The sequence below is a fragment of the Nymphalis io genome, chromosome 25, assembly GCF_905147045.1.
Source record: "Nymphalis io chromosome 25, ilAglIoxx1.1, whole genome shotgun sequence".
Classification (NCBI taxonomy): domain Eukaryota; kingdom Metazoa; phylum Arthropoda; class Insecta; order Lepidoptera; family Nymphalidae; genus Nymphalis; species Nymphalis io.
The window spans coordinates 2870414-2938078 of record NC_065912.1 but is presented as its reverse complement, the minus strand read 5'-3'; the positions used below and the strand labels follow the sequence as shown (position 1 = coordinate 2938078).

At 33.1% G+C, this 67665-nt stretch overlaps 1 protein-coding gene across 1 annotated transcript; it reads left to right on the top strand.

Moving 5' to 3' along the window:
* The first annotated feature begins 33819 nt into the window (after nucleotides 1-33819).
* LOC126778184 (probable G-protein coupled receptor No18) lies at nucleotides 33820-46952 on the top strand. Its single transcript, XM_050501638.1, has 4 exons — nucleotides 33820-34273; nucleotides 44836-45064; nucleotides 45415-45598; nucleotides 46324-46952. Exons 1-4 carry the CDS (start codon nucleotides 33820-33822, stop codon nucleotides 46897-46899), a joined length of 1443 nt encoding a protein of 480 aa, XP_050357595.1. The 3' UTR covers nucleotides 46900-46952.
* Nucleotides 46953-67665: the final 20713 nt, after the last annotated feature.

Here is a 67665-nt window from a genome sequence, read left to right as displayed (position 1 = left end):
TATCTGGATCGAACTTGCGACATCAATACGCGGTACATACATATATCATTGACCAATGGAGTCTTAAAATATACCTCTAATAGGACGTAGTTTTTTTTTCTACAATTACTAGATGTAAATGGACTAAGATAAAATCCGTATATGTCCACTACGTAGCTACAGCTTAATACAGCTTTTCTCAATATTTCTAATATTAAGGATCGCCTGGCACAACTTTTATAAATACTTAAAAGAAGGTCCCAATAACAAAAGTCTTATTTTTAATTAATTTAATTTAATTATTTTTATTAATAACTCACTGGTAAAATATTGAAGTACAATTTTATATCTAATAATACGATGTATATTCAATATACGATGTATAAAAATATGAAAGATTTTTCTAGAAATTTCAATGTACTTAGTATAATTAGTATAATTATAGTTATATACTTAGTAATTTTTTTTTGTTGGACAATTTATACAGTTTTACAAGAGGATTACAATCAAAAACATCCAATTGTATAATTAAAAAAAAATGTTCGTGGGTTAAAAGATATCATAAAACTAATGACCTCTTTCTTAGCTTTTAGAATGAAACGATCGCCTCCAGGCAGTTTTTAATACATAAATTATTGCTTTGGAAATAACAATGCTTGAAATATATATATATCTCGCAGAGTTTCTCACGCCAGTTCTCACGTATGAGGTTTTTATTTGAGAACCGAATAAAGATTCTGAATTACAAAAAAATAAAGAAGTGAGTTCTCAAGAAAGCAATGTCTTCAAAACAAAAAAAGTAAAATCAAATGCAAATTTGCGAAACTGTGTCAGCGTTTAAATATAGAATACAAAATATTGTATTCAAAAATCTAATACACCGTTTTATATGTAAGCGAAAATTGAGACAATGATCTCATTTCTCATCCTGTATTCTAGAAGGTTTCTGTTCTGTAACGTGCAAGCTACGTTTAATGGTGGTAGGGCTTTGTGCAAGCTCGTCTGGGTAGGTACCATCCATTCATCAAATATTCTAAAACAGCAGTACTTGGTATTGTTGTGTTCCGGTTTGAAGGGTGAGTCAGAGTAATTACAGGCATAACATCTTAGTTCCCAAGGTTGGTGGCGCATTGGTGATGTAAGTGATGGTTGACATTTTTTACAATGCCAATGTCTATAGGCGTTGGTGATCACTCATCATCAGGTGGCCCATATATTCGTCCGCCTTCCTATTCTATAAAAAAAAAGAGCTTTGTTCTGTTATGTAATAAAATTTGTGTACAGTGCGAAAGTGAATTTGCTTGTTACGATTTTACGTCTTAAATACTCATCATGAAATTTCGCATACAAGTTATCAGGAGTAAAGCAAAAGGCATAGGGTTACCTGCTCCCCTCTTCTCACTTGCGATTAAAATCGCGAAAGGAAACTCGTTTATCATACTATGAATTTATGTTTGAGTTCTCCATATTTTTTATACATTTATACGCGGTTCCTATATTTTATGAATTGTATTGGGCATTTGTCAGTTGTTACAAGTAAGTTACAGTCTTATTAGTAAGTTTGTGAATTACTCCTCGGAGAAAAATTTGTCATCTGCTACAATTTATCTATTATATATATCGTTACAATTTTTAAAAAATAGAACGCATTCGATGACTGTTTGAATTCAATGAAAGTCAATTCAAGAAATTTATCTTCTATTTTAATAAATATTGAAGGATAAACTTGGTATAAAAAAAACTAACTACTTTAAATAGTAGTAAATTTTTATCCTGAAATATATATACTACAATTTTATTACGATTCACAAAAATAAGATCTTAAAATAACTGGTATAGACCTTACATTTATATGATGATTACATTATAGAATATCAAATAAAAAGACCCCAAAGAAATATACATCGCTTTCTAAGACACAAGACGAAAAATTTCGAGTTGAAGTTAAGAATAATATATAACTAATCGCTTTTTTTTGGATAAGTCACTTTTTTATCTGTATTTATGTATCCATTTTTGTTTTAACAACCTCTTTATTTTCTTGTTTTTAGCATGTTTTGACGAGCCGGTTGGCGTGGTTGGTGGACACTTGCCTTTCACGCCGAAGGTTGTGGGTTCGATTCCCACCCAGGACAGATATTTGTGTGCATGAACATCTGTTTGTCCTGAGTCTGGGTGTAATAATATCTATATAAGTATGTATTTACAAAAAGAAAAATAGTATATGTAGTATATCAGTTGTCTAGTTTCCATAGCAATTGATTCTCTGCTTAATGTGGGATCAGATGGCCGTGTGTGAATAATATCCCAGGATATTATTTATTTATTTATTTACTCATGTTATTTTTCTATCCGTTGCGCACGAGATGTATAAAAAAATATTAAGCATATGAAATTGAAAGGTAATTTGTAGCCCAAATATTAAGTTAGAATTGACACGTTCTAGCCACTACGCCATCTCTGTATACTTATAATGTATATGTATAATTATATTAATGTATACTTAAACTTTGAAAAAAATCTACAGCTTTTAAGAATTACTTCTTAGACTTACTCAAAATGAATGAAAGCTAACGTTTTTAATTTATCTTCTTTTAAATTATAAGAAGCTGTTTCTAAACGGAAATGTAGGTTATCGAGAAATGTCATCGAAATGCCCTCTCGAAGATGGATAATTGAAGACAGAAATATTGTTCTTCAATTTATTATTTTCTTACAAAACAAGTTACTTGCGGATTTTATTTAAAATATGAGTATTTTTTTAGTATATTTTAAATTATCCGAAAGTATATTTATTATTTTAATAAGTTTAAGAATAGATTTTTGAGTCGAAATGGCTCAATGGTTAGAATTAGTGAATCTTAGCATAGAAGATGCGGGTTCATATTCGGGCAAGCATCGCTGACTTAAATTCACATTTTACTCACTTGCAAACCAAGAAAAAAAGTCTGTATTCATTAAATATTAAAACGTATAGAAAAGCAAAATTAATATAATGCTAACTGGAATAAAAATTTCACTGAAATAAATTATATTAATAATACATTAAAAATTTTTTTTTTTTAATTTAAGTAAAATACATGTTTTGATTAGAAATTCAAGGTTCTGTATCGAACAAGAAATAAATGTTTACATTACTAAAAATTTCTTTGTGATTATTATGTGTTGTTATGAGGCAGTCAAGAGGAGGTCGAGGAGTCTATAGCCAGTAGGGAGTGAATTCTATGGATGATGACGATGATACTCCTAAGTTCTTCTCTGGACTCGATCCAATTTAAAGGTCCAATTTCAAAGTTTGATTTATTTCTATAAATATAGTTAATCGATTAATGTTTTGTATTCTTATTTTTAATTACAGGCACAAGGGACATAACATCTTAGTTCCCAAGGTTGGTGGCGCATTGGTAGCGATGGTTAACATTTCTTACAATGCCAATGTCTATGGGCGTTGGTGACCACTTGACATCAGGTAGCGCATTTACCCGTCCGCCTAAAATAAAAAAAGAACTAATGTCGTATCAAAAACTTTACGAATTTATACTACGTGTTTGCACTTCGATAATATTGAATTATTATAATTGACATTTCACGATAGCTTTCTGCAGTGCTACTCACTTCATTATTCACAAGTGAAATGTTGACCGACTTATGGTGATATACTATTTTGATGTTATAAGATTATATAAATGTTATAAGAATAATGGTCAATGTCGCATGACATTTTCTGACATTTCATGACCGATGTCTGCGTTGAGGCTCGAGTTTGTTCTTATAGAATAGCCCAATGTAATATCTCTACTATAATCGTTCTTAGATTATTTTTAAAATATAAAAATTTTCATTGTATATCAATGTCAATTTAATGTAACTGTCACTTGGGAGCTCGAATTGATTCAATTAGTATTATTGCATTAATCTCTGAAATACAAATAAGTTATTATCGGTATCTTTTGAATAATTAACTTTACACTCCAACAATTGTCACTAAGCAATCAATCAATTCGTGACTAGTCGGAAAACGAAGCGTTTCGAAAGCAATTTCAATACAAATTAATGTACCGAACAGTTAACTTCACCGGAAATAGTTGCCTCCGCAATAAATAGTCATCAATAGACGGCTTTAATTACATGACGTTAATGAACTTATGAGTTGAACACTTTCAGTTACTTGTTTTATTTGCACTTAGTCTAATAGTATAATATAATTCCTTAGTAACACTAAATTCCTTTTTAGCAGTCAATTTTATAGCTTAGAACCGGAGATTTAGAGCTTAATTGAAGACCATGAGACCAAATCCAAGCAACACTGAATTGTTAATCTATAATTAGATAAAAGTCGCCCGCCGCGTCTATCTATCTGTTTGTACGCGATAAACTCAAAACTACCGAAAGGATTTTCATTTCGGCTTTCAACAGTTAACGGGTTTATGAGAAAGAATTAGTTGCATTTATTAAGGTTTTGAGTAAATTGGTTGAAATATGGTAATATAAGATTGTTGAAGGTATTGGAATAATCATGTCGACTGCGAGCTTTACTGGCGTGCGCCAACCAGCATTTTACTATATTGAAGAAAGTAGGGTATAAATCCGGACAATCAGTACAGAATTCTTAGTGTGCTTAATTCAAGCTCGTCTGGGTAGGTACTACCCACTCATCAGATATTCTACCGCAAAACAACAGTAAATGGTATTGTTGTGTTCCGGTTTGATGGGTGAGTGAGTCAGTGTAATTATAGGCACAAGGGACATAACATCTTAGTTCCCAAGGTTGGTGGCGTATTGGCGATGTAAGCGATGGTTAACATTTCTTACAATGCCATTCTCTATGGGCGTTGGTGACCACTTACCATTAGGTGGCCCATATGCTCGTCTGGCTACCGATACTACAAAAAAAAATCATCTCGTGCAAAGGTCAGAGGAAAACATTGTTAAGAAATTATTATGTAGAATTAAATTCTGACATATGTGTTTCGACCAACCGCATTAAAGTGGTAGAAGTTCTAAATCTTACTTTTAAAAGTAAGCTTTTATACACTACACATTTACGGTTCGTTACTTTCTGTGAAATTTTCTAACGTAAAGTTTCACTTTAGTCACGTGTACTGCAAGTAAAACACGTGTATTTTTCTGATTTAATGTATGCTTTTATGTTAAGTATGTGTACTGGCTCTTATAACGTCGCCACACGTGGAGGCCAGTATAAGACTGCATCTTGAATTTTGAGCCTTCTCGGGCTCTGAGTGACGTCTGGTGGGTCCGAGGGTATCTTCTATGAGATCGCATACTAGCTCAGTATGTAATCGGTAGGTCGGGTAGCGCTTCTGCTCGTAGAACATTGAGTTAATATAACGATCACGTGACATCACTAGTCGGGATATAACACGTGTAGTGTAGTTGCACGTGCTATTTCCTCAACTATCTATATTAATAGACGAAGACAAAAACAGTTCAATACTTTATCTTACTCTTTTTGTCAATATGCTATTACCGAGCTTTTTAATTAAATGGAAATAAGGGTAGATAAAAAAAACCGCTCGAAAAATGCAATGTATTTTGCAAATTTTCCAAAAGAATTATGGTTGAACTTTGACCACTGTGCGAACACTATGTATAAAATACGGTATGTAAAAAAATATGGCTATGGAAATTAAAAACGAGTAAATTGTTTTTCATGGAGTTAAGTAACAGTGAACGCTCCCACTGTTGAGCAAAGGTCATCTAGGAAAATGACACACAGACACACACGTGCAGAATTTATCCGACACATGCAGGTTTTTTAGGATATTTTTATACACCAGCCAGCACGAATTGTTTTATAAAAAAAAATTGAAACTCACTATCTTCATTTTCGATATACATTGGCTAACCACTTTATCACGATTACTGTTCAATTTTTAATTTATAATTATTTTAATTAAACGATTAACGCAATCGAGTTTTAGAATATTGTAACCAAATAGCTTCGTTTCCCGGAAACACCAACTGGCACGAGCCTTCAGCCATAAATACATTGTTAGTCAGTTTAAATGGCTCGAGTGCTAGACTTAATACAGTAGGTAGAGTTACTGAGAAATATGTAACGTGGAATTATTTATTATAATTCTCCTTTCATTGTTGTCGAAATGACTTGCTTAGTTGGCTTCTAATAGTGGGGATAACGCATTTCGTCACCATGGTGGTAATTTCATAGCATTTGTTATTGATTTTTTATATTATCCAAAAGTAAAAATTAGGTAACGTGAGCCGTTAATTATTTTTTCCATAATTATTTACTAATATTCCTATTTTCCTACAATAGCCGAAAGGGATCTTACCTGCGTTTTCTTACACCCCTCGACCCCCATGTAACCCCCGTCGCCCGTAAACCATCGCTCTAAAATCTCTTGAGAAGGGTTGCTTATTCCACATATGCAGGATACCTTATATAAATTTCCTTCACTGTCAAGTACTAGATGAATTATAAAGACTAATTAAGCGCATTTCAGTGGTGTTTCGGGATTTCAACCGTTCTATGTGTCTGAGTGACTGAATAAGCTCCAAACCTTCTCCTCAAAAGAGAGAGGAGGCCTTAGCCCAGCAGGGACATTAACAGGCTGTTACTGTTATGTATCTGACATAATATTTAGCGAATAATTTTAGTCATTGTTTACATATAATATAAATATTTCATTTATATGTTCATATATTATGCTTACTTTTCAGATTTATAACATATATACTAATCCCTTGGATACTATATGTATGTGTTAGTTTTATTCATAATTCTTTCAAATCAATGTTGTTGAGAAAGACGCAGTGCCTACGGCATGTTTCAAAGGCGGTGGGCGGCGCATTTCAAAGGGTTAGTAAGAAAATCGCGAAGCCCGCTTAGTACATACGCTAGTTTGTGATAAAAAACCATAAGTAATAAATCTTGTATTTCTTTATTTTTGTTATTGTGTTGATATAACAGGTCCAAAATAATTTAAGATTCAAATAAATACAATAATATTGTTAAATACTAAAACTGTATTACTATTAATATAAAAAATAATTATTTAATTTCTACTATTCTCTTTTCTAAGCTAATTGTTATCCGCTAATATGATCCTTATTTAAATATATTTCAACAAACCACAAAACTCTGTTCATCTCCTCTTCTCACCTAAATCCACTCCATCCCGCTTTCACTATTATTAATGTTCATCTTTATAATGTTATATTTATTTGGTAAGGTCTTATGCAAGTATCTCGGGGTAAGTAAATTCAGACGGACGACACTTATTATTAATATTGTTTTTCCGTTTTGTTCTATTCCCAAACGACAATAAATAGTTTCGTTATGTTCCGGTTGGTGACGTATTGACGATGTCTGAGATAGTATTTCTTAGGGCCAATGTCATTTCATGTTCATTTTTTAGCCTGCCCATCTATTTTCAACAAAAAAAGGTCAATACATATTTAAAATAAAACAAAACTTATCTGCAAAACTGCGTAGGTATACAATTTCGAATATTTTCATAAAATACATTCTTTATTTTTTTATTAAAAAATAAAAAAACAAGCACGTTCAACATGACAATGTTATTATAAACGGGACATCTCATAATCCGATTCGGGACGTGTTCACATACCCTTGAAAATCGGTACGTCCCGCGCAATTCGGGACGCTTGACAACACTAATCGTAATCCATATTGGCAGATCTCAAAATATTAAACATTAATCAAATTCACAAGAGAATGATGTTTTTATCAAACCTTGTTACCATTGAACGAAAGACGTGTAGGCGTGTTTACGTGGGTACCACTCGTATATGATACTAAATTTAACAACAATGAGCCAGTGTAATTAAAGAGACATGGAATATTGTTATATCCATATACATATATAATTTATTTTAAACTAATAATCGCCTACGGCTTTACCCGCATCTTAAGGTGAGAAAGGCGGGTACTAAGAAAAAAACTTAGCCTATGTCCGTAATTGGGGTTCAAGCTTTCTTCATACCAAATTTTATCAAAATCGGTTCATTTGTTCAGCATTACAGCGTAACAGACATATTGATAATATTAATATAGATTTCATGGCTTACAGTGAATTGACGGCAACTACTAAATTAGTAGGTATACAAGATTGTAGTATAGTAGTAGCATAGTATAAGTACTATACTACATTTTTGAGTCGACATGATTCAATGGTTAGAACATGAGAATTTTAACCGAAGATAGCGGGTTTAAGCTCGGGCAAGCACAATTGAGTTTTCATGTGCTTATTTTGTGTTCATAATATATAATATAGTTTGGTAGTTACAACTACCATATATATACATATTTTTTATAAAAACCGATGAAAAAGTGTGTGTATCTGTGTATCTATTTGTGGCATCGTAGCTCCCAAACGAATGGACCGATTTTGTTTTCTTATGTCATATCATGTTAACGACCTTTTTATTATATCATAATAAAAATAAATAAAAAAAATTGATACTTTTATATGTATTATTGATATAAAATATTAATTCTACATAGCTTTTACTCACATAAGCCACTTCAAGTTGTCAATATTATGTCACAATTAAGCTACGGAGTTATATACAAATTCCAATAATTCGTACCGCGTCTCAATATCAGAAACTTAATTAGAATAGCCGTTTTAATAAAAGGGTTAATCCTGTAATTACTTCTCTAATTAAAATCTTTTATAATTACGAAAACAAAATATCAAACTGAAAATAGCCTAATTAGAAAATTGATTAATATTGTTTTTCCTTTTTTGTTATTAAGTAGTATCATTATTAAATAAAATAAATATAAGATATATTATTTAAATATATACTAGGTCATATTTACTTGTTAATTTGAATATAAGTAGAAATATAAAACTCAACCTATATTCTTTTAAAGAACTCTTAACAGAACGCTGTAATTTTTAAAATTAGAATATTAATAATAATGGTATCCAAAAAAGAGAATCAAAAAAAAATATATTTGGCTAAAATCAAATTTCTAAAAGGAGACCAAGGAAATTATTTAAATTTCGAACATCGCGGGCCATTGAAGATAGCCATGGACGAATGTAATATCAAGATAATTAAATATGCTTATTCTTGCAATACATATTAAAAAAACCTGTCTGTCTGCCTGAATGCGATAAATTCAGAAACTACATAATGGATTCTCATATGGTTTTCACCAATGCCGAAGCCGAAAGACGAGATGGCCCTGTGGTAAAAACGCGTGAATCTTAACCGATGATCAAACCCAGCCAAGCACCACTGAATTCACATGTGCTTTACCTGTAGTTATAATTCATCTCGTGCTTGACGGTGACGGGAAAACATCGTGAGGAAACCTGCATGTGTCTAATTTCCCTGAAATTCTGCCACATGTGTATTCCACAAACCCGCATTGGAGCAGCGTGGTGGAATAAGCTTTAAACCTTATCCTCAAAAAGGGAGATGAGGACTTAGCCCACCAGTGGGATATTCACAGGCTGTTACTGTTTCACCAATGAACGAAGTGATTTATGACGAAGATTTAGGTATAATTCATTAAAAATATATATTATTTGGCTGAAATATGACGATGATTGTTGAAGGTGTCGGAAAAGACCATACCGACTGGGAGATATACGTTCGCCACGTAAACCGAAATATATATTACTATAGAAGTTATATGTAATACGATATAAAAGCTTTTTTGTAGCCCTTTATTCTACCCGTGCGAAGCTGGGGCGGGTAACAAATTTATATTTAAGTTCGACATCTATGAGCTAATAAAAATATTCAACTGGAAATGAGCAAACAGTATCGTTATGTGCTCTAATTTGATTTGAAATTCCATTAAAATCTGGACTCAGCTATTTGATTAAAGTTCAGCATTTCCTGCTTCGTCTAATAAAATAGTGCGAACGATGACGCGAAGGTCTACGTCCTCTAGATCAACACCCCCAGAATTGATGGGTTAATAACACTTAGTTTTTGTGACTCTCTCATTCGTAATCTTTTACACACACATTATGAGAAAAATGTGTTGATCTGAAACGGATAAAGAAGTTTTTTTTTATTATGGAAAGTGACAAGACGTTATTGTTTTATAGTTACTATTATATACTATTTTATACATTATTAATCTAAAGACAATTTCAATGTAAATCCTCTTTATATACTTTGACATTTTATTATTTGACATAACATACATTGTTATTAATTAAACAGTTTTGTTTATTGTTTTATTTTTCTTTTTTACTTTTTAATTCAATAATCAATGAAAATGTTGTCGTCGTAGATATCAATATTTTTTTTGTTATATAAATACTGTTTCCCGTCCGCAGTTTCGCGTGATTAGATGGGTCAGATATCAGGTGTACTAACGGTGTGTCTTTGCACCCCTAACAACGTATGCAAATATTTATAATGATCGTTTGAGTAAAGACGTAATAGTGTAATAAACGTATGCAATTTCCCATTTATAATATAAGATTACTATAGATGCTGATACTTCGAACTTTAGTAAGTTAACAAAACATGACAACCGACAACGCTAAGACCAAACCAAAAGGGTTGAGGCGTTCCCAGTGCGGTAATTCGTTTTACATTATTTTCTTGGTGACATTTCATACTGATTTGTGTTTATTATATAATACTATTATAATTTATTTATTGAAATATGTGTATTTTATATTTATATCGACATTTATTTATTAGTTGGTTTTTGTTATAGATTAATGTTTTGTTATTTATTATTATTATAGCACCACTTCACATCCTTACACCGTTTGTTGCCTGGCTCTACCAGGTCAGTATCGATGTAGCGGTAAGGTCGCCAAAGTTGTATGCTACTCATATTTATGTCGTATCCATATTTTGTATTTTTTTTTAATCTTTGCGGTGTACAATAAAGTATAAAGTAAGCAAAGTACTAATTTAAGTACCACCCGCGGCTTTGTCGAGGGGAGGTATCTCATTATTATAGAATTGCCACATATACCCGTCTGACATTTTACGATAGTTTTCAGTGGTGTATCAAGTTGGTTCTTACATAATAGCCTTATATGAATTTTTTTAATCTCCTATCCATATTAACACAGCTATATTATATGCATACAATTTCCCATAGTATATATATGGCCATTTTTTGACTTAATCTTTAATATCTCTTTCAGCGTGTTTTATCGATAATTTGGGGAAAAGATGAAATTCAATCAAATATCATTACTTGCAAAAATATTTTAATGCTATGCTACTAACCTACGGTTATACTAGTGTAAAAATGTGGTAACAGTAGCTAGAACGCGGTTTCCCTAATTACTAAAATGAATTCGTTAAAGCTAAATTAAATCAACCTTATTTCGATAGATTTAAAAACGAATATCGCATGACTTCAAATCGTAGGTAGCCATTTATGTTTTAATCTAAATAGAACATTCTAAGCTGTTACTTATTATAATATATTTAAGAGCTATAATGGCTTGAGGTTTTGTTATAAACAGTCGTTGTACTAAGCATCAAGTCGTAGTTGGTACTTAACTTAGCGTCGGTTGAGTTACAGTTTGTATGTTATTATATATGAATAATTCTATCTGGATATATGTATTTAACTGTAGAACTCAGATAGAGCAATAAATACAATAATATTGTATGATAAGTTTACAGTACAGTAACAGCCTGTGAATGTCCCACTGCTGGGCTAAGGCTTCCTCTCCCTTTTTGAGGAGATGGTTTAGAGCTTATTCCACCACGCTGCTCCATTGCGGATTGGTGAAATACACATGTGGCAGAATTTCAGTGAAATTCGACACATGTAGGTTTCCTCACGATGTTTTCTTTCACTGTAAAGATCACATGAAAATTCAGTGGTGCTTGCCCGGGTTTGAACCCACGATCATCGGTTAAGATTCACGTGTTCTTACCCCTGGGTCATCTCGGCTTTTTTTTTGGATAAGTTTGTTTTAATTAAAATATTTCAAATCTGTCCGGCTTAATAAAATATTATTGCTCAAGGTCGTTGGAGCATTGGCGATGTAATGTTTAATATTTCTTACGATTCTACTTGACTGTCCGCCTGACTGACAATGCGGTAGAAGGTTGATTTTATACCAACTTGAATTGATATATATATTATGTTATTTATTTTCTATAGTTTTCAGTTCAATTAGATAGGATGAACCCACCATCTTTGTACAAGCCTAAATGGTCTGATAAACATTATTGGAGCGTGTAGCAATTGATATAACCGCAATAAATAAATGTATATAACTATCCGTGCCGATCTTCAGCCATTCATATATGTAGTGTAACATGTTAGCTTCAATATATAAAGTAATACATTCAGATGATTAATACTTAATCACGATTCAATCGATTGGTTTGAATGTGTTAATCGATTACGTCACGGTTTGTTTTCATGATACAGTAACAGCCTGTTAATGTCCCACTGCTGGGCTAAGGCCTCCTCTCCCTTTTGAGGAGAAGGTTTGGAGCTTATTCCACCACACTGCTCCAATGCGGGTTGGTAGAATACACATGTGGCAGAATTTCAATGAAATTAGACACATGCAGGTTTCCTCACGATGTTTTCCTTCACCGTTAAGCACGAGACGAATTATAAACACAAATTAAGCACATGAAAATTCAGTGGTGCTTGCCCAGGTTTGAACCCACGATCATCGGTTAAGATTCACGCGTTCTTACCACTAGGCCATCTCGATAATTTAATTTAAAAGATTGTGTTTTTTTTATTTATGACCAGTGATGTGTTAAACTAATATTTGACTAAATAATTTAGTATAAGTATAGTAGAATAAAATATATATATGAACATTTGAGTATGCAAGAGTGCAAGCCAGACTAAGTAGGTCATCCACTTATCAGAGATTCTACCGCTATACAGCATGTCTGTCTTACAGCGCCAAAGACTGTGGGCGGTTGTGAAGACTTACTATCAGGTGGACCATTTGCCATTACCTACTTCTTTTATAACAAATAAAAAAAGATTGCGGGTTCGAATCTCGGCAGTTACTATTAAATTTTCCCATGCATAATTTGATTTTACAATTTATTTCGCGCTCGGTGGGGAAGTAAGTACTTGAATGTATCGGATGCAAAACCTTTAGAGCTATTCTGTGAGTACAAACTCGAAACGCACCGCAGAAAAAGGTCGTGAAATTTCAGAACGTGATATGCGATATTGACCATTATAATTATAACATTTCAAGAATAGACGCATCAAAATACTATCACCATAAGTCGGTTGTTAACATTTCATGGGTGAGTAATTAAGTTAGTTCTTACTTATCACTACCTCTATTACTGTATCTAATTAACTGCATTAGAAAAACGTGGTAGAATAATTTCTAAATTTTCGCCTCAAAAGAAGAAAAAGGCTAAGTTTAATTGTCGGACAAAAGACTTGTTACATTATTTTTCTTTTTCGTTTACAAAAATATGCAAATATTACTTTTTACGTTGGGACAAAAAGAAAATTTTTGCTTTGTCATCTATTAAAATCGCATCTTTTTCACAAGCTTCTATTTAAGTACACTTGTGGTATATTTTCACTTGAATATTTTTCAAAATGTTCACTTGAATATTAAGCCAGTTCCGTCTGACATGTTGCGCTCAAATTTAACATTTTTGCTGATGATGATGAAATATTAACTAGTACTCAAAATAATTATATTAGAGTACCGAGGCTACTTAATTATATAAACATTTTATAAGTATATAATTGTTTTTTTTTTATTGTTCTTTGTTGGCGTACTCAGAACAGCTCACCAAATTTTCATACCGATCAGATAAATAATTTAGGAATATATATAAGGCAAACATACAACACCGTATATTGTAGGCAATATAATAAATTAGACCACTTCATTAATGGATCGTTATTTTACCCGTGCGAAGTGGGGACGGGTAGATAATCTTATATATAAAAATAAATGTTGGCATGTCTGGTTGAGATAAATAAATAATATCCTGGGACATTATTCACACTCCGCCATCTAATCCCAAACTAAGCAGATTTTACTATGGAAACCAGACAACTGATATACTAATTTTCTTTTGTAAATACATACTTATATAAATATAATTACACCCAGACTCAGGACAAACATACATGTTCATGCTCACAAATGTCTGTCCTGGGTGGGAATCGAACCCACAACCTTCGGCATGAAAGGTAAGTATCTACCCTACCAACCACGCCAACTGGCCCGGCATGAAAGGACTAATACAATGTTTGACCGATAATGATGAAAGTTGGCTCAAATGTGTATTCTGTCATGGAGAAAGTTACATAGTAAATATTTTAGCTCGCGACCTGATGGTGCTGAAGCACATCTCTATAGTCTATACCGTTAAACAATGGCCAATTGGTTTCTTTTAACATATATACACAGGCAAAACAACATCTGCCATATTTTACTAGTCTTTATTTATTTAATAGGAACACTAACAATATACATATTAAATGATGGCATACATAACATTAAAAAAAAAAACTTTTGATATGTATATCGATTACAAGTTTACACAACATTTCCAAAGTATCACGTCAAGATAAAATAAAATAAATATTATTAACCTATGCTAGCATTAAAGGCAGTTTTTAAATAAATATTTTTGAAGGGAAAATTTCTTTAGGCATGTTGCACTGGTTTATCGTAGGTGATAGACTCGTGGCTTCGCGTCACCGACACTAATATAATGAAATCGTTGAAAGAACAAATAATTTAAGTATTGTGGAAATTAATGAGGATAACAATGATTGAAATTTATGTAAATACTAACATTATACCAATAATATTAGTGCATTTTAACAATTATTTATTTAAATTAAGCTGTATTCATATTTTGTTTGCGACATACTGTGTATTTTGATGAATAGGAAGCAATATAATAAAAAGGGATAGAATTATTACTTAAGAGTGCTAATAGATGTGGAAATTGAACAAATATATTCAACAGTTTCAAGTTTTCACTTTTATCGGCAGTCCCTATGACTGACTTTTTTTGTATGAATTTATAAAAACTATTGACAGGTGTTTTTGCATAATGAAGAACATAAATCCACTATCTACTCGAAGGTTGACTGTAAGAGAAGCGTTTTTAGATAAGTCTGTCTGTACACGTTTCATTTTTAATTAAGGTTAAGTTTTTTGATGTATTTTTCTATGTTTTATGTCTACAATAAAGATAATAAACAAACAAACGAACACATTCAAAACGAATGGATTTCTATATACAAATGAAAGTCCGTAAATATACCTTACAAAATAATATTTCTTTAGGAATTTCCCGTGATTATCTTTATTCTATTCAAAGTAAACTTTTCGTTCTATTTCGTGTCTTTAGAAATATTTTTTATCGGAACAAAAAACCGCTGTCTGTGACACGAACTGTGTAACGTTTTTTATCATTATATTGTAGCGCTTTGAAAATGTCATAATCCTTGCAAAGAATGGGAGTGGATTGCAGTGGTGGAGATGCTGACAATCATCATCAATCATCAATCATCATCATCATCAAATAAACATGTCTTCATGCTATCAAAAAAAAATTAAACAGTTTATTTGCAGATCTATATCTATACATAAATAAAATAGATTTTATTTTATTTTATAGCCAAACAAAACTTTTTTTTTTATTTGAGTTTACCGCTGTTGCCTGTTGTTGAAATAGGTAAGTGGTCACCGACGCCCATAGACATTGGCATTGTATGAAATGTTAACCATTGCTTACATAGCCAGTGCCCCACCAACCTTGGGAACTTAGATGTTATGTCTCTTGTGCCTGTAATTACAATCACCCTTCGAACCGGAAGTAGAATATCTGATGAGTGGGCAGTACCTACCCAGACGAGCTTGCACAAAGCCCTACCACCAGTAAAGCCGCGGGTTTTGATATTAAAAAATTAAACTAGAACATCTATTTCACACATATATAAAACCTTTACGAGGCGTCTGAAAAACTTATGCATGTGTTTATGAGATGTATGTGAGTATGCATATGTTTTGGAATGCTAGCTACACTAATGTAAACCTGTGTCACTTAAAACGTTCCAACCAGTTTAACAATGTGTGCAGCGCACACATCTAGCGTTGTGAAAATGTTTGCAAACTCACTCCAATCATTCATTCATTCGTCATATTGTTTTTAGACGCTAGGTGTTTAAATACTTTTAGTGTTCATGTAGCGAACAAAATTGTAATATGTCAGATATATTTCAGTTTGAATAAAAAAAATCAATCTAGATATGTTTAAATAGAGATAGATATAGACATAGAAATATATAAAACAAATAATATAAACAAAGTCAAAGTCAAAAATCTTTATTCAATATAGTAGCGTTACACTTGCTTATTGATTGTCATAAATCTACCACCGGTTCGGAAATAAACACCTCAGACCTGAGAAGAACCGGCGAAAGAAACTCAGCGGTTTTTTTTTTTATATCTCATTTCTTTACAAGAAGTGCAATACATATACAACACTAGCCAAATTATATACCTTTTTTAATTTGAGATAACCTGGAGGCGATCGTTTCATTCCTAGGGTGTGCAATCATTTAAAAAGTCATCGGATGTGTAATATCCTTTAGCACACAAGGTTCCTAAACGATTCTTTTAAATTTCACAATTGAATATATTTGAACGTTTTCTGGGATCCTGTTGTAAAAGCGTATACATTGTCCCATAAAAGACTTACTAACCCTGTGTAATCTGGTAATAATGGTTGTAAGTTTATACTTGTTCCTGGTATTAACAGAATGTACGTCACAATTTCTAGGAAAATCTTTTATGTTTTGTCGTATCATATGTCATACATAACATTATCAAATATATATTGAGAAGCGACTGTCATTATTTTAAATTTTTTAAATTTACATCTAAGTGAATCTTTAGGGCCCAGGTTATAAATTGCACGAATAGCCCTCTTCTGCAGTACAAAAAACCTTATTAATAACAAAATCGTATTAAAACATCTGTTTGATTCAATATTTGCTTTATTGTAACTAACTTAATCCAATTCATTCCTTTATCTTTATTTATTAAATAGATAAATAAAAATATAGGTAGATATTACAACAGGATCAGGCATCTATCGAACCCATATTTATTTGAAAATCGAACGATAACAAAGAATGAATAACATTTTACTTCAGAAAATATATATTTGCAAGTGATCGTAATATACATACGTTTTTTATGAAAACGCTTAATATCATAAAGGAGTTATTGCGGAAGTAATAAATTATGTAGCCTTGTATGTGCCATAAAACAAGGATTTTGGTAGAAAAATATATTAACGTCATAATATGTTTTTCGTAAAAGTATGAGATCCTTTAATCGAAATAGAGTAGAGGAGTATATGGTATGATATATGTCGTTGTAGTATTTTAGAACTTTAGTGAAATAAGGGGATTTTGGTAAAAGAAACGGTAGCCACCCTTAAGTAACTAACCAACTTTAATGACAGTGCTAAATCTGTTCGATCTCATTATCTGGTGGAACTCCTTTTTGTCCGTCTGAAGAAAGTTCAGGTAGCACCAACAGCTTCAGAACTCAATAAACAACAACAAAAAACAATCAACAAACTTCAGGCTGGTACCTAAGAATGTCTCGACAGAAAAAAAACAATACTTTTACTGTTCCAATATTAAACTATGTATCTCAGGATTTGCAGCTACATAAGCTTTAGCTTGGAATGCCTCCACGGTTAATATAACGGAAACATCATTGTCTTGTACCGTTGACAGAGGGTAAGAAACAGGGGCAAGTATAATGTTTAATATTTAAAGGCTTATTCAAATACGTTGGGGCATTTTTTGTAAACATTAAAGTTAAAATATTATTTTTTTGATAAGAATTAATATCATGCAACAATTAAATTAAAGTGAATTGTTATGTATTTACATTTTTTAAATATAGAACTTTAGGAATATGCTAGAAATATTTTCTGTTATTATTAAATTTACTATGAATATTAAACTATAACATTCAAAGGAAATTAATTACCTTAATTTTAGTGGAAATTGCATCTAATTTAAATATCTTGAAGTATTGAGCGAACTAACGGAGAGTCGCGAGAGCCGTATTCTATTTATAATTTTTAAATAATAAATATTAATGTCTGGAAGAGATCACTACTTGAGTAATAAGACTGCCCTTTGCATGCATATTAAAGTCGATTATGTTTATATAGCATGACTTTTCTTAAGCTTTTGTTTTTCTCTTTTTACTTGTATTTGTCTATTTTTTCTTAGCGAGTGTGCAATAAAGTTATTTAATAATAATAAGCTTTCTGAAGCATTCTTTATGAACTTTCTTGCCCTCTAGAAAGTTTCACCGCCGATTACTTTCGCTGCGCCTGCAAAAATTATAACATCTAAAATCAAAGAAATACAAATTGCTGTCTATATTTAGTTTTTAAGACCGTTATAACAATTTAAAGAGCAATTTCAAAAAAAATTGTACCGTAGGCTTTCGCTGTGTCCCTCAACTTTGTTTAATTATTTTTCATGATGAATGAACGTCTAGCAGAATATATTGATTTAAGTAAAAAAGATATTTTTAAAATTATATATAAATTCTCGATTTGTTGTTACTTTACCAAATATAAATTTTACAAAGATTTTAAAATATTTAAGACTATCGAATTTACATGTCCCCTTCCCAACCCGTGTTAGATTATCTTGATAATTCCAATAATTTCATGTATGTGAATGGTTTGGTAAATATAATTTTAATTCTTAAATAAAAATGTTCTAAATAAGGAACAATTCGACACGAAATGCAGCACATATATCATTCTTCATCGAGAGACGCTATTTTGCTTTAATTTTTTAAATTAACTTATTGCCAGCGCGGACGCAGTGTTGAAATATTCTGTTTCAATTTCGTTCCTCAGGTATGTGACCAAGTTTTACTATTATAAATCACTTTTATTTAATAATTGTTATTGTTGATATGTTGCAAAATATTTGTAATATTTGATATCAATAAGTTAATAATCTTAAGTAGGATAGGTAATTGTTAAACAATTTAAAACTACAAGAAGGTAACATTATGTGACCTCAGTTTTGTGACTTATTCTACGGTCACATTTAACGGAACACATCAGGCTTAGTTCATATTGCAGCCGACTGACCAAATAAATGTAAACTGTTACAAAATGTTATCAATATACATAATATGTGTATCAGAAAATATGATCAAACTTTTTAATTTCTTAATCATTATCATTAAAATAATGTGTTTTTGAAGTGAAATAGTAGTTTTTTTGCTTGGAGTGAACTGTAATAATAACTACTATTATTATTACAGTACTACTGTAATAATAACTACTCACTTCCAAGCAAAAAAAAATGTAAATGTTGTAAGGCCCGATGCTTTTTGAATTTATCAGGCTACAGCTACAATTCTGAAACTAAAAACACAGTCGGACAAAAAATTGGAAAAGAAAATAAAAGTATAAAAAAATGATTAACTAGGATTATATACCATAAATTTAACGTTTTGTTTCTAGTTCGGAAAGCAAAATGTATGTCATAATAGGTACACATTTAGGCAATTTTGAAATCATGTGTATACAACCTTTCCTTTTAAGACTTCCATTTTGTCACTGTGTCCCTTCAAAATTATGAAGTTAAATCTATGAAATCTACGAGTTTTTACGATTTAATTCCGTGCGGCCATAATTATGTATCCAGTAAATATATTACTTTTCGAAAAAGCTACTCACATCAAGTAAAATATATTTACGAAGTAAAATTAAAAAATAACAAAGTTAAAAGCGACAGAGTCACAAACCTGAATAAAAGACACTTATTTTGTGTAAATCCTTGAAGCTACGGCTATTTTCTTTGATTTATCAAGTGATAATACGGATTACTAGTTTATTATTATTATTAGTTTAGTAGGATTATTAGTTTCATACTTTTCTTTAATTTTGCTTTTAAATATAGTCGCACAACGGAAACAATTACGCCACAAATTTCGTTTTGTTTCGATATTTAAGAGAAAATACCTCGGATTCCGGGTTTCTTCTTATTTTTCTCTATAATAAACTACATTCCCTAATACATTATGGTAAAGTTTGTAATAAAAAACATTACAAATAAAATATTTTTTTACAGAAGGGTACAGTTTATTTTGAAATTGCTCTAAAGCGAATATTGTTATTTTTAAAAGTAATTGTATATTATTAAGCACGAAGGAAAATGAAAAAGTCCGGTCACCCATCCAATAACCGACCATTCCAAGTGTTGCTTAGCCAACTGAACCGCTTAACCTATATTTTAAGCACTCCATGATCACGTAGCTATGACACATACACACGTTACTTTCGCCGCGGCAACATGTGCACGAAATTACATCAAATGACTCTTAACGTTCGTGTTTTAGAAATTAACGCGTATCGTCATTATATCCGTCATCCCTTTGTAATTAGTGTTACCAGTACAGTATGTATTATACTGTACAAAATAAATGATATGTTATGTTACATCATTTTGTTAGAAAGCGTATCAAAATACTACAAAAAATACAAGAAAAAAAATTTATAATTTATAATACATATTAATTTTTTACTAAATTAATATTTATGTGTATAATTTAAATGATAATTATGGCTTTCTTAATTATATTATAACAATGAAAATTTTATATTATTAGCCAGTTATTTAGATTAAAAAGATATATAAAACGCGCCAATAGAAATAAGAAAACTTAAAAATCGAACTCCGTTTTTTTCACAATATTAATTCCGAGATTTACCTATTCCTTATATTTTCGGAGTATAATTTTATATTCTTACATTAGTCTCGTAAAACTTCATAAATAAAAAAAAAAAAAAAACAAAACAAGAATTTATTCAAATTTCCTTTCATGTCTGTATCTAAAACAAAAAATGCTGTAAATAAAAAAAAAACATCAACTCACGTTTCTTATATCAGAGAGGAAAAATTCCACATTGCACATGACAGCGCGCTATTTGAAGGTGAGTAAAAGAATCGTTTTGTTTTTACGTTGAAACGAAAGTTTCTGACATGTAGAGTGAATTAAATGACACAAAAAAGGCGCATTTGAAAGGGCCAAATGAATTTGGTCACTGCTGGGCTAAGGCCTTCTATCTATTTTGAGGAGAACACTTGCAGATGATTCCATCACGCTGTTCCAATGCGAGTTGGTCGATACACGTATGGCAGATTTTCAGTAGACACATGTGGGTTTCTTTACGATGCTTTGATTATAAAAAAGCCCATGAAAATTCAGTGCTGCTTGATCGGGTTTGAACCCGTAACCCTTTCGGTTAAGATAAAAGTGCTCTAGAAAAAGATGTATTTACAAAAATAGTAGAAAAACTATAAATATTTGCGTAATAAACGAAAGTTTAGTTAAACATTCTAACCTGTTTCAGATAAAGTGTATTGATTAATATAAGTCCCACGTTTGGCGCCAAACATATTTTATTTAGTATTCTTCCAAATCAATTGTTCTGGCTACTATTCATTTTGTGTCTCAGCAATAATTAATAAAATACACGCGAGTTATAAATGATGTTTGTTACTCAACAGACGAAGACATTAGCAAAAGGAAAGACACTAATTACAATATTATTTATTTATAGCACCTATTCTAGTAATTTATATCTGACGTGCTATAAAACTAGACACCAGTCATACTGAGGCTGATATTAAAATGGTAAAATTGCTTAGTAAATTGAGCTTAGCATATGAACGGAAAAATGTTACAGCTTTAAATATTTAAAAAAAAACTGAATCATTGTGAAACATTTAGTATACAGTTTATGTAAGGATCTGTAGTTCAGTACGTATTGATTTTCTTCTATAATTGATGTCCAGCAGCTGTGTAGATTGTGTACACGCAGCTACATATAGTGGAAATATAGATCTTTAATTAGCCAATGTAAGATTATTTAAACTACATAATAGAAACAATCTTATATAATAACCCAAACGGTATGAGGTGAAGGCCATGACACAAAACTTAGACAATCACCACTGAATTTTCATGTGCTTAATTTGTATTTATAATTCATCGTGTGTGGTGATAGAAAATCGTGAGAAAACCTACGTATATAAAAGTAGTAACTAACAGCTGTGTCCATGAGTCTTGTGGCCTTAGCTCAGCGGTGGGCAAATAAACAGGCTGTTACCTACTAATTACTATGTAATAACCAGGATTTTATAATGTATTGGTTAAGTAATATTCATGTTCAATCGTCAAACAGTATAAAGAGCGCCTAGTAACAAATATAATATAAAAGTTTGTTCCTGAACCATCGTGTTATCAGTCTCACTTCCACCTAAGCGTTCACTGAATATAAAAATAATAATTATCCTCAAAAAAATAATAATTCAAACGCTCTTTAATAAAAAAGAAACTAAGCATTTTATATTTAAACTTTATAATTTAGTTAATTACAAACTATTATTTTGAAATCACAGAAATACACTTCGATTTAATTTATTTATACAGATATGCCTAACTCTAAAATAGTGGAGAACAATGATACATACGTGAACTTGAATTTGTTATAACTTTTGATGGACTCAACTGAAATAAAAACGTAAACGATACCTTGAAATACTTCTCATATATTTAAAATGATATATAATTTTGTTATTTGCATTTGCAATTTATATATTTTTGATAATATATATTTTTTATTAATATTTGTGTATTTTATATTTATATTGTCATTTATTTATTAGTTTGTTTTTGTTATAGATCTATGTTTTTTATTTACTATTATTACAGCAAGACTTACCTCACATCCTCTGAGTAATTCTTTACGCTGTTGGTTGTCATGGCAGAGATCGCAATGTAGCGATAAGATTGCCAAAGTTGTATGCTACTTATAATTAGGTTGTATCCATGTTTTGTATTTTTTTTATCTTTGTGGTGTACAATAAGGTATGAAGTATATTTTAAGATTACCCAGGACAAATAGGCAAATTGACAAACTTAAAAAAATATATAGTTTGATTATGATAACTCGCAAATTGTTCGCAAACTTAAAAAGAGATAGTAACTTTGAAATCACAGATAGACACTTCAATTTTGTTTGTTTGTATAGAGTATAGATAATCTCGAATGTTCTATCAAAATAATTTCTACATATAAACACCGTTATCTACCAATTTATATTATGCTCGTATTATGTTCTTTTATCTTCCCGAAAATATCTTCTTGCTCGTTATTTAAATTCAGAACTGCTTAATATTACACACAAAGAGCCGTTGTTATCTCTTTTTCGTCTATTGTCTTGTCTGATGAGCAGTGTATAATATTATTTCTAATGAGTAACCCAGTGATAATGTATTAAATAATAATCACTCCACGCTCTTTCTACGCTCTTTTTTAAATATTTTCTCCAATGTATTTAATATCTATAAATAAATTTAAATCATAATTTTAATATAATATTATGTATTACTCGACAAAATAAATGAATTCACATTCAAAGGTTTTGCAAGGAGCGTTTGAAAAGTTACACGATCCACTCGATTAGCTCGATTCGTAAAATTATTGTATTGTCGTCTGAATCACGAGGAATGTCATTTTCACGACTAGAAATTCATAAAAAAGTATCAATCAATTTTTACTTATTGGGCTTAAGTTATGAAAACGAGGCACAAATTATTTCGTTAACTTGAACAGTGAAACCTAGAGTAAAATTATGTTTATGAAAATTGACTATCCATTGACTATTCTCAGCGTGTATGAATAAAATATCGAGTATTATATTCTAGTTGAGTTTAAATTGACAGTTTACAAGTGTAAATAACACAGCTTTGAAATGCAGTAAATTTTGTACAATATTTGAGGTTGGTTGTCTCAGTCTAGTTCCTGGGGGAGATGAAACCTGTAATTTCTGTGGCAACACTGAAATTAAGTCAAATGGATTATTGTGTTATATCACGTTATATATTGAAATTTTGATGTTAGATGAACATATGTACATTATGAACTTTATTACACTTTTATTGTGTCTATAAATAAGCCTTAAATAAAGGCTACGTCTTTTCGAACATTTTTTTTCTACTCTTATTTCTATATTGTTTTTGATAAAACGAATGCTCGATAATTGTTAAAAAAATATATGAAAGAAAATCGTTTGACAAATAATGGAGAAAAATGTACTGAAAGTCGTTTGTCTTTATTTAAATATGTATTAATAACTTCCTGCTTTATTAAATACTGGTATTTGCTCGCAGCTTCAACCGCATGTTAGGTGAGGGGCAAGTATTACGTAAAAAAGTAGCCTATATCCGTCTTTAGTTATCAAGCTTGCTTCACAACAAATTTTATCAAAATCGGTTCAGTCGTTTAACCTTGAAGCGTAACATACAGACAATCGCCTTTATGGTATTAGATAACTTAATTAAAACAATGCCTCATTAAAATAAGTATGTTTGTATTTATCTATCTTTGAATGAATAAGTTCTGCCTATATGATATATAATACATATTATTTTATGTTCGCATATAAATTGCGGTACGTTTAAAATAAATTACATATACACTCGAGATTTATAGCGTTCAACGAATTTACAAACTTTTACCCTCGAAGGGTTGTTTTTAACAATAAATTATTATTTTTTCTGAAATGATTTAAACGAATCGCTTTATTGGTAAAAATGTTTAAAACATAATTTTTATTGTTAATCCATTAAAAAATGTTTTTAAATTATTGTTTAGACTTTACTTTTGATTATATTATTAATTTAACTTTTCGTAAAAAAAATCAGATTGTTCTTGTGTCTTTTACTTTCGAATGCCATATTAATGATGACAGAAAGAGAGATGAGTGTTTAACTAAGCAACGCTTATAAGTGACTTTATATATATAAAGTTACTTATAAGCATTGCTATATATCTTAATACTTATAACTGTATTGGATAAATCGCTTTTAACCATAGGAACTAAGATATGTCCCTTGTGCCTGTCGCATTTGCTCACTGACCCTTCAAGCTGGGACAAAATAATTTTGCGGTTAGGTATTATGCATATTAAAAATATAATTTTAATTGATTTTGTAGGTATTTTTTTAATCTCTACTGATTTAGTATCTGTACCCGTGTTTAATTAATTGCTAAAAACAATAATTTTTTTGTTTGCTCACTACGATTAAAAAAGAAGCAATTAACGAGGATATATTACAAGCATTATCTGAAACGTAAAATGTTATATTATTTAATACTAATATCAAAGGCATACAAATTTCAAAGTACTTTATCGCAAATAAATTACCGCTTGAAAGAAAAAAAAATATATAAAAGAAAAGATTACACCACACAAGCGTAAAGTCATTGTATAAATTACACCCTTTCATCGCTTTTCGCTCTTTTGATGCCGATGTGGAAAAGTTATTTGAATTGTTTTTTCAAGTGACAGTTGAGTTTTTAAGATACGGAACGACTTACGTACTCCAACTGGCACTTTTAAGCTTCTAATGTTAAAAACACTTGTTGGTAAGTCACCATAGCCATTGGTGCTGTAAGAAATATTAAACGTTCTTTACATAACCAATATGCCACTAATCTTGGGAACTAAGATGTTATGTCTTTTGTGTTTGTAGTTACACTGGTTCACTCCCCTTTCAAACTTGAACATAAGATACGAAGTATTTAAAGCCCTACCACCAGGCTATATTACCATTTCTTGTTATTGAGCACACGAATTTATTTTCTGTCAAAATGAAAATCTCGCTGTTAAATCCTTACAATGCAACCATTACACAAGTTTTTTTTTTGAGTTTGCGCATTTTACCGCCCTCCCGCGCTTAACTGCGCGAACTAGTTTGCACAAGGAAAGCCAAATTGTTGTGAACTTTGAGTTTAGCTTTTAGATTTATAGTATTTAATGTTTATAATGTAGTTTTGGAGATCTCCTATTTATTTGAAAGAAAACTTTTCATTGGTAGAAAGTTTTTTTATATGTGAATAAAAAAATGGTTAAATATATATATGTGCTATAAATAAAGGTATTAAATTACCTAAATATGTATGGAATTACCTACACTAATGGACAATATTTTTTAATATACAAAAATAAAATATACTGAAATTTCTGGCTTATTAAATCTGTTTATATACTATAATAGTATATAATACACTAACCAAAACAACGTTTACTGGTGTACTCGTGTAATGTTTTTATTTATTTGATTTTTCCTCTTTTTAACGTTAAGAAAGTATATATTAAATTTTTAATAATATCATATTCGTAATATACTCTTAAGAGATGAAAAATAATAAAAGGCAAATTAACAGTAACGATTACTTGAAATGGTTTTAATTACTCTCTTTTATTTAATTAAAATATGTAAACTTTATTATAAAATCTTTCGTTAAGACGTTGAGGCTGAAACGGTACTATGTAATTAGAGGTAAGTAGGTTGATGTTGATTATACTTAAAAAATCCAGACGAGAAAATATTTAGCTTCATTTTTCAGTTTTAATTCCCGAATAACTTAAGAGTGCTTTAGTAACAGCCTGTAAATGTCCCAGTGCTGGGTTGAGGGCTCTTCTCCCCTTTGAGAAGTTGATTTGGAGCTTATACCATCACACTCACCCGATGGTGGTTGCTGGATACACATGTGGCAACGCCGAGCAGTTCAAAAGTCAGTAGTGCTGAAATCGGTTTCAACCCGCAATCGTTGGTTAAGATTCGTGCGATTGAACCACTGGGATTAAATGTTTAGATTTAAGAAATTATAGATAAATAAAACATCTATTAGATAAAAGCAAATGTAATTGTTTACGACCCAGTGTGGGCCAAAGGTCTCAAGATGATTGATTAACACCTATTATGTACATAAAAACTCCAGGCTGCCGGCTTAAGTTTCAACCCGCAGCCTTTAGTTAAAGATTTCGTCTATTCAAACCACAGGACCGTTATTTACTTACGTCGATTTGAGAAAGCCGTTCGGTGTTTTGAAAGTTTCTCAAATTTGCGAGTGTCCTTATCATCTTAGCGATTATAGAATTTAAAACCATGTGCCATATCTATACTCACTATATGTATTTACGTATTTTGCAAAATCTGCACGTTTTAAGTTCACGTGCGTGTGTATGTCATGAATACAAATGACATTGACTCCAAAGTAATGTCATCAGAAATGATCTAACACGTGATAGTCATCATAATTTTTTTCCATTATAAAGTTGTTGATAACACTACCAAATTAAATAGTAGAATAATTTAATGTAGTATTAAATTCCGTAGATAATTTTTAATTTACCAGATAATTAATTTCAAGCTCATGTTAGGATATATGTATAATTAATATATATGACGTATATATAAAATATATATATATACGTCAGATAGAAGACGTCGATGATTGATTGTAATTAGTGTACCAGTAACAGCCTGTTAATGTCCCACTGCTGGGCTAAGGCCTCCTCTACATTTTGAGAATAAGGTTTGGAGCTTATTTCACCACGCTGCTCCAATGCGGGTTTGTAGAATATACATGTGGTAGAATTTCAATGAAATTAAACACGTACAGGTTTCCTCACGATGTTTTCCTTCACTGTCAAGCACGAGATGAATTATAAACACAAATTAAGCTTATGAATATTCAGTGGTGTTTGCCCGGGTTTGAACCACGATCATCGGTTAAGATTCACGCGTTCTAACCACTTGGCCATTTCGGCTTCATTAGTGTGTTTTTAATTAATTAAAAATCTAAAATGAAGGAGAGACCGTTCTTAGTTGTGGTTTATTTTGCTATTCTTAATTGCGACTTTATATTTACAAGTTTTAATAAAAAATATAATCAGTCCAATATATGTCATCTTTAATTTTAAAATTGTAAGTTTCATATGTTTTAGGGAATGTTTTCTATTTAGTTTAATTTTTCGTATTTCGAAAGTTCGAAAGATATCAAACCTCTATGCAACTGGCACCTTTCAAAGGCAATCTTGTAATTAATACAAAAATATACTGATTCTTTTCTTAGATTTTCTCCTTTAAAATCTTGCACAAGGGTCAAGTCTGCACAGCTTGTAAATGCCTTTGAGTCGGTAAAATATTCATTAATCTTTTAACATATAGCAACAACCTTAAAAACTTTTCTATATACAAATTAAATGCTTTCAAACATTTTGCAATATAAACTTACACAAAGTCACTACAACTGGTAACTATATCCAACTCAATTGAACTTCAATAGATGACCTTTTAAAATCCTATTAGACTTTTGCCATTCAAGAAACAATTACTGTTCATAGCTGAAGCATTTCAACATATCTTTGACACGCGGATCATCAAATGATCACATCAGAAACAAATAGTTGATTAAAGAGATAAAAAGGTGACGTGAGACAGTAGATTGGAACGAAGTTCCTTTCGCGATACAATACGATTTAAATAGCAGTCATAATAACATTTTACAATGTTTTGAGAGTCATTAAGTGTCTGAAGAGTAACTTGCCATAAGTATAAACGTTACTTAGCGGCTGTTTATTTTAAGAATGATTTCGCTCTTTCTGTCATTATTGGTTTGATATTCGATAAAAGAAGACACAGCATTGGTTAAATAATCACCAGCTAATCGCTTTCAAGTAAACATATTAAGTCATATTAAAGCTCTAAATAAAATTAGGAACAAAGAAAAGAAAAAACACTCAGCTGAAAATGTGATTTGACAAAAGACATTAAAATTAGAAAAATAATGATAAATTAATAATTAAAACTAGTATATACACTAAAATTAGTAAACATTATTTCTTAAAGCTGCTGTAATGCCGTTAATGTCATGCATAAGCGTGTGCTATAATTTAATCCGTCAGATCACGATGTTTTCCTTCACCGCCGACCACGAGATAAATTAAATGCTCAAATTAAGTACGTATTCATTATTCAGCTTTAAGCTTATATTCACTGTGCATAGACAGTATTTGGATATATATGTTTGTTCACAAATAAGTAAAGAAACAGCTACTAAATATCCTACTAAACTCTCGTTCTCTTGATGAGAAAGCTTGGAATTTATTCCATCGCGCCTCTTATTAGATCAGTATATAGTAGAATAAGTTCTAAATTGGATTGGTGATTAAATTTGATTTTAAGTCATAAACGTAATAAAGGACAATGTAGTCGGTTCATAAGTTTAGAAAAAATTGATGAAAAACAACCGAGTGTTCTAAATTTGAAAATGTTCTTTTTTTAAAAATAGCTAACTTATACAACCAATATTAGTTTATGAAAATATAAATAAACATTACTCAAATATTCGTATACACCAGAAGTCAATTGAAGTAAAATTAAGCAAAAATGACGACTGTATGTGAACTACATTCCTGCATTCTTGTTAAACTCTAATATTTAAATCTATGAATCATCATAGTTCTATAGAAATTGGCCGTATGACATAAAGTTGGCAACGTTTCAAGGTTTGATCAATGTCAAAAATCACTTACCATATAGGGTCTATTTACTACCCTTCAATTTCAATCATGAAAAACGTTTAAGTCTGTGAACCGTCATCGAAAAATTGACTAAGCTTTCTCTTGAACGTGATAAATAACAAGTAATTTGTAAATGAAGAGATAATATTTCAAAGTCCGCCAAAATTATTCGTTTTTATCCATCACACCTTTTATGTACTAAATCTTGATATTCTAATAGTTATTCAACTGTAAGATGTAGTGGACCCCCTTAGATATTGCATTGAAAGAAATACGAAATACACCAATGTACCCACGAAATGTTTACTCACCTATCAAACACAGACGTACAAATTTATTGTTGGTAGAGCTTTGTGCCATCTGGGTTTTTTTTTTTTTATAGAATAGGAAGGTGGACGAGCATATGGGCCACCTGATGGTAAGTGGTCACCAAACGCCCTTAGACATTGGCATTGTAAGAAATGTCAACCATCACTTAAAGCCAATGCGCCACCAACCTTGGGAACTAAGATTTTATGTCCCTTGTGCCTGTAATTACACTGGCTCACTCACCCTTCAAACCGGAACACAACAATATCAAGTACTGCTGTTTTGCGGTAGAATATCTGATGAGTGGGTGGTACCTACCCAGACGAGCTTGCACAAAGCCCTACCAAGGTAGGTATCACCCGCTCGTTATATTCTAACGCCAAACAACAATACTTAGTATTATTGTGTTCCGGTTTAAAGGGTGAGTGATATTGTGACTATAGACACGAGGGACATCAAACGTGGAGTGTGATCAAACGAGCCGAAGATAAGCATTGGTTAACTCGTAAGATTGTTGAACTTAATTCAAAACCAAAATTAAAATATATATAAATATATACAAATAAAAATCCTGCATATAAATATATGAATTTAAAGAATAATTTGTCTTGAAGTTTTATTGGTAATGAGAAAATGTCAAGAAAACGCATAATTCTGTCAAGCATAAGAAAAATATCATTTTTATGAACATGTTTTGTTACTATGTAATTAATTTATATTGGATCGCTTAAGAAGTAGAAATCAGGGTTGAGTTATCTATGTAAATAATAAAACACTGAGCTTAAATATGAAATGCTAGTAATTTCTACCACGATGATGATGATAATTTACTCCTGACGATGCGACAACCATTTTCAAGAGAGGCTAACTAATTGCGCAAGGCATTAGTACATTAGTGTGTGTGTATGCAAATACATGTTCATTCTCTCTTATAGATATCTGATAGAACGAATACACACGTACAATAAGATTAAACGCTCCGAACGTTTTTGTTTACATAAGTACAGAAGTGTAAATGCTACCGATTTGTACATTTCTAGCGCCTAATGAGAACTTTTCGGAGGTAAAACCCAAGTAAATTTTAGCTCGTTTGAATCTTTTGAACTTAGGACCTCGCGATGGAACCTTATAAGATACGGTGATAAATGCTGAATAGTGTCCTCAAAATCGCTTTAAATTTAATTTATTATCTACCATAGTTGAAACATTGCTCAGTCATGATGTTATTTCCATCAATAAATACTCGTTAATTCTGTTCATTAATTACAAGTCTTTTAATTTACAAAATGACTAAATTTATACGTGAGTGGTGAAAGTGCTGTTAGAATTTTATTTATTAGTTTAATTTACAATCACTTACTCTAACACATTTACATAATTATTAAACACAAACGTATTATCTGAGTGTAGAGATTACTTCAAAGTAAACACAAACAAACAAAAATACAATCAATCACGACACAAACACATATAATTCTTCGTCATGATATGTATAGTCATATTTAATTAATAATTTTATTATATGTACCTAAACAAGAAGAATATTGTATATAATTGACATATAAAAAAAAATTACCCAATAAAATTTACTTTATATTTATTTATGTGTTATTTCATTATAAATTTAATATTCAATATTTCACATCTGCCGGGCGTCCCGTATCGGGCACATTTTTTAAAGGTACACGTAACAATGATATATTATGTTAAAATAAAACAAAGAATGAAAGGCAGGCTTATCCCGTAAAGAGATTTATTTCAACGTATTCGAGAAAGAATAAATGTTGTCAGAAAAAAATGAACACACAATCTATCATGTGAAAGGAAAAGGAAATATATTCAATATATTTTTTCCGACAAACCGCAAATGGGTTGTTATGGCTAAGTTACAGGCAAACTTAGACCGAAGATTGTTGGGTCAAACACGGAGAAGCACCAATGAATTTGCATCATCTTAATTTGTGTAAAAAGCTGGCATTGGATAAAACATTAACACATATATATCGGCCAATCTACATTTTAGTAGCGTGTTGGAATAAGCTTTAAAACTTCATTAAATAACCATAATTATGTTAAAAGCTTTCAAATTTTCAATTCGTTGTTCGCGTATAATAAATACTTCTACTGGAGAAGTAATAAATTTTATTATGTGTTAATTTTAATATCTTTAATATAATAACTTATGAGATATTTTAAATTTAATTATAACAAAATATCATATATTGTTAATTCGATGACAATCGTTTAGTTCTCCGTTTTTTATATATGCGCGGGAAAAACTATTTTTTTAACTTTTTTTTACCAAACAATACCAATGACGTTCTGAAAACGATTATATTTTTATTAATCATATACAATATAGAAATATGTAGTTATTAAATATATTAAATGAAGTACATAAATAAGTATTTCTAACACGTATAACTTTTTAATATAAAGCGATTTTGATTAATTTGAGTTGAATTCAGTATATCCGATGATACCAACTTTATCAATTTCCATTGTTAAGTTCTTATTTGACGCAAATTTTATGGATAATTTGTTTAAATAAATATATAATATATTCATTCAATTTCCCTAAATAACTACCGGCAGATTGTTGAATTATTTATTTATAATAATATAATATAATTGTAATTATAATAAATATATTTTATGACTATATATAATAAATATATTTATAATGATTATATATAATAAATATATTTATAATGGGTTCGATTCCCACCCAGGACAGACATTTGTGTGCATGAACATGTCTGTTTGTCCTGAGTCTGGGTGTAATTATCTATATAAGTATGTATTTACAAAAGAAAAGTAGTATATGTAGTATATCAGTTGTCTGGTTTCCATAGCACAAGCTTTGTACAAGCTTAATTTGGGATCAGATGGCCGTGTGTGAAAAATGTCCCACGATATTATTATTATTATTATTATTATTATTATTATATTTAAATTTATTATATATCCTACATAAAAATCAACTACTCCAGCGTTTTTATTTATTAGCTTTTTTTAACTATTAATCTTATTATCTTATAGTCCTTCGGGTTAACACAATATTACACAAGAAAGTACACAATACAGTAAGATCAATTTTATAAAAAAAATAGATATTATTTAAAAACTCTATACTCTATTGATTTTTAATGCATTTTCATGTAATAATAATATTTAAATTGTATCAAGTTTTTAAATAACAGAATTTTTTTAGATATTCGCATTTTAAATATTTTTTTATATTTCTATCGCATATTGACTTAATATTAAAATATTTACTAGAAAATCAAATTCAGTTAGAATTTTTAATTGCGTAAGTTTTTTTAATAATGACATTTTATGTTACAATAAAACCATACCACTGGTGGTAGGGCTTTCTGCAAGCTCGTCTGGGTAGGTACCACCCACTCATCAGATATTCTACCGCAAAACAGCAATACTTGATATTGTTGTGTTCCGGTTTGAAGGGTGAGTGAGCCAGTGTAATTACAGGCACAAGGGACATAAAATCTTAGTTCCCAAGGTTGGTGGCGCATTGGCTATAAGCGATGGTTGACATTTCTTACAATGCCAATGTCTAAGGGCGTTTGGTGACCACTTACCATCAGGTGGCCCATATGCTCGTCCACCTTCCTATTCTATAAAAAAAAATAAATTATAAATCTATTATTAACACTAGGAAAAAGTTGGGAACATTACACAAAATGGTGAAGTAATTGCTATGACGTTTATAAACGTTTACTGTCCCAGAAAGTGTTAATATTTTTAAGGCAATTTCGCGACAACAATAAAAAAAAAACTTGACTATAGCAATTTAAAGACAATAAAAAATAGTTTCCTAGAATTAATTGCGTCGTATTAAATGTTTTAAAATTAATTAATCAATTATCGATTTTCACATTCAAACAATTACGAATTTCAAATAAAGGTTATTCAATAACGAAGTAAAATTTACTTGCAAATTTAATTTGATCTTTCCCTTTATTTTTATAAAAGCGAAAAAAACGTGCCCTTTTTCTTACGTAAGAAACTAATCAAAAAAAATTTCTTTGTTTCAGAAAATGGAGTCGCAGAATTGGAATCAACTTCGAGCATAATGCCATGATATCGATATCTGACTTGGAATTAATTGAGAATATTCTAAAATGGAACACAACTCAACAGACAGAAATCGAAGTTCTTGTAGAAAATACAAAAGAAAAAGACCGAAATGCTACCAGCAATATTTACCACATAATAAACGTAGTAGATGAAAAAGTGTCGACTATATTTTGCAATGAATCTGATAGTCGCGATGGTTTAATGAATAATGGAACAAATATGAGTGACTTGTGTGGTGCGATTAGCGAATATGATGTGTTTGAAGCTACTGTTGTTATAATTCTATTTCTCCTTATAGTAGTGACGGTTATAGGCAATACTTTAATAATATCAGCTGTTGTGACCACGAAGAGACTAAGAACAGTTACCAATTGTTTTGTAACGAGTTTGGCTGTTGCTGATCTCCTGGTTGGAATATTTGTTATGCCGCCAGCGATAGCAGTACATATAAGTGGTAAGCGTTTGTAGTATACGAGATATCTCCCTCCGATAACTTATATGTATGATCAAATATCTGACTATTTTCTGTCATTTTCCTACTCCATACGATAAACTACGTATGTACATATATACTTAAGCATTCGCGTATCTACTTGTAAGATATTTTTAAAGCTATATGATCCCGGTAAGATTCTTATATTACCAAAAAGTTGTGTGGGTAAAAGGATGGAGTTTCTCAATGGATTTTTCTTCGATAGCAGAGGACAAGCAGAGTTATTCCACGGCGTGGTTTCGTGATCATTACCCACAAACCTGAGTTAATCTTAAAGTAGTACAGCACGCACGCATTTTAGTCACTTGTGTAATAGTGATTGTCTTTTCACTAATTGTAGTGATTTGACACTTGATTATGACAAATTCGGGAGCTAACCGTCGCATGCGCATCGATTATAAACTTTTTTGCAACTAACCGCAACAACAAGGATTGTACGTCAAGTATTGTTTATTATTATATTGTTTATTTATTTTGCGTTTGTATTAATGAGCGTGCGAGTATTATCAATGTTATTTTTTTTTCATTATATTTATTTATTTCAGGTACTTATTATTTATTAGTTAATTTTATCCATTTATTGAATTCGTCTATGTGATTTACAAAGATTTTTTAATAAATTACGTATATTATAATTATGATATTCACCCAACAACATGAATCCGCTTAAATTTCACTTCCGAACTTCCGATAACAGATTTGCCGCTACATAAAATGAAAAATTTCTGAATAAACCGCGACCAAGGTTGTTCGTTAAAGAGTTCTAATTATGAACTAATAATATTTTTATGATTAAGAAAAAAAAATTTATATTTAAATACTTTATATTACAAATAATTTAATATATATTTTACTATACTATTATAATATATTAATTGGTCGAACAAAAAAATAGTACTGTACGATAAAAAGCATAAATATAATATTGGTTGGTGTAAAATAAAAACCAAAAAAAAAGAACAAAAACTGAAAATAAAGTTTGTATCAAAAATTCAATTACCCTATTTTTATCGTGATAAATAATAATTATATTTGTATCAAGAAATAACATTGTATGTATGTATCATTTCCTACTTGATCATTTATTCATTAAACAACATGCTCAATATTTTTTCCCTCACTACAAATTTAATGTCGATTCGAGGTGAATGTTTATTATTTATATGTTATCATCCTTAAAATTAAATACTCGAAGGATATACTGCTTGGAGGCCTTAATTATTAATATTATTTTATAGTATTTAAATTCGATTCGATTCTCTTCGTAAGTTTTAATCTGTGAACGCAAATAATGTAATGCGGACGAAGACACTCTTATCCAAGCATTAAATAGCACTTGAGTATATTTTGAGTTCATCCATATAACTCAGTGCACACCGTGCTTCTTTTTACCCCTGAAAAAAAAACAGCTTCAGGTATTTTATATGAAGAATGTTAGTTACTTAAGTTGAACCTACATTAGAATCACTTCCTTTCCATAGATATTCTGAAACGATGAGGAACCATAGAATAAGCGTATAGACGGACTAGAGTTGATATGGATGCAGGGAAAGAGCGTTTTCCTCTAAATACCACTTTCACTTACATTACTTTGCTGTTTCATGATCTGAAAGTAGTGTAGGCTTATACTAAAGGGTTATCTCCTAATAAAATCATTTAGTAGTATCAGTTACCAGGAACTTGCATGTGTCTAATTTAAAGAAGAAAATTAAACACATGCTGTCTAATTTCATTGAAATTCTGTCACATGTGAATTCTACCAGCTCGTATTGGCAGCGTGGTGAAATAAGATTCAAACCTTCTCCTCAAAAGGGAGAGGAGGCGATAGCCCAGCATTGGGACATTAACAGGCTGTTACTGGACTGTACTGTAGTACCAGTTAGTCGTCTTTTACGGCATCCGGATACGCTATTCCTTCACGGAACTGTTGTAGAATCAACATTACGACCGGTTGTAACTTTACATTAAATTTAATCCTCTAACACAATGATTCTAAAGTGCTTAAGAGCCTACTTGTATAAAATAGATTTTGATTTGATTATAAATTTACTTCATATTATTATATTAGATAGAAAATGGCCCAGTGGACAGAAAATTAATCTAAAGAGACGATAACGGGTGCGATTTTAGATGACTATGTGCCTAGCATGCATTTACAATTGGGATAGGAAAATATTTTCAGGTAATCTTCATGCGTCGGATGAATTTCAGCCCCGTGTACAAATTCAATCCAAAATTACTCCTTAACATTATACCGTTGTCCAGCAGTAGGGCAATATTACAGCCTTAAAATTTTTGGCTTGAAACTAAATCTTAGAAATTAAGTAAATACATTGCCTTGCCTTCCTATAAAAATACAAAATAAAGTCTTCTATTCATTAGCTGAATGTGAAAATTACACTACGTGCAATAACAATTAGCATATAAATTGTCCGAAAACCCTCTGTAATTCCAAATAAGAATTGAAAATAATCCGCTGATATTTTTTCCTTGAAGAAAAAAGCATTCATAATTTTTTTAAACTTTTAGTATAAGAAGTAAAAATTGCTTAATAATTTGCACGAAATACAACTCTTTGTAAATCTGTAAATTAAGTAACGGAAGGAATTCGTATATTTTCTGGGATTGCGTTTTAATATCGTATAAATTGCTCCATAAAACCGAGAGTTCTGTATTCTTTACACCCAAACATACAAAATTATTTAATTTTTATTATCTCATCAACCACGAGAATCAGAAGTAAATATACGGATTATTAAATTGAATTTCGTAAGAAATTACAAAATTAGACAAAAAACACAGTTTTTTTTTCGCCAGTTCTTCTCAATTTAGGTATTTTCTTTTCTGTGGCAGTACTTTATCAGGCTTAAGAAGAATTTATGTTTTTAAAAAGAAACTTACTTATGTGTTAACTTATAAGAGAAAATATTTATAAATAACAAAGGTACAACATCGGGAGATAGCCACCTATAATGAAGTATAAGTAATACATTTTCTTATTTTTAATATTTTCTGAAACAATTTTATTGATTTTGTTTTATCATACAACGGTAAATTATTATGTAAGTAGGTACTTTTGAGTTGATTGTTATTAAATGCTTATATATTCAATTATAAAGTAATTCTATTTTTTTTTCGAATTTTTAAGAATTTCGGCAGCAATGTATTTTTGCAGCTGGCAATTTTTGTTTATTAAACAATAAAATTGATTACAAGTGTGTAAAGTTTTACAATTCCAAACTATTAGCTGATGTTCCAGCGTTTTTCCGTTAAACTTTTTTAATCAAAGACAACCTCAGCAGGTACTCGTACTTGTAATTAAAATTGTACTCTACAAAATTGTTTACTTAAATATTCTCAACATATTTTTAAGTCTCCAAAAATCTTATCGTGGAAAAAGCCGCCATCTCGCAATTACAATTCTTTGTTAAGTTAATGCAAATAAAAAAAGGTATTCTAAATTCAATTATGTGTTACTTTATTGATAGATGTTATGTAATATATTCTATGTAAGTTAGAGCTATCTGAATTTGTTCGTATTTGCTTTCGCCAAAGAATATCGTCTATATGCGCGGTAGCGGCGAAATTGCCTTCAGAGGTACTTTTTTCTTTAGTAAATGGTCTTTAAAGTAACTTCAGCTTCTCTCATCATTCATAACGTTTCCTTTGAAAAGATCGTTACAGCCTAAAGGTTTTTTTTTGAGGTGGAAATTTTATTCTACTTATTTGTTTGTTCAAAAGAAACTTAGGGCTGAGTATAATCTTTTCAGATAGCTAATGTCTTATTTTATCAATGGATATATTTTAGAACGTGACCTTTCATTTTGAAACTTTAAAAAAGATAAATTGTGTGTTTTAGTTATGCTCGGAAACTACAAAAATACAATCACACAACAGCGATTATGACACAATTTGTTAATAAAATTACTCGAGTTATCCGGATATCGAAACAGTAGCTGTTAATGAAAAAAAGCCAAATACCAAATGTCACTATGCCAAGCAGATATTAATATATCGTACGAAAACAAAAAAATAAAGGAAAATCTTTATTAAATTTCCACAAGGTTTTGTAAGAGTTGAATTATCACGGATTTGTAACGCTTATGGTCTATGGAGCGGAACTTAGGGACATCCAAAAAGGACCGACGTTAAAAAAACCATTATAGCTTGTTATTTTAAAACTAGCTCTATATTACTCATAATAAGATATATTTTCCATTGTAATGACGATTTTTACGAAATAATAATTTGTACGGCCACTAAAAATGTAGTAGAAAAATTGTTATTTCTGGGATAAAATATTTTTATATGTCGTTACTACAGAAAACGATGATAAAAAATATATATCATTTACATAATTAATGAAACTTCGTGGCAATATTTTTTTCTATTTATGATATATATTTACAAACATTATATAAAAGAACAGGTAAAGTATGCAAAGGTGGCCTATCATTATTGTTTATTAAAAATGCATGAAATTGTTCGATGTTCGTAACAATCATATTTATAGATATATTTTTTAAAGTATGCGCTTTTGTACACGTATTTATATTGTAGTAATAAATTTTGTTTAGTTATCGAAACTATCGACGAATTGAGTAATTTGTCTATAAAATAATGGATGAATAAAATAGATATCCATTTTTTTTTGTTTTTAAATTATAGAAATTAATTTTCCATCATGAAATATCATATAATATATGAAACAGTTTTATTTATCATTTAATAAAGTCGAAGTCACATTTATGATTGGGACATACTAGGTGGATCGTGATGGAGCGTCACGGTAGCATGCGAAAGCGATCCCGTGGCGTGTTAAGACGGAAACAGTACCGCTGGTTTTTTAGTGGGTATTCCGATGTTCGGGGCGCACTCCACGCCTTGGACACCGGCAATCCCCACATACAACCCTGTTCCCGTGGGGGAAACGCGTAACGCGTTTATCCAGCGTTAAAAAAAAATTGGATCGGGATACTGGGATCAAAGTGACTGTGGTTTAAATGTACCTGTAACTAAATACTACGTTATGTAAAATTTATTGTTACAAAAGGCGGATTAATGCCTGAACGCGAAAATTATATTTAATTAAATTACACACAAAAACCTAATGTACCGTACATATAAAGTACTCAGAAACGCTATTTTAAAATCAATGCATTTCTTTCTCAGTTATACAATACGTATACGTGTAACAAAGATGACCAATTTTTTTTTAAAGTATTTAGTGTTGTTATTTTATGTATATTTTTTATTTGGCTCGAAGGACCATGAACAAACTTCATTTTCAGACGAATGTTTTAATTTTCTTTAATAAATACAAAAAATGAACTAATTTCTTCTTCTACATAATTTGAATTGTGTCAAAACTATATATATTGACATTTTACAAGAAAACTTTTTTATATATGAATTTTTTTTTACTTTAAATCATAGTCTCAGGTATGGATGAAATCTTGTCACTGCGACAGACTTATTTTTTTTTATCTATTCATACTATTTTTATTTGTTACGATAAATACACATCAACTTTAGTTAAATTGCTTATCACCTATTTGATTATCAAAAATGTACGGTAGGAACCGCTACGGAATGAAAAATATCAGACCTGAGAGGAAGCGAGAAAAGTCTGTGTGATTTTTTTCAACAGTTTTTGATTACAATATATATACGCCAGATGGCTTGGCTGGTAGATACTTGCCCACGCCGAAGGTTGTGGGTTCGATTCCCAACCAGGACAGACATTTGTATGCATGAATAGGTCTGTTTGTCCTGAGTCTGGGTGTAATTATCTATATAAGTATGTATTTACAAAAGAAAAGTAATATATGTAGTACACCAGTTGTCCGGTTGCCATAGTACAAGCTCTGCTTAGCTTGGGATCAGATGGCCGTGTGTGAATAATGTCCCAGGATATTATTATTATTAGATACAAACGTATTTATATTTAAAACGGTCTGGTGGCGATCTTTTCATTCCCAATGTGTGTTTACATGTATTAAGTGAAACGTTTGAATAACCTTTAACACACATACTTAATTTAACGATTTCTATAAATTAGAATCAAAATTAAATAAAGATATACTGAAAAATGTCAGCCATCTATAGTCGGGTAGCAGGTGTACCTTTTTTATTTTTATTGAGTCCACAAAGTCATACAGTAATACATTTAATTTAAAATTTAATTTCGGTCGTGCCGGGACCGATATACGTCGAACGGAAACCTCTCGAAGTTGTTATACCTACCAAAGACAGGTTATACAAGTCGGTAGGAAAAACTTCGAGAAGGAAGCCGATCGAAGAATTTGTTTGGGATGGGCAGCATTTGGCAACCTTCTTCAAGTCCTCACCTCGTTTATACCGCAATGTTTAAAGACGAAAGTCTTCAACCAATGCGTCTTACCTGCCATGACATACGGTGCCGAAATGTGGACACTAACTGCGGGACTAATCCAAAAATTCAATGTCGCTCAACGTGCAATGGAGTAAGCTATGCTCGGAGTATCTTTGAAGGATAAGATCAGGAATGAGATTATCCGGAAAAGAACCGGAGTCACCAACATAGCTTGCAAAATTAGCAGGCTGAAGTGGCAGTGGGCTGGTCACGTATGTCGTAGGACCGATGGCCGTTGGAGCAGACGAGTCCTAGTGTGGAGACCGCGGATCGACAAACGCAGCGTAGGGCGCCCTCCAGCCAGGTAGACCGATGACCTTAAGAAGGTGGCAGCGACCGACTGGATGCGGAAGGCGGAGGACCGGGAGCTTTGGCGCACCTTGGGAGAGGCCTATGTTTAGCAGTGGACTACGAAAGGCTGTTGAATGATTAATTAAAAATTTAATTTAATAAAAATATTTACAATTGAGTCTTCTCGATGTAGACATTTTATGAGGGTTAAAAAAATAACTTTAGTAACTACAGCGTAACATTAGAATAAACTTAAAAACAGGAATCTTATGAAAACTGTCACCTAAATAAAAATAAATAATTTTAAAGCAAAACAAAATAAAACTAAAAATTAACCGATTATACTTGTGGTATTAATAGTATGTACGTCAGAATTAAAAAAAAAAAACTATGATGTATTTTCATATTTATATTCGTTTCATCCCAGTTATCATTTTTAGAAACTTCGTATAAACATTGTAAACACGCTACGCGAAAAAAATATTACATGGCATTTATTTTTTAACTAGTACCAAAAATGAATTTTATTTCAGTAGTAAAGTTCGACATAGCCAATAGTACCCTTATGCGTCTATCAAAAGCTTTCAAATAAATGATCGATGGTCGAAATGAAAGCGTTTCCGAGTAATTACCATTAGCTTTTAAGCTACAGAATTGAGTTTATTTTCTATATATATAGTTTTTCTATAATACCGTACTGTAACCCTAAGAAAAATTTCAGTATTAAAATCGATAGAAATATAGATAGATTGTGGTATTGTCTCGTAATAAACAAAAAAACCTGCAGGCGCATTAAAATAACGTATTCAAAATACCACAAAGGTACAGAGAGCACATCTGTAAGATACAAAAATTAATAATAATAATTGAAAAAGCATCATAATCGATTTTTATTATCGCTATGTGAATATATATATGTATATAGGTCATAAAATATTTAAATTTTCCATTAATTATATATTAACTTACTCGTAAGTATTAAATAAATAAAGAGGGAATTTGACAGTCGCTCCGGGTCACACTTGGCACAAAGGTTGTCCATTGCCATACAACGCGGAAATGCGGCCTGCATTATGGGCAGCTTTGCGTCGGGTGGGAATCGGGACGGACTATTTTAAAATTTGACTAAAATAATAAAAATTAATAATGTAAATTTAAATCAAATCCTATGTAATGATCATGATTATTTGATAATAAATTCATTTTTGCTGTATTTAATAAAGAGTTAATTGAGAACTATAATAAATGAATGACCTTATACATTGGCGCTGTAAGAAATATTAGCCATTCCTCACGACGCCAATGCGCCACCAATCTTGGAACCAAGATCTTGATATACTTGCTCACTACCAAACGGAACACAAAAAATGATAACTATTGCTGTATGGCGGTAGAATATATGATGAGTGGGTGACCACGGACATGCACAAAGTCTTAACACGAAGATATGCTCAGCATACATGTTCATATAAATAATATTGAAGAAGATTTTCCCAAATTACAACTAGCACTTGATCTACTTGTTAATATGTAGAAAGCCAACTAAAGCTTGGTGGGTGATATTTGCAAAACTTGTGTAAATTGTTTGTTGTACAACGTTATTGGATTCCAGTTTGTGGAGCCTTCCATATAGGATGTAATGCAATTTCAAGTTATGAGATTTGGTCGTACATTGAATTTCTTGTGGTCGTGTATCAAAAGTGATTCTATAATTAACTATAATATAATTTATGGCTATGTCAGGAAGTTTTCTAGACGTTTTATAGTGATGTCTAACTGAAAATATAGTAAATCAATATACATACAAAATTATACCAGAAGATGCATCACGTTTAGGATATGATATTATTATATATGTATTTTAGTGTGTGTGTGTGTGTGTGTGAGAGAGAGAGAGTGTTTGCCTGTGTATGTATGCCTGCGGTTTCCGTTATATAATGACGTAATCAGACAAACAGAGAAACAGTAATAGTACTAAATAGAAGCAGCATTTTTAGCTTCTATATAATAATAATTTCCACAACTAATCAATCAGCCATTCCAATCAATCTTCAAAACATTTTCATGTTGAAAGTCGGCCTAGTTTCTTTTTTTCATGTATCGTATTATATTTAAGCTTTTACCTGAAATAAGTTGTTTAAATCTTTGTGTTGATTTTACTTTTTCATTAAAGTTGCAATATAACACGTATTAAGTACATTTATGGTTGGGTTTGATCCCTGATCACAACAATACTATTCGCGTCGCACAAAAATACACCTTTTTGAAAAACGAACATAGCCTATAATTGTGAAAATGAATACTTTTTTTATATAGAAAAGGAAGGCGGACGAGCATATGGGCCACCTGATGTTAAGTGGTCACCAACGCCCATTGGCATTGTAAGAAATGTTAACCATCGCTTACATAGCTATTGCGCCAACAACCTTGGGACCTAAGATTACATGTCTCTTGTGCCTGTTTATTTTACATGGCAATTACGCTGGTTCACTCACCCTTCAAACCGGAACACAACAATACCAAGTACTGCTGTTTTGCGGTAAATATCTGATGAGTGCGTGGTACCTACCCAGATGGCTTGCACAAAGCCCTACCACCAGTAAAAACCATACCCACATTTATTTAAAAAAAAAGAAGTTACTTTCTTACAATCGTAAATCTCGCATACTTGCGACTTTTGCACTAGCGAAAGAAACTCAAGTGAGTTTTTTTTGTCTTTTCAGCCAGTTTGTTTACACTTTACAGCATTTTGCTTAACAAATGCCCTTAAGCGATCGTTTCATTCCCGAAGTATGCTGTCTATGAAGTTTATGTAAAAGTTCTTGGTAGACAAATATTTAATTTTTTTTAGTTCTGCACATTTTCTGAAGTTCTAAAAACACAAAGACTTCCGTACCGTAACAGCCTGTGAATGTCTAACTGCTGGGCTAAAGGCCTCCTCTCCTTTTTTTGAGGAGAAGGTTTTGGAGCTTATTCCACCACGCTGCTCCAATGCGGGTTGGTGAAATACACATGTGGCAGAATTTCAGTGAAATTCGACACATGCAGGTTTCCTCACGATGTTTTCTTTCACTGTAAAGCACGAGATGAATTATAATAACAAATTAAGCACATGAAAATTCAGTGGTGCTTGCCCGGGTTTGAACCCACGATCATCGGTTAAGATTCACGCGTTCTTACCCCTGGGTCATCTCGGTACAAAGACTTCATGTATGTATAATTAGTCATTCCAATTTAAATTCAATCACGACGAACTATTTCGATGACTTGCTAAATGTGCAGGAGATATTACAATGTATTATTGTGTGCACAACCACGTGCACAAAGTGGAAATGCAAAATGGCCAAGAAAGAGTTCAGGCGTGAATCAACGGATATACGTGCTTTCCATGGCAAATAAGTTTAAACACAATAATTTTTTAGACTCTGGACTGCATCTGACAATTGACGACCAAGAACCCCAATAACGTTTAAATGGCCTAAACCGAGGTTTGAACCCAGGTTCCCGATATCTGCAGCCTTATGAACTAGCCACTACAACGTTGATCCAGAATTGTTAAAGCGAAACGTTATTGACGTTTAGAAAGAGCATCGCCTTTGCATACACTTGTACACAATGATATTGCCCGCAAAGTTGCCTAGTCTACATTGAGATTTATTATCGTAGCCGAAATGGCTGGACAACATCAATATAATCAATATTATTTATAAACTAATAAAGAATGATGAAAAATATCCCGATGTATTTTTCGGTTTTGTTTTCTCATATCTGCTGTATATTTTTCAAAGATGATTATTATTATTTACAGTTTATTAAAGATATTTTAATCCATTTATAGGTAGATGGGAGCTGGGCTGGATACTCTGTGACATATGGATCAGTCTGGATATACTTCTGTGCACTGCATCAATCCTTTCACTCTGCGCTATCAGTGTGGACCGGTACTTAGCTGTGACGAGACCATTGTCATATTCCAGAAGAAGAAGATCAAAGAAGTTGGCGCTGACTATGATCTTTTTTGTATGGATCGCAGCTGGTGCTATAACATGTCCACCTATGTTTGGATGGTGAGAAACTAGAAATTAGTATTTGTACTTAGCACATGAATAGTTACAAATCGATTTCTCTCTTTCTGTCATCAGAAACTATACATTCGGGCGAAGAAGACAAAGTATTGTGTCATTATACAATCGTTATACAATGCTTATTAGAAGTAAATTATATTTTGTTCATCAATACTAATTATCTTTTATTTTGAGCGTTATTTTGTCACACCAAATACGTCATAGTATTAAATTTCCATTTGTAGTTATAATTAAGTAAGGGTGAATTATTAACAGTGCTCAATAGCAAACTATATCAATTAGATTGTGTGTATTAATTGCTTTATAATTATTAATTGCTTTATAATTGCCAGGTATGAACCCGACCACAATCAAGGTGGTGTGTGTCGATACAATCAAAACCCAGGGTATGTTGTCTTCTCCGCAATGGGCTCCTTCTTCCTACCCATGACCGTCATGGTGTACGTCTATGCCAGGATATCTTGCGTGGTAGCGAGACGTCATCAACAGTTGTCAAGTAGCACAAAATGCAACAAGGTACGTCATGATTAAGAAAAAGTCACAGCCTGTGAATGTGCCATAGCTGGGCTAAGGCCTCTTCTTTTTTTGAGGAGGTTTTAAGCTTATTCCACCACGCTGCTCCAATTAGGGCTGGTGGAATTCACATGTAGCACAATTTCAGTGAAATTGGACACATGCAGGTTGCCTCACGATGTTTTCCTTCACTGTTAAGCACAAAATTAATTATAAAAACAAATTAAGCAAATGAAAATTAAGTGATGCTTGCCCGGGTTTGAACCCACGATCATCGGTTAAGATTCATAGGCCTATTCTAACCAATAGGCCATCTTGGCTTTGATTAATAAAAAATGTGGGTATTTGAAATGCTCTCTATGAGTATTAATGACTTCTTTAGTAATATTCAATTAATGTATGCTATTATTGTTTTAATCATTACCTACGTAACTTTAACAAAATCCACTAAGCTCATATTTTTTAAGCTGGTAAAGCTTTGTAAAGCACAAAGAAATAGTTTATTGATTAAAAATATTTTCATTTGATTTCATTTGTGTAAAATAATCTCGTGCTCGGTGTTGTAGGGAACCATTGTGGGTAGTTCAAATTCTGCCACATGTTTCCAGCAATCCAAATTTGAGCATTTTTTTAGAGGAGAGGAAGCCTTAGCTGAGCAGTGGAATATTTGCACAGTGTTACTTTAAAAACAAATGTGGACATAATATTAAAGGTAAAATTTGTTACAGAGAAACAACTTGTCCTGTATTCGTACCGAATCCGATTCCAGTTCAGACAAATTATCTCTCCGTCAGAGCGCTTCAAAACAACCGTCGAAAACATCGACACAACACAGTGAATGTTCAGCACAGAGCGATCAGAAATGTCCGTGCTGTTTCCGAACTGAAAAACGCCGTCAATCGAAGTACCGATCTAATAATATCGAAAAAGAATCGCGTTTCAATAATGACATTACTTTTAAATCAAACTTTAAATATAAAGGCACCAGTCGCCACAGAAGTTGCTCTGTCAAAGAACATATGGAGAACAGAGTGTCATCTTTGAGGAGGGAGACGAAAACTGCCCAAACTCTAAGTCTCGTCGTGGGCGGGTTCGTGGCGTGTTGGCTGCCTTTCTTTTTATATTATCTTCTTACTCCCTTTATTCCAAGTAATTACGTCAACTCCGTTCTAATGTATATACTGACTTGGTTAGGTTGGTTCAATTCAGCGATAAATCCATTTATCTACGCTTTTTATTCACCGGATTTTAGAATGGCATTTTGGAGGCTTACGATAAAAAAATGTAAGCGGGTTAAGCGCTAGTTTTTTACCGCTCCGTAGTGCTTTTTCAGGCAATACAAATATATTTAGTAAGTAAGAACAACTAAGTCAAGATCATTGTGATTTTATCTTATTGTAACCAAAGCATATTATCGATCGACTCTGTTTTTAAAGTTATAACTATTTATCATTATGAAATAAATTTATTCATAATAAGTATATAATATTTATTTGTAAAGTTGTCACTTAATATTTTCCCACACGATTTTCGTGCTGATTAAGGACTGATTTTTGTATAGTAGGTATTGAGTTCTAAAAATATAGCTCCAATTAATCCATCCTCAAACTTACCCGAAATTTGGTAATAGCAATTAATTAACGTAAGTTCAAATTCTGCAAATTGGTGTCAAAAATCAAATTCGTTTAAATTTGGCATCGAAATGTTTATGAACTAAAGCAAGAGGTTTTATATTATTTATTGTGCAATTGACGTTTACATTTTTTTATTGAAACAAATTCTAGTATATCATCATCATATATACCTTACTATGAGTTACTCGTAGCATTCTAATCAGTAAGCAGCAAGTCAATGGAAGCCTCTGAATTATGCCACGTAGACAATTCTACTATCCGTAAGAAAAACTAATCGTTCTTGAAATATAGTAACTAGATATAATTAAGGTTATGTTTTTATAATATGACTTCTTTTAATGAGCATTTCTCGACGAATAGCGTATGTGACACCAATAGTAACTGCTGATAAATAATAATTTATTATTTAATTATCAAAATTATTATTTTTATTAGTAATTTTATATTACGTTAATAATTAATAATATAATTTTATGCTTTACTACTCTTTCGATATCCGATAATATTACAATCGACTATTTGATTAGCCTTTCAGAAACCGACCGCAAACTGCAAATGATCTCATATAACAACAAAATATGTTTTAATTACCGAAGTAATATTTTTTATTAATTAAAAATGTAAACAAATTATATGAATACGATAAACAAAATGAAATCGGAACAGAATATAGGTTTTATTTATAATTATTATTACCGAATTCATCAACACACATTTACAATAACACGGTTTCTTGTTTTTACGGTCGCGATTTCTGCCGCGTCAATTTACCGTTGCGCTGATTTCTGCTGGACGGATATTATGTTGTGCGGATTTTCTGTAGTTTGTTTGTCGTGGTTTAGTTACAATAAAGTTTAGTTTGAAAGAAACCAAAGCAATCGGATATAGTTCTTTTTACAGTTTGTGATTGTGACGAATGTTTTAATGTAACAAAGAAATTCGTCACATTTTTTTGTTTATATATTCTTCTTTTAGTTTTTGAAAGAACTAAGGCTATGACTTTGTCAACGTTATTTGTATTTCTAGTCAACAAACCAAAACAAAAAAAATCTTAACACTCAATAATTGATTTTAAAAATATTTATAAATGTATATATATATAATAGAATAGAATAGATAAGTAATGTAATGTATTACAATTTTATATAAAATACGTTATTATAAATCCATTAAGCAAATTATAATTAAATCATAATTTTGTAAACATATAATCAGTCTTCTAATGACGTATTGAAAACTTTAAAAATAATAAAAATTATTTATTAAAAAACCAAATTGAAGAACGTATTCCATTCCAAATATTAATTTTTTATCTGTATGAAAACTGTAAATAGCTTAAAAAATATTATAAGTTTCAAAATGTGTACCGTTTTATATGTTAACGCGATGACATAAATAATTCGATATTAAAAAAAATTAATTGCGTGAATATTGCATATGTAATAAGTATTAAATTTTTTTTATCATGCATGCTAAAACCAATTATGCATAAATCACATAAAATGTCAAGAAGTACTCGAACTATACTTGAAATATTGATAAATTGGTAATTTTAATCAGCGTTATGAAGCAATATTCGCGTGGTTGCAAGTTCTGATATAATAATAGCTTTAAATAATTTTATTTAGAGTTTTGATAAAGTCAGTAAGTTGTAAGTAGACTCTACGCTTAAGCATTATTTTACGATAATTAACTTAATATAAAAATAATATATTTCATATTATTATTTATTGTTTTATTATTGTATTGTCATTACTTTATATGTCAAGTTGCTTTGAAGTCTCTGGAAGTTGGTGAAAATTATGTTAAAATCGCTCCGTAGCGGATTAATAGTTTTTTTAGGACTTGCTCTTTCTACCTCGATCCATTCACTACAACAATTCAAACAAAAAAGGTTTTCAATTAAAAAAATATTTATATGCATCTCAATGTGTATTTTGAACAGATTTTAATAATACTTATTTTAATTGTTAATTGTTTTGAATTAGCATACTAATAATACTTATTTACCTCTAAAATGTGGAAAAAATATAAAATAAAAAAAATGTGCAAATAAAAAATATGTGTGTAGGATACACAGACATCAATAGACATCAATATTTCTATATAAGAATGTAAGTGTTTTGATTTTTAACAGAATTTACCAACTCTTAAAATGTTTTTCTTATATATTTATTTGAGATAAAATGAATACCATTTCACGGCTTGTTAAAAGTTTTTCACTCATTTCATTGATTTTTTTAAGCGATATAAACATTAATTGTCAATATTAATAGTAATCAAAGACCGCTATGCGTTGCTTTGATTGTTTTTTTAGTATATATTTTTTTTCTATTACTTCATTCATCTTTTTTTAGTTTCTATATATTAAAATAACTGTATTCGAGAGACTTTTTAAACTAAATTAATGTATATATTATTTCTCATTTTAAGTGACTTTTTGTATTCTTTAAGAGATATAAATATATTTAAACCGACCATGGGGAATGTTAATATAAATATTTAAGTTTAAGCCATATACTTCGACTATTATTATTAAACAGACTTATCATGTAAATATTTCTTATGGTCATAGCTATAATAAATTTTTATCAAAAGTTTGAAAGCATTTGAACCTAAAACGTAGCTGAATTTCTTATTAGTACTAACATCAAGCTCTCACCGTCTAACTGTGATGAAGAAATTTGGCAACTCATTTCTGTGTCGCACTTCAAAAAATGGAATTCTTGACCAGCACACGTGTTCCCCTTCACTTATAACTTGGGTACCTTCCAACGGGGCGTGAAGATACATCTTGTGGGCCGGCAAGGCAAGGATGGCCAATGCATTCTTCCCGACTGTACTGGTCGTCGTGTTTGGACTCCACCACTACTTACCATCGGAGTGGAGCCTTTCCGGCAAAAATATAAACAAACGTTGTTATTACACGTTTGAATAGAATATATACATTCAACCAGGAAGACAGACACACTAGGGACATAACATCTTAGTTCCTAAAGTTGGTGGCGCATTGACGATGTAAGCGATGGTTAACATTTCTTACAATGCCAATGTCTATAGGCGTTGGTCATCTTACCATCATGTGGCCCATATGCTCGACTCCACCTATACTATATAAAAAAGAGTCAAATAAGTAGCCTATTCGTTGTTTTTGGATAAGGATTTTAATAGATAAGTTAAAACATAACATTTTGTTGTTTTACATTGTAATAAAGATAAATAATTAATAGAGAGCGTCGCGTTTCGTGCGGTTTCCGCTCAAGTGGCTTATCATTAACAAATAAACAAAGCCAAATTAAATCGGCTAATCTTTTGAGTAGCGGTAATGGATTTTAAATGCAAATTTTATTTACAGACTTTAAAATTTAATTACAAATAGACGAGACTCTCGTCAATCTGTACTAATGTTATAAATGTGAAACTAACCCAGCCTGTCTATTACGCACGTCTAAATCACTGAACCGATTTTGATGAAATTTGATATGAAACAAGCTTTAACTTTTAACAACATTTGCACCTTTTTTACCTAGTACCTGCCACCCTAAAATGCGGACAAAGCCCCTGGTGAAACCTAGTATTTAATATATTCAAATACTATTATAAATAATATTTTTTTTCATTAAAAGTTCAATAACAACTTCCCCTCCATTTAGGGTTGTTCATTTGAGTTTTCTTTAGTTTTCTTTATATGTTGTTTTCTATGAAAACTTGCCATTTGGTATTTACCATTTTAGGTTTTAAGAACAGCCTTATACAACATTTGGGGTATACCATTTTATCTGTTTTGTTTTAAATAGTTAACAGATAAAAATATACTTAAGCAAACATGAAAACATTTCGTCACTTTATATTGATAATTAGACAAGTTAAGCATTAATAATATATATATTGTATAATATTATATTGTATAATAGTAAAAATTATTAATGACTACACATAAAATCCTCAAGTGTAGTCATTTGTTTTCGGTTTATTTATTTAATAACATCTATTAATATTTATAATAATTATGTAACAAATAAACCTATATGGATGATATTGTAAATTATATGTAATGTAAGGTTTCATTGTAATAATATATTCTAGTATTGTGATTGTTTTACGAATTAAATGGATAGCAAAATGTTAACTTTCAGATTTCCATGTAAGATTCTATGAGAATTCATATATGTATTCTTCAACTTATTTTATAGTATAAGTTGCAACATTTCCCTTTGTCATTAAATACTAAGATATAATGAAGTCGTAAGTTAAATTATGTCTAGTCATGTTTATTTGAATTCTAGTCAATTAGAATTAAATATTAAAGATTTTGTGATAAAATGCAAATATTAATAAAAAAAACTATTATAATTGGAAAGTATTTTATTTATAACACAAATAATAAATTGGAATATTCAAATTAATTGTCAACAAAGTACAACAGAGACATTCTGTAAGATATAACTTCATATATAACTCATGAAATGTTGTGAACCAAGTTTCAGTGATACGCTATTAAAGTATACAAACACCAAGCGTATCAACCAACTTTAATTGTTAAGGTTCTTACGTTGCGTGGCGGTCTTAAGACTTAAGTCATTTTGTAATTAAAAAATGCAAAGTGAAAGAGAACGTATCGTTGCAGCTGCGTCTATTGTGGTGATAGTAATTAATAATAGTAATAATTATATTATGTGCATAAATAAAGTGAAGAAAAAGAAACTACGCTTGTGGATGTCGGCTTTCAATAAAAATCGTAAATTGTTATTATACTTGATAATACTTTTATCAAATGAAACCATTTTTCATTGTACGAGAAAATCATATACGCGTGCACGAGTCTGTCTGTGTTTAAACGGACGACCTTGGGCCGCAGCGCACGAGCTTGCTTTCGCTTCCACACTCGATAGAGATCCATTGTGTGTCGGTGCGGGCTGTCCGTCCGTCCGTCAATAATATTACGCAATTATAATTACTATAGTTAACGCATATGCCTGACACTGCCTGACATGTCAACAGCGTATTTTGCGGTGACTATCAAGTTTGTTCTTACATAATTGTTCTTCATTTCTAAGTTACCATTTGTTTTATTATTTAATATATTTATAATATATGTTTGAGCTGAGCCGATCTAATGGCTCAAGCAAGTCTCAATCGAGGAATGCGTTTTCAGGCACGGGTAAAATATCCTTCATGATTTCCTTCATTACGTGAGGAAACCTGCATATGGAATGTTATGTAGGCACTTTTGATCAACAACAAGTTACTAACGGAATGTTAATATATTTACTTTGTAAATTTTTATAATGTTAATATATTTGTTTATATCAAGTGTCTGCAATATATTATTTCATGTAAATTAATTCCTAAAGGAAATCTTTCCTTAAAATATAAGACTAATGGAGCGCGCTGGAATAAGGATTAGTAAACACGTAGAAAGAATATTGCAAAAATGTTTGGATAAAAACTTAGTATACTCAAGTAAAGTGTTCGACACAATGTTAAGAAAACTTTGACTAAAAGTAGTCGAGTACAAAAAGTGCTAGATCAAGATCGAGTCTTATATTGAATGTCTAATGTGAAATAATTAATTTTAAGTTAATTAGTTATAATCATCCTCATCAATCTATCAGAAGCGCTTAAAGGTTCTTATAGTTGCAATATTGTTAGCTAATTAACAAAGGCTGCCTGTTGAGTGTGCTTCATAATTGAATACATCCCGTAACAGCCTGTGAATGTCCCACTGCTGGGCTAAATGCTTCTTCTCCCATTTTGAGAAGAAGGCTTGGAGCATATTCTACCACGCTGCTCCAATTGGTGCCGGGTTGGTGGAATACACATGTAGCAGAATTTCAGTGAAATAAGACACATACAGGTTTCCTCGCGATATTTTCCTTCACCGTAAAGCACGAGATTAAGCATATGAAAATTCAGTGGTGCTTGCCCGGGTTTGAACCCACGATCATCGATTAAGATTCACGCGTTCTTACCACTGGGCCATCTCGGTCCAATAATACATATAATACAAAAAATACCGAACTGATTTTCATAAGGTTTATTAGTGAATAAACGGAGTGATTCATTGGGAAGGTGTAGATGTATAATTCATTAATGTTTTGTGTACATTGATTGAAATATGATTATGAAGATATCGGAAAAAATCATGCCGACTTGGAGCTTTACTGGTGTGCGCTACGCCACCTAAAACAGTTATATGATATTACGATATAAAAGCTTTAATGAGTGAGTGAGTGCCGTGCGAAACTGGAAGGATAGCTATTGTGTAATATAATCTTATGAGTTTTAATATTAGTCTTAAGCGTATATAGTCTATAGCTCAATAGTCGAAGTTGCAATTTCCTGAGCCTGACCTACTTCGATTGAAATCCGAAAGTTGAAATTCTTTATTAAACATAAGAATGAAAATTGTTCTTAGAATGTGCGGCCATTTTAAAAATATCAGATTTTGATTTTGATCTTAACTGAATGTTAAGACTTTTCTCTATAGTCTGTAAATATCCCATTGCTGGGTACAGACTCCTCTCCTATTAAGGAAAACATTTGGAGTTTTCTACCACACTGCTCAAATGCGGGCTGGTGTATTTGTTCAGTTGCAAATCAATCGGTTAATTGGTGTAAGAACGCATAAGTGACAAACAAAAACACATGAATTATTTTATGATATCAAGGATTTTATTATATATGAGTATGTTAAAACGAATTGCTTTAACGAGAACTTTCTATAAATTGATAAAAAAAAAGTTTTTCACTTTTTTATGTGAAGTGAAGATAATAGACATGAATATACGTAGACGTAATTTTAAATCTTCCAAAAAAAATATGTGTTTTATAAATAATATTATATAGAATAGTGTGCTGTAGTAAACTTTTTTGACTGCCTCGTTGGTCTAGTGGCTAGATGTAAGACCGCGGAGCCGGAGATCCTGGGTTCAATTCTCAGGTGAATAAAAAGTTATTGGGTTTTTCTGTCAGAAAATTCTCAGTAGCAGTCCGGGGTCTGAAAGTTGGAAGTGTGTCCGTGCCTCGGAACGCACGTAAAGCCGTTGGTCCTGCGCCTGAACTCTTTCGGTCGTGTCGGATTGCCGTCCCTTCTGATTACGAGAGCTAGGGAATAGAGAGTGCACCTTTGTTTGCGCATACACTTGTGCACTATAATATGTCCTGCGCAGTTGGCTAATCTCTCTTGGGATTGACCTCCGTGGCCGAAATCGGTCTGGAGGACCTTATTCCTAACAAAAAGCACTTTTTAGACAAAGCCATAGAATTAAAAAAAAACTAAACGACTGCTTATTGTAATTTCAAATCCCTTTTCCTAGCAAAAACATACAATGGGCAAAGATAGAGATCATAGGCTATTGTTAACTTGAATGTTATCCCTTACAAATCCAAGTTATTTCATGTACACGCAACTTGAACTTATTTAATGACATGTCACAACTTGTCACCCCTGTCAACCGTAATTTCCATGAGCTATCTCCATTGATTAGGGTCGGACTGCAGACATGACGGGACCTGATGAATATTTTTGTACTGTAAACGATTTTGAATATATCACGAATGAAATACAAATTCTAAAGGTTATCATTTAACATCATAGGACCATACAGCTTGCATGTTATCTATATCTTTATTTCATATTACATATGATGCTATGTGATGCAATATATAACTGTTAAATATTTATTATATCATTCATTATTATCGAATAGTAAATTTTTAAACTGAATTTTGTACACTGATTTGCAACATACTTATAAAAAATAAATTTCTAATTTTAAAATCGTTTTATGTTGGCAAACCACATACATTTAGCAATGACAACACACTTATATAATATACACATTTTTTATATATACTATGAGATAAAATGTAAGTAATGTGTGACAGTAGACAGTATTGTCTTTATCCTTACTGCAAAAGTTTTTTTTTTTTATATTCGCCGAGAGGGCAAATGACTCTACTCCACCTGATGGTAAGTGGTAGTAGAGTCCAAACACAACGACGGCCAGTACAGACGGAAAGAATGTTCTGCACTAGCCACCTTCGCCTTGCCGGCCCGCAAGATACTTCTTCACGCCTCGTTTGAAGGAACCCGGGTTGTAGAAGGAGGGGAACACGTGAGCTGGTAAGGAATTCCATTTTTTGGAAGTGCGACAAAGAAAGGAGTTGCCAAATTTCTTTGTGTGCGATGGAATTGATGTCACAGTTAGGCGGTGACATCGAGAGCCAGCTCGCGTAGATTTATGAAGGAAGGGAGAAGCAGGAATTAGAGAGAATAATTCCTCAGAGCACTCGCCGTGATACAGTCGATAGAAATCGCTCAGCGCTGCTATCTCTCGACGCAACTGTAAAGGTTGACGCGATTGTAAAGGTTCAAGGGTGTTTGTGACCTTTACGTCGCCAATAATGCGGACTGCACTCCGCTGCAACCGATCCAAGGCCAGCAGTAGGTACTTAGCAGAGCCATCCCAAAGGTGCGAGCAATATTCCACGCAAGACCATACCTGTGTACACCTTGTTCAGAACTCCGAGTTTCCGTGAAGCTGTTTTTATAACAGCCTCGATGTAATCCCTTGGACTAAGATCGCAGCGAACGTCAATCTCCAGCATGGCGCTCTTGCTTTGTATCACTAGCGGAGTACCACAGAGGGAGAGAAGAGGGGAAAATGTTGACTTTTTCGCAGTGATAGCGCATACCTGTGTTTTCTTGGCATTAAACTCAACAAGATTATCAGAGCCCTATTTGGCGATGAGTTCTAATGTCCTATCGAGTTCAATGACAAGATCCTTCCGCCTCTCTTCAATTTCCGCTCGCCCAGCCACTGCACGTCCGTGGTATCCACCATGCACTGTACTATCGTCTGCATAGTAATGTATGTTCCCAAGAGAGAGCATATCATTGATATGCAAAAGAAAGAGTGTGGGAGATAGCACAGATCCCTGGGGGACCCCAGCATTCACTACATAGACTTGTGAAGCGCAACCGTCAATTAAAACATGAAGGCTACGCTTGTGTAGGAAGCTGGTAATCCAGGTGCATAGCTGAGCAGGCAAACCATATGCCGGCAGCTTGGAGAGAAGAGTTCTGTGCGAGACCCTGTCGAAAGCCTTCGAGATATCGAGGCTGACAGCCAACGATTCTCCATGCTTGTCGATAGCTTCACCCCAGAGGTGTGTTACGTACGCTAGAAGATCACCTGTGGACCGTTTTGGTCGAAACCCGTACTAACGATAATTAATTAGACAGTGATCTTCTAGGTAATGGATCAATTGGTTGTTAAGAATCTGTTCCATCACCTTACAAAGTACTGAGGTGATAGCTAAGTAAGTTAGTAAGTAACAGCCTGTAAATGTCCTACTGCTGAGCTAAGGCTTTCTCCCTTTTTGAGGAGAAGGTGATAGCTATTGGCCGATAATTTGCCGAGTCAGACCGATCCCCTTTTCTGGGAACCGCTTGCACATTAGCTCTTCTCTAAGCCTCCGGCACACATCCCGAAGAGAGAGAAAATTGGAACAGGCGCGTTAACACAGGAGACAACTCAGCCGCGCACTTCTTCAGCACTATGGCTGGTATTCCATCAGGACCGCTAGCTTTCCGTATATCAAGTGATTGCAGCTCCGCACGCACATCACGTTGCCTGATTTTGATGTCAGGCATCGTGTGGCCACATGAAGGTGTTGTTGGTGGCAGTGCACTACAATCATCGATCACGGAGTTATCGGCAAAGAGTTTAGCCAGGAGATCAGCTTGCTCTTGCGGACTGCGAGCGAGCGATCCGTCCGGATTTCTGAGCGGTGGTAGCGAAGGTTGGCCGAAATTGTTTTGCACAGACTTGGTCAAACGCCAGAAGCTACGGGAGCCCCTAGGATGCGAAACAAGGCCTGCTGATTCTGCTGACTTCTCACCCGGTGGAATATCAGGTTGTGGTTCAGGCTCCTCTTGGCTCTTCGGATCACAGCCTTATTTCTACCAGAGTGCCACAGGCCAAGCTGCCGCCACTAGCGGTATGCAAACGTCGCGTTTGGCACTATAAGTCGGCGGATTGGGACGGTATGCGCGATTACTATGCGTCGGTCCCTTGGAAGGAACGTTGCTTCAGTGGGAATGACCCGACAGCTAGTGCCGCTGCTGTTGCTGGCGAGATCATGCTGGGAATGGAATACTACATTCCTAGCTCAGATCTCGTCGACAATTCCGTCATCGATGATTGTAGTGCACTGCCACCTATAATACCTGCATGTGGCCATACGATGCCTGATATTAAAATCAGGCAACGTGATGTGCGTGCGGAGCTGCAATCACTTGATGTACGGAAAGCTAGCGGTCCCGATGGAATACCAGCCATAGTGCTGAAGAAGTGCGCAGCGGAGCTGTCTCCTGTGTTAACGCGCCTGTTCCAACTTTCTCTCTCTTCGGGAAGTGTGCCGGAGGCTTGGAGAAGAGCTAATGTGCAAGCGGTTCCCAAAAAAGGGGATCGGTCTGACCCGGCAAATTATCGGCCAACAGCTATCACCTCAGTACTTTGTAAGGTGATGGAACGGATTTTAAACAACCAACTGATCCATTACCTAGAAGATCACTGTCTAATTAATTATCGTTAGTACGGGTTTCGACCAAAACGGTCACAGGTGATCTTCTAGCGTACGTAACACACCTCTGGGGTGAAGCTATCGACAAACATGGAGAATCGTTGGCTGTCAGCCTCGATATCTCCAAGGCTTTCGACAGGGTCTGGCACAGAAGTCTTCTCTCCAAGCTACCGGCATATGGTCTGCCTGCTCAGCTATGCACCTGGATTGCCAGCTTCCTACACAAGCGTAGCCTTCGTGTTTTAGTAGATGGTTGCGCTTCACAATTCTATGTAGTGAATGCTGGGGTCCCCCAGGGATCTGTGCTATCTCCCACACTCTTTCTTTTGCATATCAATGATATGCTCTCCCTTGGGAACATACATTGCTATGCAGATGATAGTACAGTGCATGGTGGATACCACGGACGCGCAGTGGCTGGGCGGGCGGAAACTGAGGAGAGGCGGGAGAATCTTGTCATTGAACTCGATAGGACGTTAGAGCTCATCGCCAAATGGGGCTCTGATAATCTTGTTGTGTTTAATGCCAAGAAAACACAGGTATGCGCTCTCACGGCGAAAAAGTCAACATTTTCCCCTCTTCCCTCCCTCTGTGGTACTCCGCTGGTGATGCAAAGCAAAATCGCCATGCTGGGGATTGACGTTCGCTGCGACCTTAGTCCAAGGGATTACATCGAGGCTGTTATAAAAACAGCTTCACGGAAACTCGGAGTTCTGAACAAGGTGCGGCGCTTTTTCACGCCACAACAACTGTGCCTGCTGTACAAAACACAGGTACGGTCTTACGTGGAATATTGCTCGCACCTTTGGGATGGCTCCGCTAAGTACCTACTTGAGGCCTTGGACCGGTTGCAGCGACGTGCCGTACGCATTATTGGCGACGTAAAGGTCACAAACACCCTTGAACCTTTACAATTGCGTCGTGAGATAGCAGCACTAAGCGCTTTCTATCGACTGTATCACGGCGAGTGCTCTGAGGAATTATTCTCTCTAATTCCTGCTTCCCCCTTCCTTCTTAAGTCCACTCGAGCTGGTTCTCGATGTCACCGCCTAACTGTGACATCAATTCCATCGCGAACAAAGAAATTTGGCAACTCCTTTCTTTGTCGCACTTCTAAAAAATGGAATTCCTTACCAGCTCACGTGTTCCCCTCCTCTTACAACCCGGGTTCCTTCAAACGAGACGTGAAGAGGCATCTTGCGGGCCGGCAAGGCGAAGGCGGCTACTGCAGAACGTTTTTCCCGTCTGTACTGGCCGTCGTCGCGTTTGGACTCTACTACCACTTACCATCAGGTGGAGTAGAGTCATTTGCCCTCCCGGCGAATATAAAAAAAAAAAAAGACCAATCTGTACATTGCGCTGTGCATCCGCTCTCGTGTATGCCTTCCTACAGGAAGGTATAAGTACGTTTGTTTGGTTGTTACACTTACACGTCTTAACTACTCAACCGATCATCATTAAATTTTGCATACAAGTTGTCAGGGGAACAAAAAAACCATAGGGTAACATACAACAACACCCTCCACCACAAAAACGGGCAAAGTCGCGAACTAAGATTAGTAACATATATTTAAATACATAAAATAGAGAAATGCTTATAAATAATTTATATACTAGATTTTTAAGATGATATATTTAAAAAAAAATCCTTTTGGAAGGCAAATGAGTAAAAATAAACCTCAATTTCGTATCGGTAATAATTAATAGTATTAAGTAATAATTGTAGTACTTCCGTCATATTATTCTAATTCTTTGAGCAATTATGAGTCAGTTGAAACATCAAAAATGTTTATGTTGTCCTGTGAAAATCTCTAAAGCCTTTAATCATACATAAATTTAAGCGCATGTAATCGATATTGCGGCCTAAAATATTACGTATAATAAAATTTGATGGCATTTACAATAACCGCAGCCTAATAGCAAAATAAATCAAATTTGCGTTCTCTGAATAGCGCGGCCATTTAATGAGAACAATAAAATTATTCACTTTTAGGCTCCTAGCGTTGTAATGACACTTTTTAATTATTATAAAAGCAATTTTTAAATCTCTCCTTGAGGTCTCCCGCAAATTCTGAAGATAAATTCTCGCTTTATTGACCATCACTGCTTTTGTATTTTAAAACTAAAAAAAAAGTTTAAATTTCTAAGTGGTTAGTTTCGTAGGTTACTCGCTCTTTATTTAGTTAATATAATGTTCGGTTCCAGTTTTATAGTATTGTCTCTGCTATATCGGCAATTTAAAGTTAGTTTAGCATTTTGTATAGGAAACATCGAATTAAAACTTTGAACACACGTAGCTTTTAAAAAGTTTGTCAAACTAATTTAGTTCAGTGTTCAATGTTAGTTTGCGAATTTTAGTGAGAATAATTTTTTTATTTGCATTTGTTTATACAATTATATTTAAATATCAATAATAATTTATATAAATAACATAAATGATAAAAAACCAAACAAAAATGTCACAAAGGGAAAGTTTATTTAAGTTAATTATGGAAATAATGCAAGTATACACTAATATTATTTATTTAGGTTTGAATTCTTATTTAGAAATTAAATATTTAGTTTTGTATTTAGTTTGAATAAGCACCCAGCTTAAGCAGTAGTGGAAGTTGTTATCATAAGAGTGAATAAGAGGGGGCTTAATAACCAGGAACGGAGGCGTTGATTAATTACTATTCCAGCTTAAGATATATGTATGTATGTCCTTACTTTCGTTTATATTAATACTAGTTTTCGCCCGTGTTTTTTCTCGCAGTTTTTAAATAACTACCCAACACAACGTTTTGACTTTCGAATTAAAATAATTGTGACACCTTAGAATTTTAAGGTCTTTTTGCTAGTTCAATTTTTTTTAAGAGATTCTATAAGAAGATTCTATACATGCGAATATATCGCTTTGATACATAAAAAATCAATCAATCAACAGCCAATCGTTGTCCACTGCTGAACATAGGCCTCTCCCAAGGTGCGCCAAAGCTCCCTGTCCTCCGCCTTCCGCATCCAGTTGGTGCCCGCCACCTTCTTAAGGTCGTCGGTCCACCTGGCTGGAGGGCGCCCTACGCTGCGCTTGCCGATTCGCGGTCTCCACTCTAGGATTCGTCTGCTCCAACGGCCATCGGTCCTACGACATACGTGACCAGCCTACTGCCACTTCAGCCTGCTAATTTTGCAAGCTATGTCGGTGACTCCGGTTCTTTTCCGGATAATTTCATTTCTGATCTTATCCTTCAAAGATACTCCGAGCATAGCTCGCTCCATAGCACGCTGAGCGACTTTGAATTTGTGGACTAGTCCCGCAGTTAGTGTCCATGTTTCGGCACCGCATGTCATGGCAGGTAAGACGCATTGGTTGAAGACTTTCGTCTTCAAACATTGCGGTATAGACGACTTGAGGACTTGACGAAGGTTGCCAAATGCTGCCCATCCCAAGCGAATTCTTCGATCGGCTTCCTTCTCGAAGTTGTTCCTACCGACTTGTATTATCTGTCCTAGGTAGGTATATTCACTAACAACTTCGAGAGGTTTCCCCTCGACGTATATCGGTCCCGGCACGACATGCCTATTGAACATGACCTTGGTCTTGTCCAAGTTTATACCGAGACACCGGGAAGACTCGCCTAGGCTACGCAGCATTTCGGTGAGTTGTTCCAGCGACTCTGCTATGATGACGATATCGTCGGCAAATCGAAGGTGTGAGATGTACTCACCGTTTACATTGACTCCATACCTAGTCCAATCCAGCGTTTTGAAAACGTCTTCCAACGCGTTGGTGAACAGTTTCGGGGATATTACATCCCCCTGTCTCACCCCTCTGCGCAGTTGGATCGCCTTCGTCTTACAGTCCTGGATGTGGACAGTCATTGTAGCGGCGTTGTACAGACATCTCAGTACCTCGATATATCTCCAATCGATATGACATCTCTGCAATGAGTCGAGCACTGCCCAGGTTTCGATGGAGTTGAAGGCTTTCTCGTAGTCCACAAATACCATACACAGCGGCTGATTGTACTCTTCGGTCTTCTGCACAATCTGCCGAACAGTATGGATGTGGTCCACGGTGCTGTAGCCTGATCGAAAGCCGGCTTGCTCTGGGGGCTGGAACTCGTCAAGTCGTCTGGCGAGATGGTTCGTGACGTCTCTTGAGAACAGCTTATACACGTGACTCAGGAGGGAGATTGGTCTGTAGTTTTTCAAGAGGGTTTTATCACCTTTCTTGAAAAACCATAGTGGGTCTTGCTATGTTGGATGACGGAATTAAAGAGGCTTGCTAGCTCTTTCAGGACCGGAGTCCCGCCTGCCTTAAGCAACTCTGTTGTGATTCCGTCATCTCCCGGAGCTTTGTTGTTTTTAAGCTGTTCTAGAGCCGCCCTAATCTCGCCTTGGTCAATGACTCCTCGGAGTAATGGCGCTTAAGAGGGGCGCGCTGGTCATCAATACTGATTCCCACGGGTTTATCCGATCTTGAAGAGAACAACTGCCCATAAAACCTCTCTACTTCTCCGACATTCTCAGGCCTAGAGGTAACGACCCCACCATTTTCAGTTTTAAGTTTTGTCAGACGCGGCCTCCCAAACTTGCGAGCGAACACTTTCGATCCCCGATTTTGCACAATCGCAGCCTTGATGGCACGGGTATTGGAGCGTCGGAGATCGCGTCGCGTCAGCGTTTTTATTATTCGATTTAAGGCCTTATCTGACAAAAACGATGGTAGTTCTCGTCGTTTTCTCATGAGCTCGAGTGTCTCAGCAGAGAGTTTTGGTGCGTTGTCTCTTCTCTGTGGCGGAAAACACTTGCGGGATGTGTTTTGCAGTATTTTGACCAGCGTGTCGGTTCTCTCATCAATGCTGCTTATGGTTTCCAACGCGGTGAATTGGTTTTGAAGTTCCATTTGGAACTTTTCGGAGCCTTGAGCAGCTTGGAGCATGGTAGGTCGGAGAGTAGACCTCATCATTCTCGATCTTTCGGCTTTTAAGTTGATATTTAGAGTGCCTCGAACCAAGCGGTGATCACTTCCGGTATTAAACCTGTTGATTACTGAAACATCTCTAAATCTCTTTGATACATACATAGACCATAAGCATAAGGAAGAAAAAAATATATATTTATTAAACTGTGTTATTAACATAATCACAATTGGCTGCCTCATTGGTCTAGTGGCTTGATGTAAGGCTTCAGACCCGGAGGTCCAGGGTTCAATTCCCAAGTCCGGCCAATAAAAAGTTATTGGGTTTTTCTGTCAGAAAATTTTTCAGTAGCATCCCGGAGTCTGGAAGTTGGTAGTGTGTACACTCTTGTGCCTCGGATTGCACGTATAGACGTTGGCCCTGCACCTGAACTCTTTCCGGTCGTGTCGGATTGCCGTCCCATCGGTTTCCCATTCGCAAGTCGGCCTATTTTTAATTTAAAAAAATACACACTATTTTCAATAAAAAAAAAACACATCTGATCTCTTTAATAGTACCACTTGTATGATAGTATTATCATCTGTTTTTCAGCTCAAATTCATTTAAACATTACAATCACAATGAGATGGACTTTATAACTAAATTCGTTTAAAATTAAATTATTTATTTAATTGCTTTGGACATTCATTATAATATAATCCCAGGAGAATCTTAAAATTCAAAATATCATCACCCTCAGAGTAAGTTGAGCCAATTTCAAGTAAAACGATTTCAATAAGTTATTATTGCGAATAACTCCAATTAACTGACTATTTTTAGGCACTTAAGACATTGACATAACGTTTATTCATCATATTCAAACTTCTTGGAGGTAAGACCAACTCGTACGCCGTGACAGCGAACGGCATAACTTTTCTGTTATTACTTCTACTTCGCCACTATCGAAAAAACATCCATACACAATAATATTCGCATTAATAATATTGATAAGGTAAAATAATAAATTGAAGCGCTATCAATTGATATACAATAATAAAAGCATTAAACTGTCCCACTGGAAAACAAAGTCTGCTTGAAGGGAAAGCTTGGAGCTTAGGGCGTGACCCATGTCTACGGTGCGGCCACCGTGTAACGGCACGACGATCTGCCGGGAGACGGCGCGGCGTCGGATCGTAGTACGGTGCCGTGTACGGTGCACCTCAATGTTTTGCTGTTACTTAGTTCGCACGTGTTAATAAAAATGGTTGAGAATTTAGATGTTGACTTTTTAATTTCACTAGCGAAAGCGCGTCACGTTATCTTATATATATAATATATAAGAGAACGGATCACGATGAGAAATCAGCAATTCTTGTTTCTGAAACCACTTTTTTCGACTCACGAGATAAATCACGAATAATACACGTGACTCACAAGTACTACTATTAAGCCATTTCATCTCCACCCTCATTAATGTCAATGAATAAGAGTCACTTACCGTTAAGAATTTGATTTTCTTATAATTTAAAAGTCTGTGATTTGTAATCGAAACTACGATTCTATAAAAGAAATCCGTTCAGAAATTTAGTAGTTACATAAATTAATGTCGTTATATCAGTGTTAGACATATGGTAGCGGGTCGTGACCCTAGTAACATGGTTATAAAAACGAAGTCTGAATGGTTCATTCACTTCATGGCCTTTATTCACCATTCTCTAGTTTTTTGACTACAGAGGAGTTTAGTTTTTTGAATACTTGACTGGAATTAACATCTGTCAAATAAGTTGTTTTTTATATGAATGATGTGGCAAACTTGCATAGAATGAGGGTCTTAAAAGTATATAAAAATTGAGAGTATTTCTAACTGTCTGAGAATGATATTGAGATAAGTTTAGGATAGTTTTAAAATTATTCGTAAATAATATTTTTATTTCTGCCATTTTAACGTAAATAATGCCTATTGCCTATTACAGTGGTAGTGTTCAAAAGTGAAGTGAATTAAAAGATAAAAAAGTGATTTTGATGTTGGTAACTCGCAAATAGCCATAATAACTTAAAATGAGGCAGTTAATTTGAATTCACAGACAGACATCTCAATTTTATTTATTTGTATTAATGCTAAAATATTCAAAAACAATTATTCTTTTATATATACTTTATAGTGCGTTGCTCACTACCCAATTCAACAAAGTCCCCTGTGGCTAACAGTATTATAAAACGGCCGTTCTATTTACTCGGTACATATATATGATTAAGATATGTTACGTCACCTGGGAGTTAATTAAACCACCCAAAATAAATCATGTAATCGATTACTTAGTTATCACTTACATAGGTGAACAAAGAATAGAATATAAATAGCATTAACATGGTCAAAGCTTTATTTTGTTCCTTATACAACAGTAACAGTACAGTAACAGCCTATGAATGTCCCACTGCTGGGCTAAGGCCTCCTCTATTTTTTTTTGAGGAGACGGTTTGGAGCTTATTCCACTACGCTACTTCAATGCGGGTTTGTGGATACACATGTGACGGAATTTTAGTGAAATTTGACACATGCAGGTTTCCTCATGATGTTTTCCTTCACCGTCAAGCACGAGATGAATTATAAACACAAAATAAGCACATAAAAATTCAATAGCGCTTGCCCGAGCTCGAACCCACGATCATCGGTTAAAATTCACACACATTCACATTCACCTTTAAATTTATTAATCGGTAAAGGTAAAAAATATTTGTGCAATTTTATTAGTAATGTATACATTCAAAGGATTTATTAACTATGTGGAGTCGTTAACTTGTCGTTATAAGCTTATAAATAATACAGTATAAAAGTCTAATAAAACTTACTCTATAATCCAGATCGTTTTTATCATTACAATATAATCATTTTTATATTATAATAATTCTGATAATAGGTAAGGCGGTGGTCCGATGACTTAACAAATAATATTAAAGAAAAAATATGATTTCATTAATTTTAATAAGGAAACCAGCCACCCAGTATCCGGTATAAAAGGAAAATATCGTAAAAAAATATTTTTAAATAAAATTATGTAAGGTATTAACTAAGGCCTTATCGTTAAGATAAATAATACCCAGACAAAATCACATGAACATTCGCACGTACTGTTTTCTGGATTGTAATACAATATTCCACATATTTTATCAGTTTTAATTTTTTTATAAATAGGAAGAATATAAAATAATATTAGCAGTAACAGGCATTTTTATAAAATACAAAATTAAAATAAAAAGAACAAAATACACGTTACAAATTTAAAGCAAAAACACGCCGTCTAAAAGATTTTCCTATGGCCTTGTACCCAAGACGCTGGCACTATTGCCTCTCTGCACCGCTAACCTCAGCCTTTGGTCTAAATAAGAACCAACTCTTGGGTCACCAGAAGTGTGGACCAGTTTCTTAGAAAGGTATTTTATGATTTTTTTTTTTGTATCGGACGACCATGGACCCAGTGTTTCAAAACCCAGCCCCGCAAATTCGTATCCGTTGGGTAAAAGTGAATATTTGCGGCGCTTGAGTATTTGAGCAGCTTCAGCGGCTGCACTGGCTTTACGAGACTTTAATTAAAAACAATATATATTTATTAACTATAAATTATTGTATGTAATATAATAACCTGTACACGTATGTAGCTGTTGGGTAATCAAATAAATAATTGCCTAGTAATACCATTTCTAAGTTATATATATTTACAATGTATGTATTTAGATACAGTTAGTATGTTTCCGTAACCCGTATCAAACTCAATCTTCGATTCAACACAAGTTATATCAATAGGCACGTATACTCCTTTATGTGTAAACATATTGTTTCTGACTGTACATAATTGGATATTGACAACCAAGTACACACTAGGCTGTATCACTTGTTGATGGAATGTGTCAAGACACAGAATCAGAGAAAGTTACCCTTGAATAATTTAAAAGTATGTTTGTTCGATGTTGGATTAGTTCAGAACATTCTATCAGATCGTATATCGGAATCTGCTGCTGAATTTTATCTAATCGCAATTAATAATAAGTAATATTATAAAAATGTAGAAGGGACATTGGGCCTAACGTGCCTGTGTATAAGTCCCTAAATTAAATAAGAAAATAAAAAAAAAGTACACACTATTGACATTACAAAGGGATTTCCCTGAGATAAAATATTTACTTCGGTAATGGATATTTTTATGTCAAAAAGGTATCGATGCTCAGTATCGAGGGCCAGCTAAGATAATAACTGTATACGTCACGATGTCTAACCTAGCTAATATAAATGCGAAACCTACCTACTGGAGGCCTTGGACCGGTTGCAGCGACGTGCAGTACGCATTATTGGCGACGTAAAGGTCACAAACACCCTTGAACCTTTACAATTGCGTCGCGAGATAGCAGCACTGAGCGCTTTCTATCGTCTGTATCACGGCGAGTGCTCTGAGGAATTGTTCTTTCTAATTCCTGCTTCCCCCTTCCTTCTTAAGTCCACGCGAGCTGGTTCTCGATGTCACCGTCTAACTGTGACATCAATTCCATCGCGCACAAAGAAATTTGGCAACTCTTTTCTATGTCGCACTACCAAAAAATGGAATTCCTTACCAGCTCACGTGTTCCCCTCCTCTTACAACCCGGGTTCCTTCAAACGAGGCGTGAAGAGGCATCTTGCGGGACGGCAAGGCGGGGACGGCTAGTACAGAACATTAACGTTGAACGTACTGGCCGTCGTCGCGTTTGGACTCAACTACCACTTACCATCAGGTGGAGTAGAGTCATTTGCCATCCCGGCGCACATAAAAAAAAAGTCATGGTGTTTGTTAGCAGCATGTGAAAACATCTTAGCTATTCAAGCGATCATGAATTTGCATACACTTGTCAGGCGTACAAAAACGGCAAATGCCTGTCCTCCTCAAGGACTCGCAGAGAGATGAAATATAAGCGCGAGAAAACTTCGTGG

Bases quoted from the DNA above. Each gene is read 5' to 3' on its own strand.
- LOC126778184 (XM_050501638.1), top strand. From the start codon at position 33,820: ATGATATCGATATCTGACTTGGAATTAATTGAGAATATTCTAAAATGG. The intron at 34,274-44,835 runs GTAAGCGTTTGT...ATCCATTTATAG, and splicing joins GATAGCAGTACATATAAGTG to GTAGATGGGAGCTGGGCTGG. The intron at 45,065-45,414 runs GTGAGAAACTAG...TATAATTGCCAG, and splicing joins TGTCCACCTATGTTTGGATG to GTATGAACCCGACCACAATC.